This window comes from Dreissena polymorpha, chromosome 2, assembly GCF_020536995.1.
Source record: "Dreissena polymorpha isolate Duluth1 chromosome 2, UMN_Dpol_1.0, whole genome shotgun sequence".
Classification (NCBI taxonomy): domain Eukaryota; kingdom Metazoa; phylum Mollusca; class Bivalvia; order Myida; family Dreissenidae; genus Dreissena; species Dreissena polymorpha.
In genome coordinates, this window is record NC_068356.1 from 73,502,299 (window position 1) to 73,574,387 (window position 72,089).

Consider the following 72,089-nt stretch of genomic DNA (forward strand, 5'->3'; position numbering starts at 1 on the left):
TTTCTGTTAATTATATAAATGAACAACATTTTTAGTTGTGCTGCACAGTTATTAGGTGTTAGTACATGTGGTCAAACAATCACACACCATAACGACAAGGAGTTGTTCATTGACTTATAATAATTATTCTACCTCTGTGAGATTGTTGGTTATAATTTCGAATGGCAATGGCAAACGAAAGGGGATATATATGAATCTTAATTTTGCTCGGTTGGTCCATTGGTTAGTTTGTCAATCTTTCCGCACGAAAGGTATTGGGGCGAAATAGTTTTTCGTAAGCGATTGAATTGAAACTTGAAATATGTTGTTACCGTTACGTGTATATATGTATAAGACATGTGTTTTTTTCATTCCCAGTGATCCACTCATGGTCGAGTATGTAATTCCGGCCTGTACGTTAAAAATCGGCCACCTGTGTTTAATCATGTTTCATGATGTAAACACACATATTTTGATTATTTTTTGAACAATCAACTTCAAAACCAACCCTACTCTCAATATTTTGCAAATTAAGGAAGCATATCACTGTAAAGTTTGCATTAAAATGTCTCAAACATAACACGAAATATTTCTCACATGGAAAAGTGACGTCATCATCGAAAATTATATTCATATAAGAAACAAATAAATGTGATAAAATTATTATTATTTCTATCTGATAAACTTTAATTAAGGTATTTTCAATTAATTTTTATATAAAAAAACATACATTTTAAACATAAAAATCAGGACCTAAATATAAACTTTTAATATATAAATTACCTCCCTTGATTAGAATAATAATAGGTTACATGTTGTAAAATTAAATATACCCCCCTCCGGTAAGCGTTTACTAAAAATCGACACTAAAGTCAACTTTTAAACAAAATGTTTTTACTTTCTTAGCTATATTAGAAAAAATTGATAAAAATTATTACAAATAATATTTTTTATGAATTTTCAGTTCCCTATTAACAGTGCCTGCCGGGAGTGCCTGTTTGTAATTGTACCTGCAGATTAATCTGAAAGTGGCCGATTTATTTCTGTACAATTGCCCTACGAAAATTTATAATTTATATGTCATGAATTTCTGTTCATAATAGTAACATACACTGATCTAATTCTATTGAAATTGTCATGCTAGGTGAGTTTTGAACCCAGGATTATATATGTGAAGTTTAGTTTCAATCAGTTGCCTAAAACAAAAGATTTTCTTAAAATAGTCCCAAAAGTGGCCGGAATTACGTACACGACCATATATTTATGTGCATTTGAAGAGAGTTATGTTTATGCATATGTTTTTACGGTCTGTGAAACAAACTACGTCTACGTTTCTCAAGATATTAAATTGAAACTTGTTAAGATGTGCAGACAGATATTTTCACACGCAAGTATAGATATTATCCTGAGTTGCATGCCCCTCAACTAGGCCATATGCGTGGCTGATATGCCTTTGACACAGCAGTGTGCGGTATATTTTTAGTTGTACATTTACTATGCTACTCTCCGTGTCAGGGCTGTTTGATTTTTAATGGTTAAGGTAAGCAACTATAAATGTGTTTTTGGTATATAGAGAACAGAGAGTAACCTATAAGAATATATAAAAGTTAACCCTTTTTTGAAGATCAATCACTGACAGGCAAATAAGTATGTGATTGTTCAATTATGCTTGTCCTCTAAACACCGATGTCTTCGCTTTTTAAATTGTTGAACAGTTTTGTAAATCCAATTCCCACATTCGTCATCGCCATCATATGTGATTTCTTTTGAGATTCATTGGAAAATAAATTAAATGTAAGTGTAAAAGTGAATATCTTTTTTGATGTTATTCTTCAAATATGCTTCTCTGTTCGCCATTGTTTGTTATAAAAATGTTTGTTTGTATCCTGTCTTGCGTACTGTTCGTGTTCTGACCTTGTACTTTTTTCTTTTCTTACATGTGTATTTGTATATACTCCTTTTAATGTTAGTTTGTATAGAGGGTATTTTGTCTCTGCATAATAATGATCAAATTTAAACTATTTTACGTTCAGTGTATTGATAAAAAATCAAATGATTGTATTTTTTTTTTATTTTTTTTTTTTGTAGTTTTGAAAAGATCACATTTTGCAACCTTTTTGCATTTAAAATAATGCATATATGATGGTGTTCTGTTTGCAAATTTGAAAATGATGTGTTTGTTTGACATATGCACAATGTGCTCATGGTAGATTGCTATTTATATCGAACCTTGATAGAACTCTCAGCAGTCAAGCTTTTGAAATTGTGTAAAACAATACTTGGTTGCTTTTGTTTGATTTGTTCTTATTTAAGCACGACGTGTATGTTCTCTTCCAGGCGTAAATTTAGGGACTGTTGTGGCTATTTATTCCGCATTTTTCATGCAATCTTAATACAATTTATTTATTACCTTGAGCACCTGGAGTACCTTGAACGCAGATTAGCATTTTATGTTCATCATAGCTTATATGTTTGAGCTTATTTGGATACCAAAAAGCTTCTTCAAATAATGCACCTTGGGTCAACATGTGTCACTTATTTGACTTAATATTGCAAACTAGCCTCATACCTCTGACTCGTCGTATTTTCGAGGTTGTGCTGTATTTTAAGACCATAAGTAATTGGTAGTTTGCAGCAACATTACTTTTTGTTCTGCTATGTGTTTTGCCGATATGAAGATGAGCGATTACAAGAATTGATTATGAACTTGAAAAGAAACAGAACAACACATTTCAAATATTTATCTTAGTAACATGATTAGCCATATTATTGAGTACCTGTAATGGTGTTCGAACTACAGCAATTGTGCTTGAAAATACGTGTATATCTACATGTCCGTACGAAACAACGCAAAAGGCTATAGTCAATGACAATCTTTTGGTACAATCAAATATACCCGGCGTTTTATTTCGCCCATGTCCATGACGTTGAGCGTGTACAAGATACCGCTGTTTGAAGTTGAACGCAGAGGCAAAGGAGGACACGGTGATCAGACCACACTCACGCGGCTCTATTGGATGATGTCTAAAATACATTAATGTAAAATAATTAGATAAATTGGTTAGTGGCTGAGTCAACAGAAATAAATAAAACAAGCATTGGTTCTTGGTTGTATAGTTCTTGCTAATTGTTTCCTCTCCGAAAATAATATACATGTATCTGACTTTATGTGTCTGTACGGATACCGGTAAATGTCTGTATCGTTTGTAAGAATTTGAACGAGAACGATTTTGTTGAGAAAGTGGGTTAGGGGTAACAGACTAACAGTTTGGTAGAGAATCTATAAATATTTTCGGAAAACGTTGCTCGTTAAACGTTATTATAACGTACCGTTTGTGTAGACGGTGGCTGTGATCTGCCAAGGAGTGTCGTACTCCTGTGTGAACTGGAACGTATGTATGTGACGAATCACCGGCCCCGTTCCGAACACACCAGACAACAACTGCTTCGCCAACCCTTACAGTGGTAGAACATATCCATTTGCTCGAAATAAAATCCCCCAAAAGTTTAATGCTTTGTTCTAATCTAAAACTAACGCAAAAGCGCGTCAATGTAGTAGGATAATAAAAAAGTAAAACTACACAATTTCAAGACTGTATAGATTTGGTGAAACATCTAACGTCCATTCACTAAAGGTTTTTCAATATTCTTGTTTTAAGCTTAACTCGTGTTCAGATATGCTACGCATAAGCATTGGTAACACGTTGTTGACGTTGATTTGAGATATTTTAGAGGCACAACACGAGAAATATCTTACGTACGTGGTATACACTGCAGGGTGATGTTGCTTTCCATCGCATTTTTCTGACACTCGCCGCCGCTAACGAAATAAGCGGTTTCCTGTCGCAACAAAAACAATATACGCAGCGTGTCGCGTGGAAAGGCGGGCTAATGGCAAGGTCGGTAAATGTCATAGGATGACAGCCAGAGCAGTCCGGGGCACTGGCTGGTCCGGGACGACATTCAACCTGTCATTCTTTGGTATATTTCAGTTTTAGGTCTCTTCTAACCATGTTCTATTGGTGGATATTGTCGTAATGGATTAGACTGCGCGAACTGCACGGCAATTAAGGCACGTGCACGAGCGTTCTTTTGGATATTCGCTTAAGACCAGGTACTTATTTTACCCTGGACACAGACTCACGAGTGCCTTTATACTTCTGGGGCTTTCAATTCAATGGGGCTTAAACTACATGTTAAACTCAACAACAAGCAGCTTTGATGCCGGTCTCCCAACGACTTGCGTTATTCATGCATGATACAACACCGAGAGCAAGCCAATTAATTTACTAGTACTCAATAAGAATTATGTCATTCAAAGCTGAGAGGTATTGCTTAAATACATCCCAATCCAATATGGGATAATACTGTGAGTTGCATCCAACGCAAATAACTGAAAAAAACGTTTTGCAAACATCTCAATAAATATAAAAGCATTCCATGGTTTTCTTATTTCAATATGTCGTTCTGGCGTGCTGATGGTTTCGGAGAAGATCACAAACACGAAAGGCCGACATATATACAAGGCAGAATTAAAAAGGGCCAATGCTCAGACACCATATCAAACGGTGCGTTTTATAATACCTACATTTTCAAAATCGTACAGCATTACGGCATCATATGGCATGGGTAGGGTAAAGACGGATTCTGCTCTATCCCTGTCAACTTGAAGACGGCTTCTTCTTCGAGACGCTATACGCTGCTTTCAATGTCCCGTTAACGTACACTAAGGAAGTGCTCTGTATGTATACGAAGTTCGTATAATTATTAGATATCGTTGATAATTTAGTATTTGGGTAAAACAACTTAACAAGAAGGTGGTGTATTATTTTCCTTTTTTTAAGAGGATGAGAATACAATTACATTACAATTATATTATTTGTGATGACATTGACAGTGATGATGATGGTGCTGCTAAGGCTTCTGCTGATGTATGCAGATGATGATGAGTATAATGACGATGACGACGAGAAAGATGATGATGATGATGATGATTATGATGAAGATGATGATGATGATGATGATATGATGATGATAATTGTGTTGGTGATGATGATGATGATGATGATGATGATGATGATGATTGATGATGATGATGATGATGATGATGATCATGATCATGATGATGATGATGATGATGATGATAATGGTGTTGGTGATGATTGATGACGATGACGACGATGATGATGATAATGATGATGATGATGATGATGATGATGATCATGATGATGATGATGATGATGACGATGACGAGATGGCGATGGCGATGACGATGACGACGACGACGACGACGACGACGACGAGGATGATGATGATGATGATGATGATGATGATGGTGATGATGATGATGATGATGATGATGATGATGATGATGATGATGATGATGATGATGATGATGATGATGATGATGATGATGATGATGATGATGCATATACTGCTGCTGTTGTGTCTACTGAATGCTGATAACAAAATACAGACAGACAATTGATAAAAAATCAACACAAATATTGTTATTATACCTGATCAATATATACCGTTCCAAAGTCAAAGTACATAAGAGCTTCCCAGTTAGGTGGCAGGCAGCAGTAATTCGTCTCCGATGATGGGGCCAAGAGAGAAGGAAACGCTATTCCGAAAACACAAGAGCTGCATCCAGACAAAAGAACGAGTAGTAATTGTACCGAAAAATGCATGTCTTTTTATTTATTAATGCATTTATAGAATCTCTAGTATATACCGTATCTAATGTTACCCGTATCTGACCTTATGGACTTAATCGCGTATGTAAACAGTATGTATTATCTGTGGAAGGTCACATACTGGGTGATATGGCGGTTATTGGAGAACACTTCATTGCCAGGTGGTAATATATCCGTTGTCGTGGGCAGAAATACAATTATCAACATATCGAGTATCAGACTAGCTATAGTGACGCTGCGCTGATTAGTTCTTAATGAAATGCTATTGCATTATAACGATGCACACTATGACAAATGAATCTTATTATTCTTATCACTCTAATTATTCTACTGTTTTCTCATTGTTCTTTGTTTTTCTCCTTCTTCGTCTTAATGATCCCCCCCCCCCACTGAAAGAAGAGACAAAATAGGATCTAATCCCAAAGCAAAAAAAAGCTCAAAACCTATTAAAGAATACACTTGCGAGCTGTTTCACATACTCATAACATAAGTTGTCTCATTTACCTTAAGTCTAAATGATATTCAGTCGAATCATCGCATATTTTCTCGTGTAACATTTTCAACTGACAAGGACTTTAAATTGTTAAACGTCGAGTAACATCTTTAGTGGCGGAACATTTTACTTTTCCATTTCAACCAATTATACGATATTGCGGTAAATGCGTCAAGTTGTTCAACGCTTGCATGTAGAAAATCCCTACCAGTGTGTACTTTCATGCATTGCTCGTTTAAGAAAATACATAGGGATGTTAATAAAAAAATTATCTACTGATAACGTACCTGACTTTCATCATGTCACGAATTTTATTAAAATAAACTCAATAATTATTATCACAGTTACGCGATATTTTAAAATGGTTTACAACACCGCCTTTTCTAGAATAATATGGCATGGCATTCCTTTTTTTTACACGTAGTGCATGTCAATAAAGAAGTTAATATGAACAGCTCAAAGAACAGGGGCTTGTAAAATAGTTTAGACATTTCGCTGTCATGTAATTAAGCAGATATTGTGAGTTCTGTCATGCTTGGTGTTAATTGTTTCTGAATACGTTTTACTGAGTTTTGTGTTATAAGTTAAACGTATTTTCATTATATTATGTGAAATATATTATAAGTTGTTTTAAAATGACATCTTTGTATAATAAAAAACACTGTAAAGTAAAGCATGGTTGCATTTTTTCTCTCGCAGTTTATCGTTCTTGAATGCTTTGGAAATCATAGTGGAATGTTGCCGAAACAACGGGAGATAAACACGTTTGCCACGTCGGGTTTCAAATGCGCATGCGCGAAATTTATATCCTGTGAGATTCTGAAAGTGAGGATCTGACAAATTGATAATTTTTACGCCGATTAAGACTCATTAATAACCGATCCTTTTCAATTTATACTTTCAAAACACAATTCCTAAAATTATGTACAAAGTATTGTATTAATTTGTCAGGAACCCCAGGAGTCCATTGTTAAAAAAGGGTGTTGTTTTTGTCAACACCATCGATTAAAATCACCTGTCAAAAGTGTCATGATGGTTGTATCCGAATAAACGATGGCAGATGCTCACAATTTCAACTACGGCTGGCAAAATACACCTCCCGGAGTAACAGGTCAACCGCAGAGCTCAGCAGGTTGGCGTTCTGTATATCGTTGATTTTGTTGTGTTGGCTAAGTACACGTGTTTTCACACATTTGGAAATCACATTGTCATTTTAGTAATAGGCTTTAATGTAGAACTTATTCTTAAAATACTCTATATTTAATGCATTATAATTTGCTGACACCTTTCATTATAATTACATGGTCACTTGATATACCATTTCTATATACAAAGAAACAAGTTTCAATATATTAGAGAAAATGGCTTGTTAACATAAGGTTATGCAAGGTAAACTCATACATTTTACTGATGAAATTTGTTTGTTTTTATTATAAACAACTTTTGATCACTAAATCATTGTGTTTTAATAATAAGGTTATGATTTGTTTGGCATTATTTTAGATTTATTTATTTAAACAATTGTTGTTGTCCAGTGTTCTCCAGAAAAAATTTAGAAGTCAATTATATTTTCAAAGTACCTGGCAACTAAGCAATAAAACAGGTGCATTTGCACCTTTTCAATGTGAATGTGATAGGGCAAGTAGCAAGCATCTTGAATAAATGTAACTGGTTGAAATAGCTGTCTGCTTGTGCTTCCGGAGAACATTTGTCGTCACACTTGATATAATTCTCCACAAATGATTATTTTTGTTTATGAAGGTTCAACAGGTTCCGCACCTCCTTTTCAAGGCAGCATGATTAAGAATCCACAACCTGTGGCAAATGGTCCTAATGTGGGTCAGCCGCCGCAGATGTTCCAACCACCACCACCAGGTGTAAATGGCATGCCAAACAGCATCAGCACTAAACCAGTTCCCTCAACGACCTCCAGGGCCAGGAATTGGATTTTTTAATGGCACAAATGCTCCTCCGTCTGGACAGCTTAACCCACCACCACGGGCAGGGATGCCAGGAATTCAGGGACTGCCCCAGTTTCGACCCACTGTACCTTTGCAACAGAGACCACCACCTCCTGCAAGCCAGTCTGGCCCCATGGGATCTCCTAGTTTGGGGCCCCGCCCACCAGTGCCGTCAGCCTTTCAGCCCCCCGTGGGATCATTTTCTCAACCTGTGTCTCGGCCTCAAGGTATCTTCTTTATCTTTGTTTGTTTTCTTACACTTCAATGTTAACTTTAATTTAAGCAAGCTTGAATCATCAATGGATTGTGGCTTGCTATCAGTGTCCGACAAATCCGGAGCCCGGGGGCTACCGAAATTTTTCATCGGGCTACTGAAATTTTCCAGCTGAAGCCCGTCGGGCTACTATAAATCTATAAGAGCTGTAGCCTGGTTTATTGACAGACATACGTAGAATAAACACGCTGACCATGTGTTTCTACACCGTGAATTGCTATAATCTGATAACAAAGTGCAATCAATTATCTTATCAGTCACCGATCACTTGCGGTAATGTCGTAAACAGTAACAGGGTATTTTAATCATTCAATCAGAATCACATTTGTCGTCTGCTAATAATATAATGAGAGCCGGCTGGATAGTTGGCGCACATGATGCAACATCATTTCGCAGTTTGGAATTCTTTGTAAACCGCAACAATGAGTAAGAGCGACAACGTTTTTGATGTCGTTAAATATCCAACGCCGAACATTAAATAAATCAAAACAATAGCGGATTGTTCGAAACGGTAACGAAACCGAAAATGAATATTAATAACAACGCGGTTAACACCTGCTAATTAGTTTGCATTGTCAATTAATAATTGGATTGATCGACTGTTAACCAATAATCCCATATATGCCCAATTTATTTTTTTACACCAAATTATGGGAGGGTAATTATAGACGATGCGAGTCATAGACACAAACGTTTGAAATTTTCTAAAGTGTCAAATGAATTTCGGCATATGATTCTATTTAAAGATATGATGAAATAAGCTCCCAATCAGGACCGTTCAATTGCAACATGCGTAAATCACCTGCGACGGTTTGCACGCGTTGTGTACAGCTATTTTAGGTTACAAAATTCTACATTTAATAAATGAATTCTTTGTCCAGACAGGGACCTATACAAACGTATAGGTCCCTGGTCCAGATAAAAAGTGCGCAAAAATTGACATGGGTGTATTTATTTGTAAATAAATATTTCGTAGCGGGTACAACATTGAGATCATTTAATTTCCATTAAAAGTTTCGTTGTGAATTTCAACTAAAGTACTGGGGTATCTTGCAAAATATTTGGCATTGACATTTCCTCTTAATAAAATATAATGTAAACACGCTGTATTGTTACCGTTACACTGTAACAGTTCCTTCATTATTGAAACAATTATTGTATTGTATACTGACTGCACACTAATGTCGTAACATACGGATGCAATACGTAAATTCGGACAGAACCTTAAGTCGGACACAAGTAAATAAATGATTTAATACGCGTGATTTCTTGAAACTCGGTATTTGTTGTTAAAAAGGGCAATTGCATTGATTAACAACCATACGAGTCAATCGTATTGGTTATCTAAACGCTTTATTTACGTTTCCAACTTAATGTGCTGTCCGAATTTAAGTACACATACATGTGCACATATATGTAATATCTACATGTAATATATGATTTTCTTTGGTACATTTACATTTAAGTACACGGTGCCTGTACTGTAACATTTATTAATGATATTGACTGTGTACATCAGACTACTTGCGGTATTATGTATATGTATGTATACATATTATGTATTTATGTAAATGAAGAAATAAATAAAGATGAAAACCTGCATCTTATCATTTTGTAGGAAAATTTTATGGGCTACCAAATATTTTTATATTTACTGCTTGCTATGATTATGTTGGACGGCATGTTTTATTTGCATAATTATTGCATGCAAATGCTTTCCAAGTTTATTTATTTTTTTCTATCGTATTGAACAATTTACTTAGCTGTTTGAATTACTTTAGCATTAATAGAGTTTATCAATTAAAAACTTTTGGTTCATATATTCATAAGATACGTTTTATAAAAAAAATAGGTAACAAATAGTATATTTAATTTTAATTTCATAACCCAATTTTTAAATCAACAAATGTTCTTAAATGTAAGATCAATTAACAAGAACATGTTAATGCTCCAATTTTCAAGAGCTCCCAGACAGACCCAATGAATTGCCTGTACCATTTCATGGTCATGGCCAGTATAGCCACCAGATTGGCATGACCCTAACACCTGGATTAACACCCTCCAACTCAGGTCAGCAGTTTTGAGAAAGTCCATATGCTTTGTGCTGTTTTCTGTAGTGGTGCTTCTCTACTATATGTTAGGGAAAGATCTAGGATCACAAAAGGTGCCCTGCACTGTACAATAGGGGCATGGTGTAAACTGGACAAGCCTGTTATATATAAAATTGAGCAATTTGGCAATGGTGTTGCCTTATTTGAATTTCAAGTGGGAGTCAAGACCCACCTGCGTGTTATTGTCCCCTACCGGTGACTTATGGTTTGCCCTCTGTGCGTCCGTCTGTACGTCAGTCTGTCACACTTTTCTGGATTGTGCGATAACTTAAAAAATTCTTCATATTTTTTTTTATGAAACTTGAAACATGGGCAGATGGCAATACGGAGATTATGCATGTCATTTCATTGTGTTCCTACGTCAAGAATTCTGGTTGCTATGGCAACAAATAGACTAGAAATACTGCTGAAAATGGTGGATCCATCAGTGCCCCAGATAATTATTTGAGAAATAGGGTTTTCACCCATTGATTTTGAAAAATAGGGTGATTTCCTTCTTGAAATAGGGTGAAATGATTAATAAAAATGCATACCTTTATATCACTGATGTTTTACCTTTGTGGAAGATGCTCACTTGTATTGATTCAATAAAACTTTAAACTATCATAATTAACTTTAATAAACTGATGTTTCATAACATTTTTAATCATTGAAACTGTCCTTAATATAAACTTAAAACAAAAAAAATCGATAACACGAATGATCATTTGGCTCTTGCTTTCTTGGTTCGAAACAGTTTGCGATCGACTGATATTTTTGCGCAACAATAGCGGACGTCTTTCGACCTCTCTTAGATATTTGTATTTCGCATCGTTATAGAAACTGAAAGTACATGCGCTTTTTAAATACATGTACAATGAGCGACAGATAAAGTCAGATTAAAAACGCATGTATGTCGAGGAAAATAATTTGATCAGACGCTTTATTTAACTATGAAATCTAGAACGCAGAGAGTTTGAATAAAGCTTGACTGTTTTCATGCTCCGTCATCCAGGCGCTTGCTTAATAAAGACGCGTGACGATAATTATTTCAAAGAGAAAATACCGAAAATAAGCAAAGCATTTTCGATTGAAGCCATTGTGTCGTACGCATCGAATTTGACGAATTTGCGTACAAATCAAAATGGTTGCGTTTTCAATACGCATGTTATTGAATTTCTTTGCGTTTTTAGACATTTTAATAGGGTGAAAGACGCAGATACGCAGCTTATCTGGGGCACTGATCCATTCCTGCACACTTTTCTGGATCCTGCGATAACTTTAAAAGTTCTTCATATTTTTTCATGAAACTTTAAACATGGATAGATGGCAAATTGGCAATATGGACATTATCCTCGCCATTTAATTTTCTTCCTACGTCAAAAATTCTGGTTGCTATGGCAACAAATATATATTTTTAAAAATCTGACAATGGTGGAGCCGGTAGGGGACATAATTTTTTATATTGCTTGGCAATAGTCTTGTTAGATTCTGTGTTCTAACGGAGCGCATTATATTGGATTCACTCTAGATCTTTCCCTTTTACATGCATTCTTTAGCTGTCTATTTGTTTCATGGTACATGTATCATCCATTTACTAGGTCTTCTGATTTATTGTTAAAGCAGTGCTCAAGCTAAGATTAGAAAAGCGCAGGGTGCTCTATGTAAAAACGGCACATAAAGCATGCCCAGTCATTATACCCCTGCGGCATATTTTTTCAATATACCATGTATACATATGTATAATATTTCATATTACACGTATGTAAAATATTGTTCTGAATGAAACTGTTTTTCAATGTGAAAATAAAGTTAGTTAATAGAGTCAAAAAATCAAATATCTTGTTCTATGATGTAATCAGAACACAAAATGCATGATGGGTGTCCGAGGTGGCAGAGTGGGACCTTGTGGCCCCAGGGTGCTGCGCCCTTCTGTTTAGGCCTAGCTGGAGCACTGATTATAGAGTTTTCTCAGGGTGCTGTGTCATGTATAATGCTATGCTTGAATAACTTACTGTAAAGACACAAACACCATATCATTATTTTTAGCTCATCTATTTAAAAAAAAAAAGAGCTAGTATTGTCATCACCTTGGCGTCGGCGTCTGGTTAAGTTTTGCGTTTAGGTCCACTTTTCTCATAAAGTATCAAAGCTATTGCATTCAAACTTGGTTCACTTACTTACTATCATTAGGGGACTGGGCAGGCAAAATTAGATAACTCTGGCGTGCATTTTGACAGAATTATGTGCCCTTTTTATACTTAGAAAATTTCAAATTTGGTTAAGTTTTGTGTTTAGGTCCACTTTATTCCTTAAGTATCAAAGCTATTGCTTTCATACTTGCGACACTTACTAACTATTATAAAGGGACTATGCAGGCAAAGGTTTGTAAATCTGACTGGCATTTTGACCGAATTATGGCCTTTTATACTTAAAAAATTGAAAAATTTGTTAAGTTTTGTGTTTTGGTCCACTTTAGTCCTAAAGTATCATAGCTATTGCTGTCAGACTTGGAACACTCGCAAACTGTCATAAGGGAACTGTACAGGACAAGTTGTATAACACTGGTTGTCATTTTGACTTAGTATAAACTTTGAATATACATGTATATGGTTAAATTTTGTGTTAACATCCACTTTACTTCTAAAGTATCAAGGCTATTGCTTTCAAACTTCAAATACTTTAATACTATCATGAGAGTACTGTACCTGGCAAGTTGAATTTTACCTTGACCTTTGAATGACCTTGACTCAAGGTCAAATAATTAAATTTTGCTAAAATTGCCATGACTTCGTTACTTATGATCTGATTTGATTGATACTTTGACAAAAGAACTCTTACCTGAAATACTACAATACTCCACCCAAACCATGCCTCCCCCCCCAAAAAAAGTGATTTTTTGTCCTCATTTTTTTTTATTTTTGAAAGATCATCTTATAAATGACCACACCCTCACATTATACCGACCCCCCCCCCAATTATTTTTTAAACAAGGTTAAAAAAATATTTATTTATTTATTATTTTTTTCAAAGACGATCCAACTATCCCACCCAAGAATCCCCCCTCCCCCCCCCCCACCCCCCCCCCACCCCCGATTTTTTATTTTTTATAACTTTTTTTTTCATTTTTATTTCTTATTTTTGGACGATAATGTTATAAATGACCACATCCAGGGGCTTTCCCTGGCTCAAAAATTACTTTAGCCAAAGTCGCTTTGCTATGGAAAATTGTTCAATTTTTGGCTATTTTATGAATTTTAATGAAGAAAAAGTTGTAGCCAAATAGAATTTGATGTAGCCAAATCGGTCAATTTGTAGCCATAAGCTAATTTGGCAAATGGCAGAGTAAGCCCTGACACCCCCACACTATACACCCCTCTCCACCCCACCCCTCCATCTTTTTAGCGAGGCTGTTTTCGGAGAAAACCCAAGGTCTTGTCATAGCATGCTCGCCGTCCGGTGTCGTGCTTAAACCTTTACATTGGCTCTAAAATCAAAGTGCTTCCACCTACAACTTTGAAACTTCATATGTAGATGCACCTTGATGAGTTCTACAGGCCAAACCCATTTTGGGTCATTAGGTCAAAGGTCAAGGTCACTTTGACCTCTAAAAAAATCAAAAAAATCTGACTAGCTTTCGCAGCCGAGCGTGGCACCCGTTATGCGGTGCTGTTTGATTGAAGTATTGAGATAGGGCCCTTCACATTTAAAAAAAATATAGATGAGCGATCTGCACCCGCAAGGCGGTGCTCTTGTTTTTAAAATGTGTTTCTTATATCATTTAACATGTTTTATTTGTAAGCATTTTTTTAAAAACAATTTTAAATGGTTGTACATGATTCACAGTCAGTGTTACTGGGTTTATTGTCAGTTTTTATTAGTGAGCACTGAAATATCAATGATGTTATTATGCTTGTCAACTTGTGTCTTCTTAGTAGATTTCCAAATATATTACTGTTTTCTGTCATTTATTTGTACTTTCAAAATACTATGCACTTCCTTATATATTAAGCTACTACTAACCACTACTTGAAAAACCATGCAATCTTCAATATTGTTAGAGAAGTCCACCAATAAATTAAAAATCTTGGTGTCAAACAAATTATTTATTAGTATTTATCATATCCCTCTTGTTTGACTTCATTTAAAAAAGTAAGTCACTTACTTGGATTGTTTTCATAATTTGTCATCTATTATTAAGAAACTTGATAGTTTTATAAGTCGACTTTCATGTACCGGCATTAATAAGGTATTATGCCCCCTTTGAAGAAGAGGGGGTATATTGTTTTCCTGGATGTCGGTCGGTCTGTCGGTAGACCAGATCGTTTCCGATCAATAACTGGTCAATGGATTGACCGATTGGCTTGAAACTCCACATGTGCATTAGCTGTGAACAGTAGATGACCCCTATTGAAATTGGGTTCTCTAGGTCAAACGTCAAGGTCACTGTCACAATAAGTGTGAAAATCATTTCTGATAAATAACTTGTCAAAGAATTGACCGATTGGCTCGATACTTCACATGTGCATTGGCCTTGGACAGTAGATGACTTGTATTGAAATTGGGGTCACTAGATCAAAGGTCAAGGTCACTGTCACAATAAGTGTGAAAATCATTTCTGATCAATAACTTGTCAACAAATTGACCGAATGGCTTGATACTTTTCATGTGCATGGGCCTTAGACAGTAATTGACCCCTATAGAAATTGGGGTTACTAGGTCAAAGGTCAAGGTTATTGGTACAATAAGTGTGAAAATCGTTTCCGCTTAATAACAAAGGTCAAGGTCACTGTCTGAATAAGCATCAAAATCATTTCTGATCAATAACTTGTTAACCGATTAACTGATTGGCTTGATGCTTCTCATGCCGATTGGCCTTGGACAGTTTATGACCCCTTTTAAATTTGGGTCACTAGGTCAAAGGTCAAGGTCACTGTAACAATAAGTGTGAAAATTGTTTCAGATCAATAACTCATCTAGAAATTAACCGATTGGCTTGATACTTCACATGTGCATTTGCCTTGGACAGTAGATGACTCCTATTGAAACTGGGGTCACTAGTTCAAAGCCCTGTTTTGGGGAGGCATGCATGTACATGTATGTCTCCGATCGCGGAACTCTTGTTATAAATTGACTTGCATCTTCCTACTCATTTTTTATGCCCCCCTTCGAAGAAGAGGGGGTATATTGTTTTGCACATGTCGGTCCGTCCGTCCGTATGTCCATCCACGAGAACGCTTATGCCTATGATCATGAAATTTCATAGGTACATTGATCATGACTGGCAGATGACCCCTATTGAATTTGAGGTCACTAGGTCAAAGGTCAAGGTCACAGTGACTCGTTCTTGGATGCAGTTTAGGACCACATTTGCAGATTATATTATGTACTGGTGTCGTGGGGTCTCTGTCCCCACCAGATGGTTTCCGGATGATAACTCAAGAACGCTTACGCCTAGGTTCATGAAACTTCATAGGTACAATGATCATGACTGGCAGATGACCCCTATTGATTTTCAGGTCACTAGGTCAAAGGTCAAGGTCACAGTGACAAAAAATGTAATCACACAATGGCTGCCACTACAACTGACAGCCCATATGGGGGGCATGCATGTTTTACAAACAGCCCTTGTTCAAGTTTTGTCTTATTCATACATACATCTTACCACATTATTTTGTTCTTATGTATAAATTACTCATTTTTTCATTGGTCATCCTAGCCCCAATTGTTTGGGAGAAGTCACATCTGCTTTTAGAAATTAAAGATAATTGACCCTACTTTTGCTGTATTTAACGAAAAGTTTAATTATTGAGTGTAACCTATTAACCTAGTGATTATTAGCATATCTGTCATTTGAATGCAAAACTATTAAATGTGCATTGCAGGTCTTGCTACAGTATTGCTATTGGAAGGTTTGCCATTTTGATTTTGCTATGATCTGATCAGAGTGGGATAACATTTTCCTTAGATGGAAAATAACGCCCATTTTGACCTCTAGAATGACCCTTGATTCTTTATTCATTACTTGTCTACCTGAGGTTTTTCAATTGCCATATTTTGCCATATAACTATGGAAATTAATTTACGTTTATTTCTTAAGCTGGTAACTTGAATTCTTAGACAGTAACACTGGAATACTAAGCTAAGAATGTAGCAACACCAACCAAGTATCAATTATATGTCCATGTTCAATAAATTATGTTGCAATTGTTTCTTATGTGGGTTGGCAGTTGGGTATTTAAAATGTGTAGTCTCATAAGCTATATATTAATTTTGTGGTATATATTTTTATGCCCCCGGTAGGGTGGCATATAGCAGTTGAACTGTCCGTCAGTCTGTCTGTCCGTCCGAAAACTTTTACATTGCCCATAACTTTTGCAATATTGAAGACAGCAACTTGATATTTGGCATGCATGTGTATCTCTTAGAGCTGCACATTTTGAGTGGTGTAAGGTCAAGGTCAAAGTCATCCTTCAAGATCAAAGGTCAAATATATGGCTTCAAAGTGGCGCAGTAGGGGACCATTGTGTTTCTGACAAACACGTCTCTTGTTTTCATGATGTTATTGATGTTTTGGATGAAAAGGCACATACTTTGAATCTCTCCATATGCTTGTAGAAAGTACATGTACATGTAAATTATAATTTAAAAGGTTTAGCAATCCATGTAGAAATTATGCGGTGTTGAAATGCTTCAATTTCATTGTGTATATCAATATTGTTGCTCAGTTTGACCCATTAATGCCATGTCATTTTTCCCTTGTTTAGGTCCTCCCTCCCAGCGGTCGTCTCGTACTAACTCACCAGCTGTCCTTAGCCAGCAGAGTCTAGATGCACTCGAAGGACAGTTCAGAGGAACACCTGGTAAAAACATGTTAAGAACTGTGGTCTTACTTGAAAAGGATTGTATTTAGCTTAACTGTTGTAAAAGAAACTTTAAATATACATGTAACAGGATTTATTGTAGCCAAGTCCCAGCCAATGGCATCTTTGTTTTGATATCATAAGAAGTGTACTTTTTATGCCCACCCCCCCCCCCCCCCCCCCCCCCCCCCGAAGGGCATATAGTGATCGCACTGTCGGTCTGTTCATCTGTCAGTCTGTGCGTCTGTCTTTCCTTCACACTTAGGTTTAAAAAAATGCTCATAACTTCTATGTCGCTTCAGATGTAACATTCATATTTGGTATGCATGTATAAATGGACAAGGCCTTTCCATACGCACCCACATTTTGACCCTTTGACCTTGAACTTAGGGTCCGTGTTTAGGTTTCGAAAAATGTGTTTAGGTTTAGAAAAATGCTCATAACTTCTATCAAAGTGTTTATGGTGGGCATATGTCATCCTATGGAGACAGCTCTTGTGTATTTTTTTTAAAGATACACTTGTATGTGCAAGTAAAATATTGATAATGTAAGTGATATTGAACCAAAATTATATTGTGTTAGATGATAGGGGTCATGGTGTCATAAACTGTTCCATGGGCGTAAAATTCGAATTGGCAACAAAAATCTTGACTAGGAAGAATATGTTATGCAAAATACACGTACTTTCTCTATCAGGTGATCTCCTTTTCAGATCAATTGCACCTTTCTTTTGAAAAATGTGCATTATTTAGACATTTTTTTTCATAAGATACAAAAAAGCTTGATTTGTACAATTTATTTGGAGATTTTTTTTGTAGTGGTGCCTATCAAAAACGTGATAGTTTGGGAGACCAGATTTTGTAGGCTGTAAATCCTGTAGGGGAAGTGGATGTTTACACATTTTTTAGGACCTTTTGTGTATGTTGTGCTGCTCATATCAAAGCATTTACAGACAACATATTCTGTTTTGAAATATAATTTAGACAAACAAAAAAGAAATATGGCACTCAACATTTAGGACAAACTAAGAAATACCAGTATTTTAATATACAATATACAACCCGTGCACTTGTATGGACAAAGTATTGTGTATGTTTCAGACCAGGAGCAGTTGGGCCCAGGTGAACAACAGTCACTGCCCCAGAGCCAGTCTGAGCCCCTAGTCACACAGTGGCAGCCAGGTTTGACTACTGGGGTTGGATTCTCTCCAGCATCCCAGCCAAATATGACAGCCATACCGAGACCAGTTGGTCCTCCTTCTTCAATGCAACAAACTCCACATAATGTACAGCCTCCAATGTCTGCTCCAGGTCAGAGGCCTGGGATTCCCCCATTATCAGGGCAGGGAATGCAGCCACAAGGGATGTCTGGCCAGACACAACCAGGGTTTGGTCCTCCTACATCAGCACCCAATAGCCAACCTGCTGTTTTTCCACCAGCCCCTATAAACCAAGTGCCTGGCTTTCCCCCACAAGCGATGTCATCTACAACTCAAGGGCCTCAGATTCCAACTCAGCCACAGGTTCCTGGATTTGGACCTACTGCATCAACTAAGCATGCAGGATTTCCTCCACAGCCCCAACTATCTACCAGTCAAGTTCAAGGATTTTCCCCACAACCCCAGTTGTCAACCAGCCAAGTTGCAGGATTTCCCCCACAACCCCAGTTGTCAACCAGTCAAGTTGCAGGATTTCCCCCACAACCCCAGTTGTCAACCAGTCAAGTTGCAGGATTTCCTCCTCGGCCACAGTCTTCTATACAGAGACCTGGATTTCCCCCAACTCCACCATCATTAGCCACTCAAAGACCAGGATTTCCTCCACCCCCTCAGTCCTCAGCGAATCAAGTTCCAGGATTTCCTCCTCAGCCCCAGTTTCCAGCCAATCAGAGACCAGGATTTCCTCCTCAGAACCAGTTTATGGCCAATCAGAGACCAGGATTTACTCCACCACCACAGTCATCAGCCAATCAGGTGTCAGGATTTCCTCCACCGCCACAGCCATCAGCCAATCAAGTTCCAGGATATCCTCCACCACCACAGTCATCAGCCAATCAAGTTCCAGGATTTCCTCCACCGCCACAGCCATCAGTCAATCAAGTTCCAGGATATCCTCCACCACCACAGTCATCAGCCAATCAAGTTCCAGGATTTCCTCCACAACCTCAGACTTTAACCAACCAGAGACTGGGATATCCTCCACCACCGCAGACCAATCAGCAGCCTGGCTTTACAACAACCAATCAGCAACCTTCTTTTGAAAACACAGCTTCTGGTGCTCAACAGTATGGGAAAAATGTTCAAGACTATGTCAACAAACCTTTAACAGCAAACTTCAATAATATGTCTTTACAGGTAAATATTTAGTTTTACTTGTGCATAATATGCAAGCTTTCCGTCATATTTTTAAAAATATTGCTGCACTTAACAGTCACATTATCACCATATAAGATTAAAAGGTACAGGTACTATTTATATTACCACAAAAGTGTTGTAAATATTTCATTAACAAATTAAGGATATTTTGTAACTGTATATTATCAGGCATTGGCATGATTAATAAATATTACTGTATTATTGTATTTTTTTAATGCTTATGAAATATTAAAATAAATAATTTCATTTCAGGGAAGTCAGTGTATTGATTTATTACAACAGAAGAAGTTGTTACCGCCTGATGGGGTACCAGTTCCCAAACCTGCGATACCAAATGATTCACGAAATGTGAACTGCAATCCTGAGTATGTCTGTATTAATGTTTGTATGTTGATGTTTTGGTTTAAACAACTTGATTGATTGAAAAGTATTTGATAAAACATTTTTTTGCATTCATATTGATTGATGGATATTTTATATGACACGATTTTATTCATATTTGATACCCCTTATTACTCTGTAAAGGGGGATTTACTAGCATTATCAGTGATTTCTTTACGTCTGTCTGTCCTTTATTCTGTCTTTTAAAATAAACTTGTCTGCAAGCCTCTTCTACACTTTTTAACATTCAACAACAATCAAACTTGCAGGTATTTTTGGTTTTATTCAAAGTTTTGCATGGGTGGTTCCTATCATCTTTCAGTCAAAAAAGTTTTCACCCTTCTTTGACTATTTGACTTAGACTTTCTGTTACATTATGATTGTTTCTATGTACATCATTTCCAAAAGTTTTGGAACTTTGCAACTACATCATCAAGATTTGGCGGGGGAGGGGGACGTCATTTCTGTATGATTATTTATAGTTGGATTTTTTTATAAGATAACATTTTTCAACTTAGTGTTTTTTTATGCTCCCCCAAAAATTGTTTGGGGGAGCATATAGTCGCCGCTTCGTCTGTCCGTGCAAAATTTTTGTCCGGGCTATTTCTCAGCAATTAATGACCGGAATTCAATTAAACTTTATGGGAAGCTTCACTACCAAGAGGAGATGTGCATATTATCAGCCGGTTCTGGTCGGATGATTTTTCACAGAGTTATGGCCCTTTGAAATTTTCCATTAACTACATACATATAGTGCAATTCTTGTCCGGGCTATTTCTCAGCAACTACTGACTGGAATTCAATGAAACTTTGTGGGAAGCTTCACTACCAAGAGGAGATGTCCATAATATCAGCCGGTTCTCATCGGATGATTTTTCACAGAGTTATGACCCTTTGAAATTTTCCATTGTACATATAGTGCAATTCTTGTCCGAGCTATTTCTCAGCAACTTATTACGGGAATTCAATGAAACTTTATGGGAAGCTTCTCTACCAACACGAGATATGCATATTATCAGCCGGTAATGGTCGGATGATTTTTCACAGAGTTATGGCCCTTTGAAATTTTCTATAAACTGTACATATAGTACAATTCTTGTCCAGGCTATTTCTCCCCAACTACTGACTGGAATTCAATGAAGCTTTATGGGAAGCTTAACTACCTTGAGGAGATGCGCATGATATTTGTGGGTTCTGGTTAGATGATTTATTTAGAAAGTTATGGCCCTTTGAAATTTTTAAGTTGCTAGACCATCCATCGTATTATTTTGTCCAAAGTTATGCCCCTCAAGACATTTCCTTTTATCTGGATTTATTGTGCAATATTGTGACAAAAAAAACAACTTTGGGGAGCATCATCCCTCTCCGACGGTTTCTTGTTTTACTTGGTGTGGAAATTTTAAATATTCTGGGAAAATATTTAAATTGCAAATATAAAGACTGTGGAACTTAAATATTGTGTGATGAGCTAAAATATTTAGAAAAATTGTTAGAAAATGTTACCAGAATGTTTTGTGATGCTAGATATTTCCCAATGTATCATGTATAATGTTGTTTAATATTTTACTTTCTTCAGGGTGTTTCGATGCACACTAAACTGCATACCCCAAACTTCAGCATTGTTGAACAAGTCCCGCTTGCCTCTAGGAATATTGATTCACCCATTCAAAGATTTATCGGTAAGTTGCATGTTTTGTAACAACTGTATGTTTATACCTTTCAAACAAAGATTGCAATTTATTTGTTTGCTGGTCATTTAGTGGATTTAGAACTCTGAAAAAAAGTTGTTTAGCTAATTGATGCCACATTTCTGAAGCAATCAAATTGAAACTTAATTGTGATATGTCATATTTGCATAAAAATGGTTTGTTATGTATTGAATTCATGCAATTTCTTATATCTCAAGTGTTGCATAAAAAAAAGAAATACTACAGTGTGCAGTTTTTGTGAAGACCGCTTATGGAAACCTCAAAGACAAAACAGCAGTAAGAATTAACATGTGTACGTTCACGGGTCAGTCGGAGCTGGAAAATTGGTCATTCATTATGATTTATTAAAAAACATCAGCTAATGACAAATAATCATTTTACAAGACGACATGTTGTGTTCCTTCCTCAAAGGTCAAGATCATACTTAAAGATGATCAGATCAAAGGTCAAATGTATTTTAAAACATCTTGTTGGGATATAAACCTCATCAGTCATCATCCAATATGAGGTGTAACTTCAGTGTTCATGGTGCAATTTTAAGATAACTTTACAAAAATGTGCACCATGGCATGTCACCTCTTGAGAGCAAAGGTAGAGGCACTATAGAGCAAAGGTCAAACTCACACTTAAGGCCATAGACCAAACATGTGATTGTTGCTGCTTGTTCATTAATTGCAAGTATTATTGACAATAGGCACAACATTTTAACAACAAGCACTGAGCTATTCTGTGTGTAATAATTGAGTCTTGTTCTGAGAAAACTAGGCATAATCCATGTGCGTAAAGTGTCGTCCCAGATTAGCCTGTGCAGTTCGCACAGGCTAATCATGGACAACACTTTCCGCATTTATGACATTTTTCGTTTAAATAAAGTATCTTCTTAGCAAAAATCTAATTTAGGCGGAAAGTGTCATCCCTGATTAGCCTGTGTGGACTGCACAGGCTAATCTGGGACAACACTTTACGCACATGCATTATGTCCAGTTTTCTCAGAACAAGGCTCAATTGATTGTACATTGTATAAGGTATGTTTGCAGCAACTGCCTGTCATACAGTCGAGTGTGATAGTTCGATGTCGCTCCTGTCGCACATATATCAATCCCTACGTGCAGTTTGGGGACAGCAGAAAGTGGAAATGTAACCTGTGTTATAGGGTTAATGAATGTAAGTATTGTTTAGATATTTTCATAATTTAAAAGCATGGAAGGCCGGTTTGAGTGACACCCATTATTTAGTTTGTGTGCTGTACTAGTAAATGTTTTGGAAGAAAAACTTAAATACAATTTTAGTTTCAAGCGTGTTTGAATTTGGACATAAAGACAGTTATATAGCCTAGAAATAGTATGCTGCTTGCAAGACAGCGTTAACATTAAGAATAAATTGAAATAACAATTTGCATGCATAATGACATAACATGATGCATTCAATTTTGACAGTTTGAGTGACACAGGAAAGTACCAAAAACTTGGTGTGTTTCTACTTACAGTGCCGGATGAGTTTTCATTTGACCCAGTTACCAAATCATACGGTGACCCACAGCGTAGGCCAGAAGTGAGATCAGCGACTATAGAGTTTATTGCCCCTTCAGAATACATGGTATGTGTGTGACAGATAGGGTGGGGCATACACCTTTTATATATACTGGTTATCAAACCTGATGTAAGTTTTTCTCAACATGCAATCAAGTTCTTTAATCATTAAGACTTTATTATTTTAATTTAATACTTTATTTATGAAAAAGAGATGAGAAAAGTAGCATTCTTAGCTTTTTCAAGAAAAAAGCCGAATCTTAGATTGACTTCAGCTAAGATAGCAAATGCTTTCTATTTTAGTTGCGGCCGCCCCAACCTGCTGTATATTTGTACTTATTAGATGTGTCCTTCAATGCAATAGAAACTGGTGAGTGATTTCATGTGTTACATATTTTGTTTTAGTTTCAATGTACTTCAATGTCGATTGCTTACACATTTAAGAAGGTAATGAAAAAAATAACAAATAAATTTACAGTGATTGAATCAATTCAAAATAAATTGCAAATATTTTAATAACATATGCAAAGTATGTTGAATAATATTCCATAAACAGTCATGTATTTACTAGCTTTGACGTGAATGTCTTCTGCTCAATGTTTTATCACATTCAGTTGAAATGGTTTATATAATATGAAATAAACATTATATATTATCTGTAGTGGACGTGGAAAAGGGTTTAAAATATACATAAATGATATTCATAATGATCAAACAAAATTACTATACATTGTAAATTTTCCTTTCCAGGTTATCTGTCCATGTTCTGTGAGACTTTACTGGAGGCCTTAGACCGTATTCCTGGAGATACGCGAACTCAGCTAGGCTTCATTGCGTACGACAGTGCTGTTCACTTCTTTAACCTGGCCGAGGGCCTTTCACAACCCCAGATGCTCACTGTGTCGGATGTAGATGGTAAATAACCCATGTCATGCCAAAATGAGGGCTAGGACTTATCCGACTAGAATACCTCAAGATATGCCTCTGCATTCGTATACTGTGGATAAGGAATAATAATTTAAGGAAAGTTTTCGTGACTTTATATCCATTGGTCTGGACCTACACTGGCCACATATGGCATATTACCCATTTAGCTCCATGCAGCTCAAATTTTACTTTCCACTTTTTATGTCCCCCACTATAGTAGTGGGGGACATATTGTTTTTGCCCTGTCTGTCTGTTGGTCTGTTGGTCTTTTTGGGCCAACTTTAACATTTTGCAATAACTTTTGCTATATTGAAGATAGCAACTTCATATTTGGCATGCATGTCTATCTCATGAAGCTGCACATTTTGAGTGGTGAAAGGTCAAGGTCATCCTTCAAGGTCAGAGGTCAAATATATGTGGCCAAAATCGCTCATTTTATGAATACTTTTGCAAAATTGAAGATAGCAACCTGATATTTGGCATGCATGTGTATCTCATGGAGCTGCACATTTTGAGTGGTGAAAGGTCAAGGTCATCCTTCAAGGTCAGAGGTCAAATATATGTGGCCGAAATCGCTTATTTTATAAATACTTTTGCAATATTGAAGATAGCAGCTTGATATTTGGCATGCATGTGTATCTCATGGAGCTGCACATTTTGAGTGGTGAAAGGTCAAGGTCATCCTTCAAGGTCAGAGGTCAAATATATGTGGCCCAAATCGCTTATTTTATGAATACTTTTGCAATATTGAAGATAGCAACTTGATATTTGGCATGCATGTGTATCTCGTTGAGCTGCACATTTTGAGTGGTGAAAGGTCAAGGTAAAGGTCATCCTTCACAAGGTCAAGGTCATCCTCCAAGGTCAAACGTCGTATAGGGGGACATTGTGTTTCACAAACGCATCTTGTTAAATTTATTCTTAGTTTGATTTTCAATTTTTCAATAATACCACATTCAGAACTCTTGTGGTAATTGGTCGTGAAATAATTGGGCAAAATTGCTAATGGGGGGTAACCAGGGCTCGAATTTAACTTTTTTTTCTACTTGCAAAAAATTGCGAGCAGCTTTAATACCAACTCGCAAAATCAAAAACATTCTCGCAAATTTTGATGGAAACATACAAAAACCTTGGACATAAGTTTAGTACTACTTAAACAAAATAAAAGTACTTAACATGTATACACATTTTATTTCTGCAACCATACAAAGATATCAGTTCCTTGGACCATAAGGACCCACATCAGGTTGATTGACCATCTTCATCTACAACAAGTTTTAGTCTTATTTTAAGGTATTTTTCCCATTAATTCACTGTTTTCGTAGGATTTAAAATCCGTTTTTTCTAACTAAACGGTTAACTTTGCTTAATCTTTTGTATTATGTATATTTTGTGCTATTTCCGTCTGTGGTTATAAAGTGAATAGTGGACTGTTTCACTTCCTTTGTACCAATACCATCCACGTATCTGTATATACCAGTCTACATACAAGGTGCGCGCTTGCGCATAAGGGTACTTGGGCGTTCTATAAATTGACCTAAGATTTAGCGATCATGATGTCGAGCAGCATTATACCTACTCATTTCTTTTCACTATTTATTTACTCGCAAAAAATACTAGTGGCTTAAAACTTAACTCGCAATCGGTATTTTTTACTCGCATTTTGCGAGTGTGCGAGTGTTAATTTCGAGCCCTGGTAACGTATAAATGTATTGAAGAATATATAAGGTCATACACTAAAAAGCATTTTGTCCACAAACTTTATGAAGTTCAGCCCAAAATAAATCTGTCAATGTTATCCAGGAAAAGTGTTAGTTGGTTAACTGGACACCTTTACTTGATTAAAATACTTGTTAAGAATTGTTACCAATTTTGGTCTTCGGTATTCTAAAAAACACCTGTCTGTAGAAAATTTAAAATGCATAACACCAAATGGCGTGGTTATAAATCCAATAGCTTTTCAGCAAACTGATTGATTTTGTTTATCTGTTATATCATTCTTTAGATTATGTTCTTATGTTCTTAACACCTTGGCCTTCTTTAGTTTGATGTGCATTTTCAGAATGATATTTAATAGATTTATTATTATTAATATCTACTGGGTCAAAAAATTGTCTAAGATAATCAAAGACAAGATTTCTCCGGCTGATTTCCGACCTTCTAGTGCCGTGACGTTTTTAAAAATAGTTGCTTTTTTGCTACAACTTCTTAAATTTGATAGATGTGGTGAAACCAGGATTGATGTAGCATATTTAACTCCACAGGGGTTTCATTTTGACTCCGGAGGCGGGTATACCTTGCCATTTGACATATTTTACATCCATTTAATGTTAATAAAAACACATGAAACCACTGCTCCTGCAGTTAATATTAGTATAAAAATGAAAATTCTGCACTTATTCTAAATTTTAGTTGAAAAACAAAATCAAAGAAAACTATGCATTTTTCTCCAGACATATTTCTGCCATGCCCGGATGATCTACTAGTCAACCTGAACGAGTCTCGCAGCCTGGTGATGGACCTGCTGACTCAACTGCCCACGTTGTTTGAGAAGAACATGGACACCCGCAGTGCTCTAGGGGCCGCTCTGCAGGCCGCATACAAAATGACCGTATGTGACTGTGTACTTCTCTCTGAGATAAGTCGTGCAGTTTGAACAGCACAGAATATTGTATTGCCTAATTCGAAGCTGTAACTTATTGAATGTTTGCTTGTAAATTAATGAAAGTATGAAAATGAAGTTATCATTCTGACCCAGATACTGACAATTTGTTGTTTAATCTTTAAAGTAATTTGAATGTGTGTTTTATCATAGTTAATTTTAATATCTTTTATCTTGTTATGCCTGTGAAGTATATTAGTCACACTGTCCGTCCGTCTGTGTTGGTGGGTGGATCCATCCAAATTATTTGTTCACAATGTCTCTTGGAGGATTTTGATGTAACCTTTGATAACTATTCCCCATAATCAGATGCTGTTTAATGTACAAACCCCCTTGTTTCTTGGTCAAAAGTCAAGGTTACATTTATGAAGTTTGAAATGAAGTTTGAAATTAATACATTTTCTTTAATGATTGTCATATGACTGCGTATATTTATTCACCACGATCCCATGTCTCACAAACAACAAACATGTTCCTGTGAATAAGGTGAATGTCAAAATTTTAGGTACAAATTAGAGTAACATTACTACTCAAAATCAACGACAATTTCGTACAATATTGCTTAAAATAAAGCTAATCAATTAAAAATCATTGTTCCTTATTGCAATTGCCGAAATTTCAACACCAGATGTGGTCTGGTAAAATAGATGTCTGTGGATACAAAATGCTCGTTTTTATTATGGTTTTAACATGGTATCATTTTAGCGTTCGTTTGTCGTATGAATAGATATATTCGCAGGAAATTAGCATGGAATTTATTGTGGTCACAAATAAATAAAAATAAAAAAGAGCATTTTGTATCTACAAATGTAATCATACCACATCTAGCGTTGAAATTGTGGCTATTGCTTAAAGGAACACTGATTGTTTAGGTGTAAACTTTATTTTACGAAATACTCCTGGAGGATTTCAATATATTAATTATAATTCCGATAAACCAAATAATATGTTGCAAACATATCCCATGCTCCTGGTTAAAGGTAAAGACTACAATTCAAGTTCAAAGGTCATATATTTTAGTTTCCACTCTGTATCTTTCACATACCAGAAAAGTTTTTAGTGCAATCTGATGATCATATTCCATGACCAGACAATATGCAATTTGCAACTCCCACGTGCCTGGGTTAGAGTCATAGTGAACGGTTGAAGTTTGTGAATTCATGTTTCTGTGACCTGCTTATGCCTTAGAGGATATTATTTACTGCAATTTAAGCTTAATAATCTCATAAAAATGTATTACAATTCTAAAATGTCAACACAATTAAAATCAGGGTTAAATAATTTTCATTTCTTCTTTTATCTTTTATTGTCAATTAATGTAGTGCTCCTCTCCTATGACAAACATTTATTATAGGGGTATATATTACATCCTGTGACATAACTTGTTTACTGTGTATTTATAACATTGAATGCCGTCTGTTGTTGATTGCAGTCGGCGACTGGTGGTCGTATTACGGTTATGCAGACTGTGCTGCCCACACAGGGGCCTGGGGCTCTACAGAACAGAGAGGATCCCACCCAGAAATCTGGCAAAGTACGTGCAACACATTACCCTGCAGAGTCTGTAATGGGTTTCTGTTACCCAGCAGAGTCTATAATGGGTTTCTGTACAGTTTTGGTGTTGTTTTGTGTGTGTTTGAATGTCAGTGATTATACCTGTGCCCATTGATTAATCTTATGACTTACTTGTGGTAAAAAAGTCACTGAATGTTCCAGACAAAGATTATTTGTGTGAACACTTTCAAATTAAAACAATGCTCCAGAGAAGTATTGTTCTTTTGTTTTAACAAATTAAAATTGGGCAGAATTAAACGGTTTTGTCAAGAGCATCCCTGCCCCTCTTTGAGAAACAATCCTTGAGTGATTTGATAGCTGACAGTGTAGCTCCTTACCAGACCCCAGGGTTGTGCAGGCTTGTCCGTAGCTACACTGGCTGCTTTAAAAAAATGATTTGGCTCAATTACGATACAAGTCTGACATGCTATTTCAGGATGTAACCAGTCTTAATCCTGCAATAGACTTCTACAAGAAGATGGCACTAGACTGTTCAGCCCAGCAGATTGCGGTGGATCTCTTCATGTTCAATGGACAGTATGCAGACATGGCTTCTATAGGTTGGTCATTATATGGAGTTTCATGATGCTTGATTACTATGGAGTGGGAATAATCACTTCGGTTCAAAGTATGCTGCTTTACTGAAATAAGAGCATGATGCATTTCTTTTTATAAGCTGTATTTGAAACATTCAGAGTTTTATATATGCATGGATTCTTTATTTTCGTGGCAAAATTTCATTTCTGTGATTTCTTTGAAAAATGTACAACAAGTTTTTTAGTTAAAACAAATTTAAAAAGGTTCATAAAATATTAATTTAGAAATAATTAGAGGCAATTCATCAATTATCAATGTTATGTTTGGTTTAACTGATTAGTATGTTATTATATTAAAATATTTATGGATGTGATAATAAATTACATGTATACACATACATTACACATTTGTAGCTTATCTGAGCACTAAATCTCATAGTGAGCTAGCATGGTCACTGCAACAAAAAACTTGTTACCTTGCTAGAGGCCTCCAGTATGACTAAATCTTGATGAAACTTGGTCAGAATTTTGTCTTGGCAATGCCTTGGCTGATATCAGTTCTAGGGCATGTAAGTAAATGTGTACAAAACCTTGTTTAGATACCACATTCATGACTTAATCTTGATATAACTTGGTCAGATTGTTTATCTTCACAATATAAAGGCCGTGTTCTAATCTGAGTCATGAGCATTTTAAAAACTTGGTCACCAGGTCAAATCTTGATACCACTTCAAAGGCCATATTTATCTCAATGAAAATTGGTCAGCATGTTTATTTTGGAATTTTTTTATTTTATTTAATCCTTTCCCACTCAGAAGCAAAATGAAAATGGATATGTGCAAACAGCATAAAACCAGAACAGCCTGCGAGTAACTCACAGTCTGTTCAGGTTTTATGCTGTTTGCTGCTTATCAATATCTAAGGGTAGGAAACGAAGCCTTTAAAACTTGAATCTAGTAAAAAAGGTCTTTAATTAAATTTAATTTTCTAAGGGACTACAAATGCTTGAAAATACATTTTTAAGTGGTAAAGGGTTAAATTTGGTAAAAAAAATGTCAACCTTAACAATTTATTGGCCAAGTTTGAATCTGTGTTTAACATAATATGTGCATGCAAAAACCAGGTCACAAAGTAGTTGCAATAATTCAACTCTCAGCTTAAAAGCCCAATGGGCCGCTGAGAGTTGCAATGCGCTCTCTCTTGTCCATGGGTGCAAAATGTTATCACCAATGCAAGGGTTAGGAAACACTGAAACTGCAAGAACTTATTCAAGTTTACCTGTCTAAACCACAAACTCATCCAAATGGTACCATTAAAGCAAGAAATAATTGTTTTTTATTGACTTAGTTTTTCTTTCGTACGCTGTATCTGCCATATTGGAAAATTGACCCAATATTGGTTAGGTCGCAGTACACCAATATTTTGCACGTCAGGTTATGTGTTGGAGCCTATTAATGTCGATAACGATGTGGTATTCGCTACAGAATACACTGATTCAAATTTAAACATAAACATGTCAGCAATAAAAGTGTGTTGAAACATCGTCGTGTTTTTATAGGGTGCATGCAAAGGATATCATCTGTAGGTTGCCATTCAGGTAAATTTAACATGTTTATGAAGTTTATTCATTATTTTCCTCAATTTCTTGAACGACGTCTGTTTAGTTATGCGCACAAAATCTGTGTGCAGATTTGCTCTTGTCTTTATGAACGAGTAAATATGGACTCCCAGAGCCGCCATAGCAAAAATTATCAAAGGCTCTGGGAGTCCGTTTATATGGCCTAGTCACAAAGGTAAGTATTAGAAGAACCTTGTTACCTCTTAAGAGGCCATGTTTATGCCTTTAACACAAGGTGCACTTTGAAATCAGGTGAGCGCTTCATGACCATTTAAACCCTTCTGTTTTTATATGTGAAGAAGCCTTAACAAACATTTTTTCTTTTATCAAGTAGTTTCATTTTACATTTCAGAGTGTGTCTCTAAGTTTTCTGGAGGTTGTATTTATTACTATCCATCTTACCATGTGGTCAGAACCCCTCACTATGTGGAGAAATTTGAGGTGGATTTGCTCCGATACCTGACTAGGAAGATTGGCTTTGAGTCTGTGATGAGAGTTCGATGCACTAAGGGTAGGTACAGAGGATCCAAAGCAGCTTGGTTTAGATCAGGTTAGGTATTTATGGCTGAAGCTTTATCTTTTTTGTAATTAGGTCGTAAATTGATTTTTAGCTCATCTATTTTTCGAAAAAAAATTATGAGCTATTGTCATCACGTTGGCGTCGGCGTCCGGTTAAGTTTTGCGTTTATGTCCACTTTTCTCAGAAAGTATCAATGCTATCGCATTCAAACTTGGTACACTTACTTACTATCATGAGGGGACTGGGCAGGCAAAGTTAGATAACTCTGGCGTGCATTTTGACAGAATTATGTGCCCTTTTTATACTTAGAAAATTGAAAATTTTGGTTAAGTTTTGCGTTTAGGTCCACTTTTCTCAGAAAGTATCAATGCTATTGCATTCAAACTTGGTACACTTACTTACTATCATGAGGGGACTGGGCAGGCAAAGTTAGATAACTCTGGCATGCATTTTGACAGAATAATGTGCCCTTTTTATACTGAAACTGAAACTGAAAATTTTGGTTAAGTTTTGTGTTTAGGTCCATTTTATTCCTTAAGTATCAAAGCTATTGCTTTCATACTTGCAACACTTACTAACTATCATAAGGGGAATGTGCAGGCAAAGTAATGTAACTCTGACTGGCATTTTGACAGAATTATATGCCCTTTTTATACTTAGAAAATTGAAAATTTGGTTAAGTTTTGTGTTTAGGTCCACTTTATTCCTACAGTATCAAAGCTATTGCTTTCATACTTGCAACACTTATTAACTATCATAAGGGGACTGTGCAGGCAAAGTTATGTAACTCTGACTGGCATTTGGACAGAATTATGGGCCCTTTATACTTAGAAAATTGAAAATTTGGTTAAGTTTTGTGTTTTGGTCCACTTTACCCCTAAAGTATCATAGATATTGCTTTCATACTTGGAACACTTGCAAACTATCATAAGGGTACAGTTAAAGGACAAGTTGCATAACTCTGGTTGTCATTTTTACGGAATTATGGCCCTTTTTTGACTTAGTAACTTTGAATATATGGTTAAATTTTGTGTTTCGATCCACTTTACTTCTTAAGTATCAAGGCTATTGCTTTCAAACTTCAAATACTTTCATGCTATCATGAGGTTACTGTACCTGGCAAGTTGAATTTTACCTTGACCTTTGAATGACTTTGACTCTCAAGGTCAAATTATTAAATTTTGCTAAAATTGCCATAACTTCTTTATTTATGATTAGATTTGATTGATACTTTGACAAAACTACTCTTACCTGACATACCACAATAGACTCCACCCAAACCATCCCCTGTGCCCTCCCCCCCCCTCCCCCCCCCCACCCCCCTAATTTTTTTTTTTTAAGATCATCTCACAAATGACCACCACACCCTCACACTATACCCCCCCCCCCCACCCCACCCCACCCCCCAATTTTTTTTTTTTTGAAACGGTAAAAAAACACAAAAATTTATTATTATTATTTTATGTTTGAAATACCGTCCAACCATCGCACCCAAGATTCCCCCCCCCCCCCACCCCCCCCCCCCTCCCCCACCCGAATCCCCCCCCCTCCCTAAATTTTTTTTTTTTTTTTTTTTTTTAAGATCATCTCACAAATTACCACCACACCCTCACACTATACCCCCCAACCCCCCCCCCCAATTTTTTTTTGAAACGGTTAAAAAACACAAATATTTATTTTTATTATTTTATGTTTGAAATACTGTCCAACCATCGCACCCAAGAATCCCCCCCCCACCCCCCACCCACCCTCCCCCCGTATTTGTGTGTGTTTTTTTTCCCGTTTTTTTTCGCATTTTTGGAAGATAATGTAATAAATGTCCACACCCCCACACTATACACCCCTCTTCACTCCACCCCTCCCTCCTTTGTAATTGAAAATGAGAGTCCTTTCACCTTTAAAAAGAAAATAGATGAGCGGTCTGCACCCGCAAGGTGGTGCTCTTGTTCTTCTTTGTGTTATGTATGTTTTATCAGATTTGAACATTTATTCTTAAGTCGATCAGTCTGTGTCAATTGAACATTCTGTTCTAATTTTGAGCACAATCTTTGTTGAATTAAAAAATCCTAATTCTATATGGGAGGTTTAATGTCATTTTCATTTATATCATTACAACCTACATACAGCATGTATACAATATATTTTTTTCTCCAGGGATAAGTATTCATACGTTCCATGGGAACTTCTTTGTGCGTTCAACTGACCTGCTGTCACTTCCCAATGTAAACCCCGACGCCGGCTTCGGCATGCAGATGACGATAGAGGAGTCACTTACTGATGTCTCCACAATGTGTTTCCAGGCTGCCCTACTGTATACTTCTAGTAAAGGTGGGTAGGGTTGAAGTAACTAAATTTGTCACAAATTTTCATGATGTAATTATGTGATCCCCAAATTAACGATAAACAATTTAGCTGACTAACTGCACTTTTGTGGTGTACAATATTATGAAATTCTATTTAGATTTTAGAACTGTATGCAAAAAAACATACTTATACACAAAATCTCTTAACATCTTACATATAAAGCCATTTCTTTTTTTTGAAGACAGACATGAATGTGAGTATAACACAGGGTGTGATTTCTTCTTTGTTAAGCCTATTTCCAACTTTTTAATGTCAAAAATGCTATCAAATGGTTGTTTGCTTTACTCAAATACAGTGAAGATTTTTTTGTGAACACAAGGGTTTAAAGGGGAAGACATAATTTGGGGTCACAAAAGGTACACATTGCTGCAAAAATAGTAAAGGAAATAAAAAGGTCCAACAATTTACATTATGGTTTGTCAGATTAGTTTTCTTTTCATTTCACTCGTCTTGTTCTGACCAGTCAATAGGGGAAGGAGGGGGAAGCAAAAGGAAGCACGGTGTAGCCAACAAGCCATATTTGTATAGATCTTAATTTTTTAGCATCGTCCACCCTTGAGGTGTTTCCACCTCCACACCCATGTGTATTTGCATGTCCCTATTTGTCTGCTACCTCCCATTCAGGAGAACGACGTATCCGGGTACACACACTGTGTTTGCCGGTGTCCAACCAGATGAGCGAGATTCACGCCTCTGCGGATCAGCAGGCTATAGTGGCTCTACTGGCCAAGATGGGTGAGTAAATACTTTGTGATATAAAGGGAGGGCATTAAGATTCTGCTGATTTTCTCCCTTTGATCAATTTTGTTACCAATTGTTTAAATTTAATAGAACTGTATGTTTTGGGTGATTACTTTGAGTGGGCACATAGTTATTATACCCCCACAAACGAAGTTTAGGGGGGTATATAGGAGCGAGCTTGTCTGTCGGTCGGTCTGTATTAAGTGTCCGCTCTCTAATTCAAGTAGTTTTCATCCGATCTTCACCAAACTTGGTCAGAAGTAGTATCTTCATGATGTCTAGGCCAAGATCGAACATGGGCCTTGTCGGATCAAAAACTAGGTCACAGGGTCACTTAGTGCGTTTTAAACATTCAGCATGTTGTCCGCTCTCTTATTCAAGTAGTTTTCATCCGATCTTCATTAAACTTGGTCAGAAGTTGTATCTAGATGATCTTTAGGCCAAGTTCGAACAAGGGCCTTGCCGGGTCAAAAACTAGGTCACGGGGTCACTTAGTGCATTTTAAACATTCAGCATTTTGTTTGCTCTCTAGTTCAAGTAGTTTTCATCCGATCTTCACCAAACTTGGTCAGAAGTTGTATCTAGATGATCTTAAGGCCATGTTTGAACATGGGCCTTGCCGGGTCAAAAACTAGGTCACAGGGTCACTAAGTACGTTTTACACATTGAGCATGGTGTCCGCTCTCTATTAAATTTAAAACCGATCTTCACCACACTTAGTCAGAAGTTGTAACTAGATGATGTGTAGGTCAAGTTCGAACATGGGCAATGCCGGGTCAAAAACTAGGTCACGGGGTCACTTAGTGTGTTTTAAACCTCACCATGCTGTCCGCTCTCTAATTCAAGTAGTTTTTATCCAATCTTCACCAAAATTGGTCAGAAGTTGTATCTTGATAATGTATAGGGCAACTTTGAATATGGGTCATGCCGGGTCATAAACAAGGTCACGGGGTCACTTAGTGCGTTTTAAACATCACAATGTTGTCCGCTCTCTAATTCAAGTAGTTTTCATCCAATCTTCACCAAAGTTGGTCAGAATTTGTATCTAGATGATGTCTAGTTCGAGTTTGAATATGGGTCATGCCGGGTCAAAAACTAGGTCACGGGGTCACTTAGGGCGTTATAAACATCACAATGTTGTCCGCTCTCTAATTCAAGTAGTTTTCATCCAATCTTCACCAAACTTGGTCAGAAGTTGTATTTAGATGATGTCTAGTTCAAGTTTGAATATGGGTCATGCCGGGTCAAAAAATAGGTCACGGAGTATCTTAGTGCATTTTAAACCTCACCATGTTGTCCGCTCTCTAATTCAAGTAGTTTTCATCCAATCCTCATCAAACTTGGTCACAAGTCATATATAAATGATCTCTAGGACAAGTTCGAACATGGGCCATTCCGGGCCTAAAACGAGGTCGCGGGGTCACTTAGTGCGTTTTTTAACATTCAGCAGGGTGTCAGCTCTCTAATTCGAGTAGTTTACATCCGATCCAAACTTTGTCAGAAGTTTTATGGAGATGATCTTAAGGCCAAGTTAGAACATGGGCCTTTCTGGGTCAAAAACTAGGTCAAGGGGTCACTTAGTGCGTTTTAAAAATTGAGCATGGTGTCCGCTGTTTTTTGTGAAGACGACATGCAAAATATTATGTGTCAATGCGGCATTGGGGCAATTCGTCATGTCTGTGACAAAGCTCTAGTTTTGTTAAAGTGTGTCAGATTTGATTTCACTTGAATATGGCTGAGTTAATGTAGATTTATAGCCTACTTGATTTTTGTTGTTCCCATGTTTGCAGATATTTAGTATTATTCCCCTATAATTGGTTTTGTTCTTTGTAGCTGTCTCCGATTTTCTTTGTTTGTTATGCATGTATTGTATAAAGCAAGAGCATATACATATGTATATATATTTGATTATGATAACAAGTTTTTGAAAAACATATTTAAGGTAATTTTATCAATTGTAAGCATGTGATTTTAGAATTCAGTTATTGTTAAAATTTCAGCGGTTGATCGCAGCCTATCATCGTCCATGTCGGATGCACGTGAGGCTATAGTGAACGCCTCTATTGACATCCTCGGCTCCTATGGTAGCTCCCTGCACGCGTCCCAGCGCTCTAACGGCCTCCCTGTCAATGAGCAGTTGAGACTCATACCTCTTTACTGCCTGGCTTTGCTCAAATCTGTAAGTTTGAACAGGTCTTTTTTGCATTGTATAGCCAAAAAAAAATCAAATTAATGGAGTTTTTCTTTCTAACTGAAACTGATTCTATTAATGCTGTTCTTTTATTAGTTACATCAGATGAACATTCAAGGTCAAGGTCACTTTGACTTAAAATAGAAAACTGTTTAAGGTTTAACACTTCTTGTTGGAGGGTGGGATTACGTTTGTAGGTAGCTGAAAAACAAACCAAGTTTGGGACTGCGCAATAATTTAGATAAAATTCAGATCTAAAGCATTGAAAACCTTGTTTCCTGGCATTGCCATGTTTCTTGTTATCCCCTGCCATAGGCGGAGGGATATTGTTTTGGTGTTGTCCGTCCGTCCATCTTTCCGTCTTGTCCGGCACTTTTGTGTCCGGAGCCATATCTTAGAAGTGCTTTGGCGGATTTCATTGAAACTTGGTATGAGTATATATATGGATAAGAGGATGATGCACGCCAAATGGCATTGTACACCATCTGTTAATAAGGGAGTTTTAGCCCTTTATATCTTAAAAAAATGCTTTTTTAGTGTTAAATATAACACTTTTGTGCCCAGAAGCATAATGGTGGGGGATATCAATTCAATGAATTTGCTTGTTTGTGATAACTAGAAACTAGACAGAAAATACATTCTCATTGTTCTGGCATACATATTTCAGACTGGTTTCCGTGTGACTGGTTCTGTGCCACTGGATGAACGAACCCACGCTCTGCAACAGTACAAGACCCAGCCTGTGAATCAGCTGATACAGATGATCTATCCAGACCTGTACCCGGTACACACCATAATGGATGTGGTGAGTCGGCAGTAATTATACCCTATTTATTAAATGAATTGCTCTTGTTGGTTCAATTTCCTTTGATATAAATAATTTAGCTACTAATTATAAAAAATGGTCAGAAAACAGCTTTTTTTCCCACCATTATTGGAATTTTATATTTAAACTGGAAATTTGATATTTTTATTTAAATTTATGTTTAAAAAAAAAAAAGAAAAATTGTTGTTTGATTTTTATCTGTTGAATAGTTTTTTTATATAACATTAAAAATGTATTAGTATTAATAAACATAAAATCTTAAGATAACGATAAGTCTAGTCTAACTGCAAACTGAGAGTCTTGAAACTGAGCTTCGGGGGAAAAAAGGATATTTTAGCCTTTGAGAATATGATCCAAGAATTACTATTAAATTTTTTCCTGCTGACATAACAGAAGCTGAAGAAGAAGGGCTCGTTTGAGTGTGCAGACCTGCCCCTGCTACAACTCTGCTCGGCCAACGTGGACCGCCAGGGGGCGTACCTCCTGGACACGGGAGACATCATGTACCTCTATGTGGGCAGTGCCATCAACGAACAATTCTGCAAGGACATACTGGATGTGCCCAACTTTGCTGCAATAAGAGAGGGAGGCATTGTAAGTTGCAGTTTGAAAGAAATAATGCAATATTTTTTTATGCCACTTGCATCTTCGGATGGGAGAGTCATATATCCACAGGCCAATCCATTTGTTCTTACTAGGTTATCCCATCAATTTTGCTTGGTACAAATGTTTGATACTCGCATTGGTGATTTCTTTGAACCTTATCAACATACCCACATGGGCTGACCTCATTATGACTATCAAATTGACCTTCTCTTGAACTTGGGACTAATTCAGAACTTCAGAAGTTTTTTGGTCGATCATCAATAATCCTTCCTTCAAAGCTTTGATATATTTGCATGGTTGATGTATTTGAACACTATCAACACATTTATGTCACTCATTGCAACCTTGACCTTAGTCCTTATTTTAGACTTAGACTAAGTTAAATAGGCCAATGAATCAATCCTGACATGGCTTCCAACGGGGATATCAGCGTTTATTGATGGCAGTATCATAGGGTTCATGTCTGGGATACCATTTATTTTAACTAACACAAATTATTTATGAAACATAAAATGAAACAAAAAGACCTTGTACTGAGCAAAGTAAAGGAAAATAAGTTATCATTTTAATTACTTAAATACTTGCAGATTGTGTAAGAATCAAAATAACTTTCATATTAGAATTTGTAATTGATCAATAATCAACTCTTTGCCATTCTGATTAATAGCAATGAACTGATTTATGGATCAATTAACCGCATGAACAGGCAACATATGTGTCTCATAACTACCTTCTGTATATTTTCCAGAGGGAGTTACCAGAGCTTGAGAATGATGGCTCTGAACGTATGAGAACCTTCCTGGCCTCCCTAATGGATAACAGACCTACAGGGGCTGCCTTAATTATTGTGAGGTATGCTCATTGCTCGTATTCTGTAAGAACTTTAAAGGGGCCTTTAAACTTTTGGTAAATTGACAAAATTAAAAAAAGTTGTTTCAGATTCGCAAATTTTCGTTGTAGTTTTGTTTGTGAGGAAACAGTAATACTGAACTTTTACAAAGCTCTAAAATATCCATTATATGCATCTTTTGACGATTTAAAAACCTTTTAAAGGCCCCTTTAAAATAAATAAGATCTTTTTCATTTAATTTGCAAGTTTCATTGATAGGTTTTAGCTCACCAAAGAATAAAGTGCTCATGGTGAGCCATCGTGATCACCCTATGTCTTGATGTTATGCGTTATCAAATTTTAGGGTGTTACCGCATTTTTCATATTGATGAAAATTGGTCAGAATGTCAATCTTGACTATATCTAAGCGTTGTTTGAATCTTGGTTATGGTTGTCCAAAACATGGTTACTGAGTTGAATCTTTGAAAAACCTTATCACAATTCAAGAGTCCATATTAATAAGTCAACCTTTATGAATGTTTATATTTACAAATTCTAAGCCAAGTGTAAAGCTTGGTCAAGTGTGTCCAATAATTATACCAATTTTAAATCGTTGACAACCCATATTATCTCTAAAAGGTTCATTCACAAGTCAATATAAATGACACTTGGTTAGAATGTTAACCTGGACAAATAAAAATGCCATAATTGAATCTGCGGAGATCAAAGCAATTTGTGAAGTCAAAGCTTTGTCACCAGGTGAATGCTTTGACAATTGATGTACCTTAAACTTCGGTGATCACTTCAGGGCCATTATGATCCTATTGTTGTTCTATTGAAACAATCATTGTTTTTGTGTTATATAGTTGTGGATTTTTGGATTTTTAAATAAAGGCATAAAACAAGGAAGACTAAGTTCTGTATTTAGCATCATTGCTCTCATTCCAATGAGATATGAAACAGATTTTTTCTTTCAGAGTGAGAGTTCTTGTCTGATTATGATTATGATAACAAAATGAAAGGAAGTTAAATGCAGAATAACATTCATGGAATACCTTGTTAAGATCTTGCAAAGGCTTTGATGTTAATTGAATTCTAAATGCATTCTGCTAGTTTGCACCTAAACTTGATTGCACAAAATGGAGTGCAATTATTTAGGCATAAAATGTCTATACTAGAACAACATGAAATACAATCACTTGATTAGTGTGATCCCCTCTTTTTTGCAGGTTGTGACTGATAAGTCTGCAATTCGGTTGAATGTTGTTTCACAAATAATGATTTGTCGATGATTTTATTTAGCGCACAAGTGAAGCAAAAAAATTTCCCCAATGCTTGATTAGAGGCGACACTTTTTTAGGTCTTTTGTTTTCAGACCAAGGCAATTTAAAAGCAATTTTCGTTGCACATTTAATCTCTTTGTTCTTTGCTTTGTTGGGTTAAATAATATCAAAGTGTTTCAGCATAGTCTTCAGTATGATGGTTATGACTTAAACATCACTAATTTCTGCTTGACTACCATGTGACAATGGAACATCAGAAATGTTTGTAGTGTTATATCTAAGATGTAAAAACATCTTTGATCATATCTAAGATGTAAAAACATCTTTGATCCGTCCAAAAAATTATTCCTTTTTCTACAAAGGGAATTTATTTCATATTGCATGGATTGTTGGGCACTTCTTGTTTGATTGTATAATTCAATAACAATTTAATTAAAGAAAAGTGACATATTACAAATGTACCATGGTTTCAGTATAATATCACACCAACACATTTTATTGCCAAGTTCAAGTTCAAAGACTTGTATACATAAGTTATGAAAAGTCGCTTATATTTGGCCTATTGCAATATTATAATTTATCAAGGCAGTAAAGTACATGACATCTAAGATGGTGCAGATTGGCAGGATTAAGGGCAGACTGGTCGATTTTTAGGGCAGCTTGGGGTAAATTAAGGAGGGCTTGGTTGATTTTTAGGGCAGCTTGGGGTACATAAATGGCAGCTAAGTAGATTTGTAAGACAGATTAGTGCAAATTTAAGTCAGCTTGGTTGATTTTGAGTGCAGATTGCCAACATTTAAGGGCAGCTTGGTTGTCCCCCAAGCTATTCAACTTTAGATGTTACACTATGTTTGTTTGTTAACAGGGATGACGGCAAGCTGAGGTTGCAGTTTTTCCAGCATTTCGTAGAAGACCGGAATGACTCTACTATCTCCTACCACGAGTTCCTTCAACAAATTCAAGGCCAGATCAAGAGATGAAACTTGAAGTAGCCTAGAAGCTTGATATTTGAACATTCATCTGCAGTGCTAGAAGCTTGAGATTTGAACATTCATCTGCAGTGCTTAATAGACTTTATTTCATATCGCTGTTAATAAATGTAAACATGGCTGGGCATTTATGATCATACATCTATGGACAACAATTAAGTGTCCACAAGTCGAAGACAGTGTTGTTTTAAGCAGGCAAACATGGGATAAGTGATCGTAGCTTAATTGCTTCTATGCTGATCTTCTTTAACTCATCGGACAAGCAGGGGTCATATATAACAGAGCCCTAAACCTTTGGTATATAAGCAGCAACAGGTCTAGAAGAGTACTGATTACTGAGGACATTTAGTTAGACTGAATTGTTAAATACAGGGCATTGTTGAGCGAGTTCAAAATAAAGAATTGTGATGTTAAATCAGGGATCATATTTTTTTCGGTTTTGTCGGTCCTAGACCGATTGGGGTCATGAAAGACCGATTGAAAATCCCAAACAGTCGGTCCGATTCTGTTTGCTATTTAAATTCCCATGTCATGAAATCGATTACACAGTGTACATGCTAACACACCCTAATGACAATCTTATCTCGATTAGGTGTCATAAACCATTCGCTGCAGTCTCTAAACCGGTCAGGACCGGTTTATTGCACGTCAGACCAAGAATCAAAAACTTGTGAACAGCGGATTAAAGACGCATCCGAAAAGACGCGTCTGAATGCACGCGCCGTAACAAAACAAAACATGCCGATTCATTTTCCACCAGCGTAATAATCCGGTAATATAATATGAATGAAAGTCGCGGATCTGATCGACAGAACAGCCGAAAGTTATTTTTATGGGCGGAACTTCAAATAAAATAGTACACAAGAAAAATAATATACATTGAATTAATCTTTAGTAAAACCGTGTTAGAATCGAAATAATTCGTGTACTTTATACTTTGTTGTTGAATAACTCACGACCGGAAAATTAGATGCGTGGTTTCAAATGCTTCGCTCTCGTGATTAAATCCCTACGCATCTAAACTATCGTCCGTGGGTTATTGACAACAAATTATTTATTAAATATTTGGTTGTTGTTGTCAGTAGCCAACCTACGCACAGACATTTGTTTGGTTCAGTGCATGTTTGTGAGCTATTATCGAGTCGACAACAATTAAAAACATCGGTATAGACTTATACAGATTAATAATATTGACAACGATGAAAAAAGTCTGATAAAACCAGATGAGAAAACTCGTTCCGTTTTTAAAAAAAATGCCTAAGGGAATTTTACTTGTACATGTATTATACCACCTGCATGAATGGCAAAATAAATGGTATATATTTTAACGTAATTTGTCATGATTTCGGATATACATTTTCGGATACTTTTCCCCATTTATATCCGGACCGATTGATGTTGCGGGAAAATATGATCCCTGTGTTAAATGTCTTATATATTTGCAGTAAATGGGTTCTTAATGCACTGGCAAGTAGATTTTAGGTCAGAGCAATTAGCTTTGCATAGAAAACTGTTGGCTTGAAAGTTTATGTCCAGCCCTGGTATAGTAGAAAGTGAAGGCCCTCTTATGCATTTTCAATATGGTGGTGATTTGTTATTTAGTGGTAGTGTTAATTGTGAAATATTTTTTGATTGAATGAAACAGGTGGTTTTCACAAGAATTGGAGGAAATATAGGGAACTTAAATTATGTAAACTGCAGTGCATATGAATGTATTTATGTTAATTATAAATAGGTAAATTATGTTATTAAAAATTACAGTATTGTATTTAGTGATTTATTACTTTACAAACATCATTAACTAACTTGGTTACATTGACGGCATGAAAAAATAGAGCTTTAAAGATGAATGAATGTGTATATAGAAAATCTGCATTGAATTGGGGCAGAAACAATTTGCTCTTCGATTGTCAACCTTAATTATTATTTATGGTGGTGAATCATTATTGATTGTCTGTTATCTAATGACCTATAAAACATTATGGAAGAAGTTTAATATTATAATTATTTTTTATATTCATTGTGAATACTGTATAATTATATATAATAAATATGCCATTGTATATTGTGTAACAGAACTATTTATTGACTTATTGTGCTTACTGTTTATTTTAATTTTGTGATAAAGAACACTGTGTAAATTGTGTTGATGTGTTTTGACACATGCAGTTTGCCAAGTTTGTGAACAATTAATTTCATGGATTTTATGTATACTGCAAAATAATAAAATTTAGCATAACATTAATATTCTTCCATTTAATGACTAGAATGATCAGCCTTTTTAGATACAAACTAATGTTATTTTATTGGTTTTCAGATAGTACATTCATATCATTGTGATAGAAAAAACAACAGAGGGACAAATTACAGCTGCAAAACTCATGATTGGATTAAAGTTAAATGAATAATTGAAGTGAAGTACATGACAATACGTAATGGGCTTTGTTACCTTGTTTTTCTAAGACGAAGCCTGTCTTGCAATGTAGAAGGAATGTTCATGTTTTTGCATAAAACAGTCAATCTAAATGATTAAATATCGCCCCTTGGTGCAAAAATGGTTCCATTTGGCATTGAAATTAGAAGGCACATGGTACCTTTTTGCACCAATGGGGTGAATTATGTTGTCAGTCAAATTGCATTGTATGTTTATTTAAATACAATGTTCATGGTTGTTATAAAACTAAAAGGGAAGTCTATAAATATAAATTTATTATTTTACATAGTATAGTTGTAAAATATATAAATTATAAAATTGCATTAGAGTTTGGAGTAAATATTCTACCCTAATTGTCAATGGTCAATAGTAAAGTTCAAAGATAATATAATCAATAACGAACTCTCAGTCGACTATACTGTGTCCAATTGTTTAAAACATTATTGCATACAGAAATGCATATAGACATATCTCGACATATCTGGAAACACTTGTAGAGGGTAGAAAACTGCTGTGTCTTGATTATGTAGCTCATATTTTGGAAAGCTCAGATAGATTATCCAAATTGCTGAAGCTCTTGTGTTAGTTTGCTTACCAAATTTTTTTTAATTCAATTATGTTAAGGCTTTGTAAAAGCCGTTTTTGTTCATTATATTAATGGAGATACTTAGTGTATTGAGTGTTTTTCATTGAACTTTTGTCTTTCTTTTTAATTGTATTTCGTCTTTGAAAAAAAAGAGTTGTTGCAGAGAATACAGTGTACTTAATTTGTTTAAAACATTGTAATTCACTTAGATATACATTTCTCTCTGAGGGAAACTTTGATGAACTGTTTCATTCATTTCACTCAAGTTTTTGTTTAGGGCATTGGCATAAACATACATTTGCTGTAGTATATTTGCTAATTTTGTTGTTTGACTGTTTAAAAAGATGAACAAAGATGATTTTCAGTATGTATTTTACATTCTTGATATGTGCTTGAAACTAAAGTAAATTTTTGTTTATTAAGTGAATGATTGCATATTAACATGTGGTGTATATTTAACTTCAGTGAAGTTTCCTGCAAGCCTTTTTGTCACTTTGAGTGAACAAGAATTTCATTGCTTTAAACGCTTTATGTACATGTGTAATATATTTTAGCCTAGCTCGTGGTAAAACCGTGATTTATGCATGTGCATAAAGTATCCATCTAGTTTAGCCTGTGCGATCGGCACTGCCTAATCATGAACAACACTTCATGCCTAGACTGGATATTCTTTTTCTTTTAGAAGAGACTACCATCATACGGAAAATTTTCTTTAACTCTTTCAGTGCTGGAACCGAATTTTGAAGGCCTTTGGAAACAGTTTGGATCCAGATGAGACGCCACAAAACGTGGCGTCTAATCAGGATCCAAACTGTTTGCTATTCTGATAGTATTCTTTGAAAAAAAAATCGAAGAAAATGCTAATTTTAGAAATTCAGCAGACAACATTTTAGCAGACGACAAATTTCCCAGCATGCAAAGGGTTAAAGTGGAAAGTACCATCCCTCATGAGCCTGTGCAGTGATGATACTTTACACACACGCATTTATCCCGCGTTTCCCACAATGTGGCTCATATTTATAAATATGTTGTAATTGTGTGGTAATTTACAATCTTCAATTACTGCTTAAATGGTTTGGACACAGCCACACCTGTTAAGGTTGAAGTTTTTTATGATGCCATTCTAAACATAATACACATTCAAGTTGATGTAATGACGTACTTTGTATATTAACAATTAATGTCGCCACATATGTGGTCATTATACTGGTGAATAATTTATATGTGGACGTTTTACCCTTATTTTATTATATATGTTGTGTGATGCATGTCATTATGTTTCATTTGATGTTGTTCAAGTGGACTGTACTTTAACGAAATTAGAGTGTAATATAATTGTTATATTGAAACCCAATTAAATGCTGAAATAATTGAATTGTTGCTTTGTATTTATATTTGTGTTAATATTCTCCACTGAGAGTCAGTACTGACTTCAAACGCGTGCAAGTTAATGCATAAATGTTCAAATTACATGTAATAAAACAGCCATCGTCTTTCCTCCCCTTAACAGTCAAATAAATCTTAAAATGTGTTTACTGAAGGGGTGTTATTTCGCCGAATTTCCAAATCATCAGTAAAATGGAAAGAAGCCAAGGAAAACGCTCATAATGTTACTTTTATAATAATATTCGTAACATGGTTTGGATGCACTACACCGTAAACAATGTACATAATTTGATATAACCAACAGTAGTACACTAGTACTTGTCACTTATTATAGTTCGCGAGTACTTGTTACTGTACTATCGACTTAAAGTGATAATTACATTGTCTTAATATTGCTCATTGGGTCATTGTCAACCTGAAATGGCTTAAAGTCACCCGGGGTGACTAGAAGCCGATTCATGTCGCCCTTGGGTGACTTCAAGCCGATCCAAGTCACCCGGTCGGCTTGAAGTCAACCCAGGGTGACATGAATCGGCTTAAATTCACCCTTGGGTGACAATAATCGGCTTCTAGTCACCCGGAATGACTTCAAGCCGTTTCAGATCGACAATGAGTCTTAATTTTTTTGATCGCTGTATGTTATTTCAAGTCCTTGTTAGCGCCAATTGTTTATGAGTGGTCAAAATAAATATTTATGACTTATTATTGCCATGTAACAGTCGAACCATACTGGAATGACCCCACGTAATGGGTGTGCAATCACAATTGCACATACCTTGTCTGCTCGTATATTCGATATAACTGAAAATTTCGCACTTGATGAACGGACGCCGTCGTATATTCCCATCGTGGCCAAAGCAATTGGTAAAACAAGTGAGTTTCATTTGAATAGATTTAAATTATGGTATTAAAGGATGTCGGGATTTGTAAAGATAAACAATTGAAATAAATAATTTTACAACTAAAAACGAACGTAATCAATGTACACCTCTGGATGTCGTTGAAAAGCGATTTAAACATATTGAACGTAAACAAATTTGCTTCCATGTATGTTTTCCTTGCATTTCATGAATATCACAAAGTTTATTCTTGATGCTTGAGTCACATATAAACTTCAGTTAGACTGTAACGGGGCTCACTAAAAATTTGGATTTATTTTCATTCCATTAAAATCAATTAACAATCCGACAAAGGGTACGCGTAACTTGTATCAATAATTTTTCTCATGTACAACATATATTTTTTTCCATTCAGAAGATAGGTTATTACGAAAATATTTTTGTAATACCGCTCAGTTGATATACTCAATTTAAAAGTTAAGATAAACTTAATCACAAGGTCGTAAAGCGCATGTACAGATTAGCTACTGGGTATGCCGGTTAAATATGGTCCTTTTCTTAAGATACAAGATTACTAATATTTATCACCTATTTTATCACTTATTATCCTATTTCGGTTAGTGGTGTGATAAACAAGGAATATACCATCACCGCGATTTGAAACATTTTTTGTTTATATAATATACTGTTACAAAATTTGTTTGGAAAAAAGTATGGACATTCCAAATAGAAAAGTGAAAATGCAAAGCATATAGGAGAGTTCACTATTCAATTCATGGGCGTACAAACATGTAACGTGGATAAATACATTTATTGTAAGTTATCGTCATGTTTTACAATAACAATAGATGTTTCAACACATATCAATCTATTATTAATATGAATTATCATCAGCGCGACGATAGAGGTTAAATAGGTGTATTCAAGAACGTGAGCATGCTTGCTGTTGTTCGGTGAAAGGAATTATTAGTGGGGATGTAAGTTATCCGTACCTAACCCCGGATCGCCAATAATATTGACATACTGACGCCGAGTAAAAAAATTGGGTCAAGAAATACTATGTGAAACAGGTTCCGACTCAAATCGAAAAGCTCAGTCATAACATTGATACGCTATCAATACATCAACCTCGTATCTAACGTGCATGCCAACTTACCGGTAACAACTTTATAGTAAAATGCCCGTGCAGGGGCGTTTCATAATATCAATTGATCAACTGGAACTATCAACGTATTCGACAACAAACTGAATATACTTTACGCAGTTCGGATCAAACGTATCCTCTAAAAGGTAATGTATAATTTTCTTTAACTTTGACATGGACAAACAAGTCCCTTTTGAACATTACATTTCAACGTCTTAAATACTAGAACGTATAAGCATATTTTACGGATTATTTTAATTGACTGTTTTTTTTCTTCAAAGATTTGCAAAATGTCAATTTTCAAAGCAAAGTCCTAATTCGAAAAAGAATTTGTAGACTGTATTTCAACAAGCAAAATAACAATGTTGACAAACATATCAACATATTTGTTTATGGTTAAGTAGGAATCGAAATCGAATAAGTCATGAGGAGTTTTAATGTGTTTTTTTATCGATAATTTGCAAAAAGTCGCGTATAACTTAAACCCCAGTCACAACGGCCGGCGTTCGCGCAGCACTCACGTGACGAACACACAATTCTACAGAGCGTCGTGAGGGCGCCGTTCAATCGTCTGGTACATACAAAATGTGAAAAATAATGGGTCGGTGTTTGCACGGCTCGCTGGCATTGGCGCTGTTGAAACGCCATAGAGGTTTCACGCTGAGGAATGTTCTAGAGCGCCGAGATATTGCGCCGTGGCTTTGTTGAGACGACGCGGTGCGAACGGTGTACACATTATCCACAGGATCTCGCTATTTGTGGGGCTGGACACCAGGGCTTTTAGCAAAACAATTTAATGGCTGGGGTGAATCAGATTACGGCCTTTTCTAATTGCTTGCTTGCCTGGGTCGCGTGGCGATAGGCATGTAAACTATGCCATTGGCGGAGGACACGATGGCCTTGTTTTTATCGCAAAGCCCCGCTTCGTCATTATGTTTACGCGTGGATCACAACAAGAAAATGCTGACGGTATAATGTGTTAAATATAATATGTAAATTATTGTTTCGTCATAAACGCCGATAGTGCCGTGAGCGCGACATATTCAGATGTGCCTGGTAATTAACATAGCTTATTAAACACGCCGGTAACTATTTGCAGACTTTTTCGGCGTAGCTGTATACGCCAGCTTTTCACCTGCACCTGACATTTGTAAGTGTCCAATCAATTTGAATATACAATTTCCCGCCGGTAGGCCTGAAACTTTTTGCAGTAGAAAACCTTCCGTCAACAGACAGTTTTCACATTTACATTAATATGTTATTCAATTGACTTTTTATTTTTGGGAAGTATATGGTATGAAAAGAGATACTGCAATTCGTTTAGAAGATTGTGAGCGACAGAGCGTTTGTACTTAAAGGCTGTTTTCTCATATTTGGTAATTACTACGATATTGCATTATGTGCACTCATAAATTTTATATCAAATAAGTATTGTTGTTCAATAACCTGATATACGCTTTGACCAAAATATTTAAAATTGTTTTCGACATTGACCGTTAAACACGTAAATGTATAAAGGTTTAAACAAGCCGTCGTTCCAGCAGTGGAATCGTTACCTCACTTTAATGCATTGCATTCCAACCCGCAAGGTATCAATGTCAGTTCGCGGTCAGTTACAGAAATCGTTATATAAACGCTATCGGGTAAACTAAAAAGAAAGATATTAAACGAAGATATTCTTCGATATTATTATGGTATATGTCAATCATAGATTCTTCATGTGTTTTTAACAATTGCATGATAAGAAACCAGTTTTGCTAATTTAATTAGAAATATTCAACCATATAGACCAATTTATTAAGCATGAGCGGAATGATTTGAACACGATGCTATTTTAATAATGGAATCAAGTAACAGTGTCCGACAAACCACAAACAGAGGTCTGTTCGACGAACGCGCGTATACATATTTCAAATATGTACAACTGATTCGTGTGTTGCCGGCAGACCTATATGCTTTCATTTATTTTCACTCTTCTCGTGTTTTTCTATTCTGTAAATATAGATATCTGATCAATAATATCTAATGAAGCGAAATAAGCCACGATATCTGGCGCAACACCCCGTAATTGATTTGCGTGTAATGTAGTTAAGAACTGCGCATTTTTGATCTCACATCAACACCGACCACAATCAACGCCGTATATCCTTTTTTTAAAAGATATTTCTTTTTGCAACTATTGGCATTTGAGAAATCTTCCATAAAGCGCAAATGCGTTATTGTCAAGGTACATCTGCAGAAGAAGAATCCCGGGAGGTCTGCTGTAACTCACGTCTGTAGCGGCAAGATGAGACGGCTGTTTGCACGCACCTTGCTGACGGTGGCTATTGTGGTTGCAATGCTTCTACTGAACGTTTATGTAAATCAAGGTAGTAAACATACAACTAATAAGATTGATACTTTTATTTCTTCGTATGTTCTATATAAATCTTCATATTAAACAATTATTAAATATTAAATATATTTGTCAATTACATAAAACAAGATCGATGCACTTATCACGAACACATTTATTAAATTTATTATAAAGGTTGCACTTACTATTAAAAAATTAAACAGACTTGTTCAAAGATTTGTCGTATGTTTAAAAAAAAACAACTTCATTGAATGAAATAACTTAAAAAACTTTAACAAACTTTTTTTTCTATGTGTTAAGATCATATGTACGGAATGGTACTTATGAGGTGCACCAATGAAATATGACTTCGCCTTGAGTTTGTGTGCGTTAATTTTTTTAGAGAACGTTTGTACTTATTCTTTATATCAAAGTGTTAACCTTAATAACAATAATGTATTTTCCGGTTTTCTGATGGTGAATACAATGGGACAATGGCAATCATCACAGCAGCGGGGAATATGCCTGCATTAGTAACGGTACTGGGATTTAGCATCATATATGCGTAAAATCTCACGCAATCGTATTTTATATACATTTGATAGACATATAAATTGGCTTACAATAGGTTTGAAGTTGTTTCAACCATGAACAAGTTTTGAAATATTGTTAGAATCAAATGAAACGTTTTCTTAACTAGTTGAGTGGCAATCAAGTATAATAACTTTCATTTATCACCGCATCTTACGTTCACCGTCATGTCAACTGCATTAAGGAAACGTAAGCTTGTTTCAAGGCAGATCAAAGTATTTAAATTTTAAACTTAATATACATCACACTTCACTTAAATTATTTATGAGAATTATTATTTAATGAAATTCAAGTAAATTATCTGTATCAGGGAGTTACGAATGCCACCAAGACGGCTGATACTGTCTCTCTTGATGACGTCATTACCGGTCGACGTCAACGAGTAGAGACAATGTGCCAACGATTTTTCACGCGAACGAATGCGATGTTGGAAATATCAGGCATCCGACGTGCCAACATGTCTTACTGCGTTGTGCAGAAAGCCGGATGTACGATGTGGATCCGACTGTTCAAATACTTCGAGGGTCAAAACTATGAAAGAGGAAGCCCGATGACTCTGACTAAATACCAAGTTCATTATGAGAGAGCAGATTTGTACAAACGGTATACCATTTACAACGGAGATCAGTTTGTTAAAAGATCGCACCGAGTCATGACGGTTAGACATCCGTTCACTCGGATATGGTCAGCTTTCATTGATAAATTCCTGCTGCCAGACTTTTGGTTCTCCAAAGGCACACAAATTGTACGCACGGTTCGTCCGAAAGCCAGCAAAAAGTCTCTTCAGTGTGGGAATGATGTGACATTTCCGGAATTCGTTAAGTATTTACTCAAGATTGGTCATCAGCGCACTTATGTGAACCAAGACAAGCACTGGCTTCCAGCAAGTGATATTTGTGACCCGTGTGCGTTCAAGCCGGACATCATAGCAAAACATGAAACGTTTATTACAGATCTTGAATATACAGTGAACCGGATTGGGTTAGGAAATCTAATTAATAGTTTTAAGGTCGAAGACCCTACTAAATTTGAAATAAGAGACGAAATTGACTACAACTTTCATATATATGATACATTTAAGTCTTGTTTAACAAAACGCGAGCTTGCCGAAAGGCTATGGAACGCTTTTATACTGAACGGGTACATTCTTGCAAACCAAACATTCCCAAAGGAACTTCAGGAGGATAAAATAACTGCGGCTTCGTTTGAAGAATTAGTGACAGACGGGCGAGCTAAGTTCACTTTATCTCACGAAGAAAAGAAGGCAATCCGCAAACGAGTGTTAAGTACGGCATTCAAAGAAATACCACATTCGGACATGAACAGATTACGTGATCTTTATAAAAACGATTTTGATTTGTTTGACTACGATCCTTTCCCTGAATTTGTTCCGACGTAATATTTGATTGGTCCTAAATAATCTTTAAGAATAAACATGTTATGTTATAAAGTATATGTTCAGTAGTCCCACTTTCCATCACGTATTTATTATAATCAAGCGATTGTTGTCTTTGATTTGAAATGCTTTGGATATGATTCATTTTAAAATATTCACATGGCAGGTTTACAAATGGACGTGCACATTTGAACCTTAAATCTTCCAATCTTCGGCGCTTAATTCAATTTGACACTGTTCGTTTCGCGTCTTTTGATTTTGCGATGTAATGGTTAGAAGAGGATAAACCTTTTCACAAACGCACATGAATCAGCTGGGGGGGGGGATTGCTTAAGTCAAGACAACAGCTGGATTGGTCTTTAACTTGGCACTGATAAAATATTTGAAACTTATTTCTGAATTGCACGACGATGATCTGCGTATATTAAACTAAATGATACTATGTCTCTAAAACATATTCATATCAAAGACGATGTTAAGTTGATAGTCGTTTGGTTTCATTTCGAAGTGCCTCGGAAGATTACAATTTTGGTATCTGGTTTGTACACTACCTTCAAGTATTTAAATAGTAATTAGTAATGGCTAATTTGAAATTTATTATCTTTCTTGGTATTCAACTTTAATTGCGATGCTATGAGGTGAAATTGTGTTTACAATTAAATGTTTTGTCTAAATAATTGTTGACCATGTATTATGTATGGAGCTCCTTAAAGTCGGTTAATCCCCCCACAAAGCATTTTGTTGATTTTTTGAAGACGTTGATGCCAGTTTTATTAATGTGTGCGTTGTTTCCCTTTGTGTCTTGTCTAATTTGTTTTGCATCTCGATGTATGGAATTGTTTACTCGTGTTACATAAAGAACCTCGTGTGGTAATAAGGTTTCTCTAGTGAAGGTGCAGTTATAGTTTTATTTAGTGTATAAACGTTTATATTCCCTCTGTGCATGTGTTATTTTTGTTTTATACTTGCAGCATTAGATAACTTTAAAGTGAACATACCATATCTATATATGTATGTTTGTTTTGAAAATCAACATTCAAAGGCACATGTACATAAATCAAGCGCCGACATTATTTTTGCAAATGTATCCTTTCATTACATTATCTGCAGCTGAAACGTATTGTTGTACATTTGTATTGTTTCTAGGTGAGCATAGCGCGCCATCGTTAACATGGTAACATGGTTATCTGCATTAAGCATAAATTAGCTCAACTGCACATTTGTATTTTGTGTTATGTTCGTGCTCAGAATACTTTTGTTCATGTTGCAATAAGTTCAATTATGCCGAAAGGGTCGTCTAATGTGGTTTTTATTGTTTATATCTATTTTATTCACTTTCTGTATAAAGTACAAATTCAGTTGTAATGAAATACCAATTTTATGCACGCATAAAAAGAAAAATAGTCTCAACGTTTGCCAACCAGGGTAAAAGTGAAAGTGTTATTAACAAGTTGGATTAATTAAGATGTGTCTGGTTACACAATTTAAAATAAATATCCAATAAAAAAGGGTTTTTAGTACTTTCTTCATCATGGAGATTTTTAGTTGTTCGCGTTAGCGGACAACTAATTTTAAGAGGGAGTTTTTCAAGTCAGTCTGCTCTTGACTACGCTAAGAACGATAACCACTGCATTTGCTGCATCCGCGCAATGTTGTCTTCTCACAGAAATCCAATACTTCTTTGTTTTTTAGGTGTATCTACTTTCTAGCTTGTTATCATTTCCTAGCTGAAACCCGAGATTATGTGTATCTGGCATTTGTTAGAAAAACATTTTGTCTTGAACAAAGTCTGAATCTGAGATAACAGCGACAATTTTGTGGAAACTTAGGGAACATTTATTTTAGTGAATAATTTTGTCGTTCATGTTGTAAAATTGTTAACTTCATTTTATGAACTTCAATTTACTTTTTTATTTAAAAGAAGTTCTATATTAATTAAATTGAATTGTGTTCATATGGAATGTTCTATTTTCAATAACAATTAAAAACTGTGAGGTTTAAAAGACAAAGTCCCATTTTGATTTTATGAACAGAGATGTATATAATGTGTTACGACAGGTTTTGTTATTTTCTTTCTTTCATATACCTTTACGCATAACGATACAGTAGTTGATGTATCATGTACCTATAATTAAAAAAAGAAAGAAAAGGGAATGTCGTGTATTGTAATGTAAGGGACACATCTTGTATTGTGTTGTTAAAGCATGCGGTCATAAGTTATTTGTATTGAGGTTTATATCTGTGTGAATCTATGAATAAAGTCATTTGTTAGTTACCCACCAACGAGTTCAGAGCAGACATGGCGAAAGACCGTCACAATTTACAGGCCAGACTGGCCTACGAGGAGAAATAATTTACAGGCCAGTTGTTAATTTCACAGGCCTCAATTTAAATTGTTTAATCCTGGAGGAACATTGCATAATAAATTCAAAAAGTAAATGTTAACATGTGTTTGATTTATGAAAGGGCAAAAATAGTGTGAACAGCCTGATTCGAAAAAATAAATAAAGTGTATTTTTTAGTTTGGGAAAAATATTAACACATATTAACATACAAACATAATTGAGTTTTATTGATGTATTTAACACAAATTTATTAATATATTAAATACTTTTACCTTTAATTATCTTCCTTTTCTTATACATGCCATAACAGTAAACTGAACAGAGTGACAAACATAAATTTGAAATGCGTGTTTTCATTTCAAACTTGCGATTAATTAAAAAAAAATGAGTTGCGTCTTAAATTATGCAATTGCGAACAACTTTAGTGCCTTCAGCGCTTCGATTAGTGCTTATGGAAAGGCGATTCATAAAAATACGTGTACATGCATGTCATTGTCATGTTATTGTAAGCGAGAGATAACCGATGTTTACACGTTGTATTTGTTGGCAGCTATAACCGATGTGTTTTGGTTAGATCATCCTTTGCTTTTGATATTCATGGTTTATTGAACAAACATCATTTTCAGAAAATAAATCTGCCATTGATGTAACTCTGTGTTGCTGCCAATGTCAAACGATGACAAAACAGCAAAGTGACCTAGGCACACTATTTGACACCAAAGTGCGGTACTGCAAGGCTTTATACAAAGGTTCTAAAACACACAAGGCTAAATCCAATGGTTGACATGTCTAGAGTTTGTCATTAAACATTGTATGATCTGTTATTTCAAACAGCATCCTTCTTTAGATTGGGTTAAAGTACATGAATCAGTTTTTCCAACAAAAGTTCTGAATGTATATTTATTGTACAGACATGTATGAGTTATAGAGTTCCAGCATGCAATACATGATTAACACTGACCTTGTAGTACCGCACTTTGGTGTCCATCCAACTTTGGCGTTAATTAAACACCTTCATACATTCTTGTAATTTTATGAACAACGTCTTTTTAACACTAGAACCACAATACCCAATACAACCGCCACCGCCACCTTCACTGATACCACCAAACCACCAACAAATCACCACCGCCATCACCAAAAACAGCACCAACAACAATACAACTACCACCACCAGAGCGAACAGAACCGTCACAGTTTACTGGACGCTTAAATCGAGATTATACGATTTTTATGTGTTTAATTGTAATATATTGATAAAATATGTTACAATAATACAAAATAGGCAAGAAAAATTATACATTGAAGACGAATTTCATGAAATGCAGCAAAGACAAATTAGCGCCCCGAGCCGATTGTGACGAAGATATTTCGTACATATTTTCCTACAATAACAAAAACATTCGTCTGTTTAGTTAGTGTTCGCGTGTCGTATTTTCGATTTCAGAATTAAATATCTGGCTTATTTCGCATTTTTCGACACATGTTCTTATTAACTTGTATTTTAATTTACTAATATATTGAAATGTTAATATTTTTTTACACTTTTTATTTAACTTAATAAATATTTGACAAAATCGTATAATCTCGCTTTAAAAACTTAAATTTTGCAAATATCTCAAGTTATTTAAATACATTTGCACAAATCGTGCTCAAGTGCATAAAATACAGTTTTTTTGCAGTTTGTGCCGATGTCTAAAGGTTTAAGAATAAATCAATGTATACGTCTGAAATCGGTGACAAAATTTCACGTTTTGTGAAGCATAACCTTCTAGTACAAATCAAATTTTGAACAAGAATACAGGCTTATTACATAAAGTAATTCTGATGGATTTCACATTGCCATAAGACGCATACAAATCTGTCTTTTATGCATTAGTTGAAATTCTTAAGAAAAAGTGTCTAAAAAAAGTTACGGCATTTGAAATAAAGCACCACTTACCGTCGTGTTTACATCCATTAAAGTTAAAAGGGGAAACCCCAAAAAGTCACGTGATCCTGCAGTCTGAAACAGCAAGGTCACGTGGCATAATTATTTCAATTTAAAATTATAGCGAGTCTTGGGGAAATATGTCTCCATGATTTCCAACATTTGAATAAAAAAGCAAAGACAGTTAATTGCATTCAATTCTTGCGTGATCCTGACAAATTAATGATATACCCTCAATTTCGACAATTTTACATGCTATTTATACACATGTCTGTTGAATTCACATTATGTGTAGTTTAAAATCTTTCACAAAAGCATAATCGTTCTGCAGGGAATAACCATCGAAACTAATAATCGTTATGCACTATGTCTATGTTTTTTTGACATAAGAAAAAGTTCTTCGACTACCCTTATTAAGTTTTTATATTGAGCAATATTTTTAATATTAACTTTCATCAAGCAGTTGGGAGAGTCAAAACCAAATATTTTTTCCTGATTGAAGAAACATCTCTATCAAGTATGGTGTTTAATATCTGAACATTTTAGTTGAAATAAATCAATGTATATACAATACCGATAGAGACTCAATGCATCAGAATATACGGATGACGGGAACACATTGTTTTAGAAACATTTTAAATATTTCTAGAAAGCCTTTCGTACAATAAATAATTGAAAAGCATTTTTTTCTGCATTTCATCGGTGCATGAACTGTCTTGAAAATTACGCTTAACCCATTTATGCCCAGTGGACTCTCCCATCCTTCAAAATTGGATCAATTTATTTCCAAAATTAGGGGTGTCAAGTATATTTATTTCTATATTTTTAATATTTCATAAAGAAATTCATTTAAGCAAACAGCATTATGCGGCGTCTCATCTGGGTCTACGCTGTTTGCAATGTCCTTTTTTCAGGCCGCTAGGCATGAACGGGTTAATCTGCATAAATGCCGACGGCATATAAATACAGCGTACGTTTACCGACAGTTCGATTACAACACCAAGAGTATTTTATCGATACTGTTAGCTCGTACTAAATTGTTCTTACAGACATACACATATAGAATTCTCATAGTTAAACGGAAATCAGCTCAACAGGATATTGATAAGATGGCTTCAGATGGAGATCTCGATTTAGATTGTTGGTCTCCTGGTCAAATTGTTTTAATTCTAATGGTTTTCTTATCTATTGGATCTCAGACAAGGGTTTATGGAACTATTTATTGTTTTAATTACTTTGCTCTGTTTGAATTTCCCTACACGACATAATAATTATACTGTATAAATGCGATAATAACAATTGTTGCGCTATAGATATAATGTAATTGAACATGGGATAGTCATGTGATGTTAAATAATACACATTAGTGTAAATAATGGTAATAAAATTGTCGCTCGATAAGTAGATACAAATTTAACGTGGGCTAAAAATTACGTTTTAAGTTCAGCGTACGATTTCTTTTCTCTTAATTTATGTTAATATTAAATGGATATTCGTAACAATAAGAGATATATGTTTTGCAAAATTATTCGTGAAATGACAATACGATCTTATATTGAAATTAACAAATATGTTCTGTATATTTTTCAGTTTGTTCTGGAATCTCATTAGAATGCTGACCTAATGTTATATGTCGTGACATACCACAATAATGTCTCTAATCAAATATACGATCGTTTTTTTGCATTTTTCTTACATATTTTGACATGTTTATATGAGTTGCGTTATGCAAAATACGTATCATCGCATGTGCCGCTAGCAAAGCTGCTGACCAACTTTGGCTAGGTATGATCGCATATGCCGCTAGCAAAGCTCCTGACCAACTTTGGCTAGGTATGATCGCATATGCCGCTAGCAAAGCTCCTGACCAACTTTGGCTAGGTATGATCGCATATGCCGCTAGCAAAGCTCCTGACCAACTTTGGCTAGGTATGATCGCATATGCCGCTAGCAAAGCTCCTGACCAACTTTGGCTAGTCTCGTTAGGAGCTTCCTGTTCGCTATAATTTCATGCAAGCTTCGTGTACTCGTACATTATTGCTACTCAGTAGAGTTAAAGGGAGACATCTGGAATTTAACTGATCGGATATGTCCAAAGTCTCATTATTGCACGACGCGGATTGTATGTAGCAGGATTTTTTCATCATGTATTTATGTTAATGGCTTTGTTTTGATATACCTGCTTTTTTGTAAGGTCAATCGCATTTTTGTCTCTCTCACGTGTGCGGTCTCCTAGAAAAAAGGGAATATTACGCTTTTAAATTTTTTAATTTGTATGGGTATATTGACTTTATATGCAACGTAATACTGCATCGTTTGACCGTTTACATAAAGCGCATTATAAGTATCTTTAACAACCATAGATAAAGCATGTAAAGATGGATCTGAACGTTTTTCACCTGAGGCGTCCATTCTTGTCGAAATTTTGAATTACAAATGATACAAGTCGATAGTTAAATTACAATAGTTGTAATTATAACTTGTCGTATTTTCATATATTTTTAGGAAGTTATTGTAATTTCATATGTTTTAATAATAAACAAGTTAAAGTGCACGCGAATTTCCGGAAATTATTATTGTAACCGAATGCAAATGTATCTTCTTACAAAGATTTCGAATATAATTGTGTACGTAAATAAGTTGTAATGATCAGAGCTTTCCGTTTCCCTTTCCTTTTAATATATCTGTTAAATTGAAGCATAATATTCTCTTCCAGTATTTAGGACATAATAGCCGACGTACACAAAGGTGATAGCAAACTATAATTAACTTCTAATTAGACAATATTCATTAATTTTACAGTCAGTTACGTCATACATAAATACAACTCAATTTCCGTATTGAATCTCCCTCTTCGCAGCAAGCAAACCAATGCTATTTGGTTGTTAAATTTATAAAGTTGTGTATTCTTCACTAATTGCTCTAACATGATGACCGTACGACTCAAGAAAGAAATGATGTTGTTTTCTTTAAATTCGAGATTCATTTGATGTCATATTTTGAAACTTTGTAAGATTGCTTTTATACATCTTACGCTGCTAATGTTAATGTCCTCACAAATTGTATTTTATTTCATAATCAACACGGAAAGCTTATCGCAGAATTTTCAGAATAGCAAAAAATATGAAATGTAATAGAACTGTCCACTAACTGTCAATATAACATACACAAACAGTTGATTTTCATTCTTCATGGAAGGTTTATGTTCAGAGCCTTTCTGTGTTGAAGTGAAATACCACTTGAAGTTTTGATTTCAAGGACTTTGAAGTTTGTAAAAAGGTTTTAATTATGACAATTGTAATTATCTTCTTACGTTCCTGTCTACAAAACGCAACAGCATAACAAAAGTATGATGGTTTTATCGAACAGTTTTTAAATCGAGTATCATTTATCCAACAATTATAGTAATATTGCGAAGTAATTGAAATACGAAGTAATACGAGCATCCTTGCCGTATCGGGGAGCTGTCCGCAGAAGATCAGTGTCGGAAGTTCGACGCCTGTCACACCTCGCCCGTCATTCTTTGATTAGGCCTTTTGTTTATGTGATTAATCGCTATTTAGCGGTGCAAACCGTGAACCTGTGCTAATATCATTGATATAACCTGTTTTACGTCTGTTCATGTTGATTAAAGTGTAATTTATAGGAATTTTGTTTTGATTGCTCCGGTTCCGAGGTGGTATAAAAGAATTGCAAATTACAATTCTTCAATGCCACCTCGGAACCGGAGCAATCAAGCATATATATCTTGTATGTGTGTCTCAGTGCCACCACTTGTTTACACTGTATCATATATATTATCTGAAATAGTAAACTCAACAAAATTTAAAATGCAATATTAAGCAAAATAAAATTGATTGTTTTATCTTTGTTTATATAAATTACGAAGAAGCAACGATGTATGGTATATTATTTGAGTTCTGACATACTTGTGTTCATACGAAATTAATGCGAACACGAAATAAACTAATTTCGCTTTCACGCTGGACCTGAACAAAGAAATAATAAGTGTCATTAAAACATAACACACTTGTTCTGGTAATGCCCGTATACCTAAGAAATGATAAAATTTGCTGTTGACATTCTCCATAGAAGTAGACCAGGCTTACACGTACAGTTGACATATCAGGATTTTATACTTGGAAGTACAAATTCAAAAATGACTGATGTAAAGATTGTATGCCTTGAAATTACATGGTTTATCTTTAATTGTCAGAAGAAAAAAGACGCCCTTCACAATTTTGACTTATAAATAACATGAAGCAAACATTTGAAATGTATAAAACTATAACTAAAACAGAAGAAGCATTGAAAAACTGGTCCCAGGTGAAACATTTGCAGACATCTCTTAAAGTGACATTTAATCACATCACCGTAAATAAATATTTTGAATAAAAGCTATATTTTAAAATCTGCATTATCAGTTAATTAATTAAATTGCTATACATTCTTAAGTTATCTTTCATATATATGTGTAATTTTTATATAGAAAGTCTAGATTCATGGTTTAATCTAAGTAAGTACAAGTTACCTTCCTTGAAACGTTGTGTTTTTGCAACATGTGTTGAATACGAATGTTTTGATTAATACAACTATGTTTACATACACTATTTTAGTACATGCACAGAAGCTGATACATATATAACATTCATGTATGCAATACTATATATTGAAAATATTTTTTTGTACAAAAAGTACATTCTCGTTCAAAGTGCTAAATAGAGTTTGCCTAGTTTATGTTCTTTTGTACAAATAAGTAAGCACACAGTTTTAATATGTATAAATTAAATATAGAGTAAGAGGTAAACTATTAGATATAGGAAAGAATATGCATGTTTGTCCGGGGCTATTTAAGCTACTTTTATTTTTCGAATTACCTACACTATCATTGTTTGAATTGTTTTAACATATGACACGTGCATACTTGAATATAGGTCGAAATATGATGTTTAAGACAAATAGAGGAATTAAATCACAGATTATAGCAATCTTCACAACCAAAATATATTCTTGAGTCATGCGTATGTGTAGGTCACATGACAAAATAACACTTGCATATACATGAATAAGTAAGTTGTCAAATAGGTATTCGGTCAGATAATCGATGAAAATGGTACAAAACGTGTATTTTGGATTCTAAACCATAATGAACAAGTTCTTAATATTAATTTAATTCGGAAATGATTCAGCTACTGAGCATTATCAAATGATGGGTTGGTGGAAAATATATACCTTAGAAAAAATACATGATGGATAGGAATACCCTAGTGTTCATTTGTTTTACTATAAAAGCATAGAATAAAACCAATATGTGTTGTTTCCGGAAATATTCTATTACTTATATTCGACCAAACACCGATATTAACTAATGTATTGTATGTATCTACCACGGAATTGTCATTTATTTGCGTGTACAAGTTCAAACGATCAAGATAAACACTTATTTTGCAGGGAGTATCAGAAGCTTTTTTTAACCATTAAATTAATTCAATGTAACATCAATTTACACATGGTTTGGAACGGTTCTTTAAAGCGAAGCAAGAGCTCCTATACGTTATACATTAAATAACACGTTGGACATTTATAGTTACAATACCCAGATGTTTTATTAATGCTAAATTCACTTTAAGTCGAGTGGTCACGTAGTTTAGCCGACTGATTGGAGTTCAAATTGTATACGGTCTTCTATTGGTGTGAAGACCCATTTAAATCGCGGCTGATCTTACATGTCGCTTTTAAAAGCTTTCAATGGTCTCTGCTCGATTTCTTTTAGACTTGTCACACACAATTTACTAAAAAATGGCTGGTAGGCGATTGCGTGCAGACTGGTAACGACTGGTCGACGAAAAATTGCGCACAATCATACGACAGCTCGTTCACATACAAATCCCTTAAATAAATAAAATGAGCCGTGCTATGTGAAAATGGGGTTTAACGCATGTGCGTAAAGTGTCGTCCCAGATTAGCCTGTGCAGGGATGACACTTTCCGCCTAAACCTAAATTTGGTTAATAAGAGACTTTCCTTCAAGAAAAATATCATAAAAGCGGAAAGTGTCGTCCTAGATTAGCCTGTACGGACTGCGCACATGCATTTAACCTCCTTTTCACAGAGCACGGCCCAAAATGATTGTTTCAATATTTATTTGAATGATTGTAGATGTGTAGTTTATTTGTTCGCGTATAAATGAAGCTTCAAACTAAACAGAAGGACGTGAGATGAAAGCATCGTCTGTTATTGAAATGGATAAGTGTAAATCAGCAGGTATACGCAAAGTATGAAAGAAACTCTTCGAGATATAAGAGTTTGGGCATAGGCCATTTTAGTGAGAAAGCAACAACAGAACTAAACATTTTGATTCCTATTTGTCTTGCATAATTTATGTATGACAAATATTGACTATGCAAAGGACTAGTTTCCCATAAAATTATTTTCGAAATTGTAATTTAGGAAAACTGAACCATCATATATCAGTACCCGTTTTGACGGCTTTTGTTAACATTTATGTTTCAGAGCCTTTGAAAAAAATCACTGATCTCTCGTGCGACTTGCACTTTGAAGTAAAATACTCGCTAACGGCATATCAATGAAGCGATTAAAATTTGAACAAGCTGAATCACTCGCTTACTTTGTTGTTTTGTTTGAAGAAGATCCGTTTACAAAACAAATATTAAGTTTTCAAACAAGACACAGACACTTATTAGTGTTTATGCAGCCTTGCTAGTGAAGCTGGAATTTTAAATTGTTATGAAATTGACATATTTGCATGCGTAATGCATTTATGTCTGGATATTTTACAAATAAATATTGCTTGATCCATATTTATGTTCATAACAGTTGAATTTGAAAATAAATGGTTCAAAAAAAGAGAATACAGATTTAGGGTTTGCAATTTGGAATGTCTGAGATTCCTGCATTGTTCGTTTTTCGCAGAATTGCAGAAAAGCGTTACTTATAAAACTATGCGAAAAAGCACAAAAATAAATAATCAAAGTGTCATTTTAATATTCTTAAACTTCTTTTTCCAAATATGTATTTTCGACCATGCAAACCTCGTTTTCACTACATGACATTTTGCAGATTCGTCCACTTCTGCACGCGGTAAACTTGACGATTCACGAGACTATGCTTTATATTGAAATAATTGAAGAAGGGACATTGTTGATATACGTTTGTTATTTAATCTCATCTTTCCTGTATTGCTTCCCTGTTTGAACCAGATTTTTTAGGTATTAAATTGAATGATGATGTATTTTGTTTCAAGATTAGTAATGCGAACCGTAGATATTGGTCAAAACCGCGCGACTGTATATTCAACTCATCAATTCTATGTTAAACGTCCCAGTGAGTTACACAAGCGAGTGTGCGTGCTTGCGTGTTTATATTATAGCGTGTATGATTTTTTCGGCATAGCTGTTTAACGTCACTTTTGACCTTAGGTGACCTTTTGGTTACATTCATAAAAATGCCCGCGGCTATCCACGAATGAATACACTTCATTTAGTCCATTGACTGATTTGAGAATACCACCAGGACATTGCAAACATGGCCGCGTCATTCTAACACTGTTTTACTGCGTGTTCAGCATGAAACAATTTCATCTCTTATGAAAAGGCATGATAGATAGAACAGTTTTACACTTAATTCTTCACATCAATACAATTTGTGCGTAGATTCTACACCTTCGTAAGTTCGCGGTTAGTGTGTGTGAATGTCAGAGTTTATATACAGGTCATCGCTGACTGCAGTTCGCGGGCAGTAAAATAATTGTTATATAATAAAGACGCTATAACGTGAACTAGGTGAACTGGAATTTACTTTAGACCAGAAATGTGTTAAATGAAGATATCCAGCGATATAATTATGGTATGTCAGTAAAAGATTCTTAATGTGTTTCAACAATACCATGATAAATATTATTTTTAATTAATTTAACAAGAATTATTCCACCATATTGATTAATGTATTAAGCATTAGCGCGATGATTCTCGATACTGTTAGTTCTCGAATTAAATAGCAATGCCCGACAAACCACTAAAACAGGTTTGTTCGAAGAACGCGCGTATAAATATTTAAAATATGTACGGATACTTCGCGTGTGGCCGGTTGACTCATATGTTTTAATGTCACTTCCATTATTCTTTTGGTTTTCTGTTTTGTATCTTTAGGTTTGTGACCAGCAATATGTAATAATGTAAAATAAGCCGCAAAAACGCCGCGTAACATCCCGTACTGCGTGTGATGCAGCTAAGAACTGCACAGAAAAAGACATTCGCTATCCTTGATCTCATTCATTGAACTCTTTACCTTTCATAAACTCCAACCACAATCAACGCCGTATATCTTTTTTAAAGATATTTCTTGTTATGTATTAGTAATTATAAAGTAAACTATATAATTAATGTTTTTGAGTTAAATAGTTCCAATTCTTCCTGAATTATTATAACAATGCAAATGATTTAACTAGCCTTTTTTCTGAATTCTAAATGTATGCACTTCATGTTACATGTATTTTATGTTACATGTACATGGTCCGTCGATCTATGTTTTCGGTGTAACTTGTTCCTTAATTATTTATTGAATGTATCTAAAGAAACATTTTAGTTGAATAATCTTCAAATTCATTTCCTATTAATTATCCTAAAACGATTATGAAATATATTGTATTATTTAGAAACAATAATAATATTCATAAACACGTTAACTAACCATTGTTTAATCTTCACGTCATTTATATTTAAACTTAACACTCATATTCATATTTGTATATTCGAACTTCTATTAAACTCACAGTTGCCTTTTGTTTAAAATGCGTCGTTATGTATTCTCGAATATTTTAAAATAAATATCATCAGATAACAGATTTGTACATTTTTGCCGTCACTGAAACTTGTGTTACGACTCGCTCTCTAAACTGACCTTAAATTATTTAAAATTACATAAACGCTAAGAGCGTGCCAATTGTAATTGTCGCCGTTTATATTCAAGATGAAGATGTCATATACGTCGAACCGAGTTAGAAATAGTCTGTGCAATGTGTGTCTCTATTCAATTCAATTTTTGCAACCATCCCCTGTTATTAAATGTATTTTATAGGTCTCCCAAAACACTTCCCAACAGCACTCAGCGCTCATAGCTATACAGGCTAGTGATGTAATCATTTGCAGCTGTAATCCAACTTGGCTTGAACACAATATACGGAAACGTGTTCGGAGGAAACGAGCTTATCGTTAAAGGCAATACATAAACATACATCTTTGTGGCAAAAAATCTGAACTTTAAGAAACAAACCAATACAAGGTTGTACAATTTTCAATAAGATAATACAATTAAGAAACTAGCTGACAGATTAAAACAAAGTACAACTGTTAAAAAAAACTTGGTGGTCCACTCAAAAACATTGTATTTAGCCTTGTTCGAATTCATCTATACCCCCAATTTACTCTGATAACGGTGTAGTTAATGATGCATTGATGGAAGTAATTATAATTAATGCCTTTTCACCTACCAATTAAGCCTTAACACAACACACGTATAATACCTTCATTACCAAACATTAAAAAACAATGATGGCTTCAGTTATTGATAACATGAAATTAGGGATTGCCTTTGAGAAAAGCTCCAGGTTTTGTTGGATTTAATAATCGCGTTTTACACTAGAATAAAAACATGTTTCAAATATTCAATGCAGTAAGTGATTATCATTACATCATTGAATAACAAATACGTTGACGTTTCAAAGCAAATAAGAATGATAACGTCGAACGTGTGAATGTTTTAAAAATCATCCACATGCATTAATGGACATTATCCGGACGTCAATAAATCGGTAGATAAAAACAACGTATTCTTGTGTTATGTGTTACATGAAGATTCACATATTTACAAATGCAAAGCCCCGTGGATTTATGTCAATTAAATTTTTACCGTATCTTTTACCGCAAATAGCTAGTTTTCGCTGAGTTCAAGAAAAACACAGAGCAACTGAAATCCCAACAGTTTTTTAGTTAACCTAAAAATCTGAGAAATGTGCCTGAAAAAAAAATTAGTTGGCATTTTTTAGGCATGGCTTCTTTTTATGTTTTTTGGTATCTACATACCCTCTCCTGAAAATCTAGAGGGGATGGCACCTTCTCAGGTGCTTGACATCCTTTTAATTAGGTCAAAGGTCAATAGGTACAGTTTTCAGTTGTTTAGGAGATGAAATACATCTAAATGAGATTTATAGCCAAAATTGAAAAGTTTAAGGCAGTAATATTGTCTGAAAATGAACCTGCTTCAGGTTGGATCTAATTAAAATTATATCTATTCTAGTGTACACTTATATAGGTCAAAAGGTCATTAAGTGCACTTTATGCAAAAATAAACATGACAACTGGCATTGAAAATCAACAGAATAAAATATTATGTTCAAAAAGTATTTTTGAAACAATGGAATAGTTTTTGCTTATTTTTATTAACTCTATAAACATATTTGAAAAGTAAAAAGAACAATTAAAATGATCCATTATATATATAATGATGTACAACGTACGCTTTAAAAAGACTGACACTCATTTGTGTATTTCAGTATCTTATTACATTGTTTTTAAGTGTACATTCTCCATCCTGTTTAATCTGCATATATCTTATAATGCTGATCTAATCCCTGTTGACATCATGCTTGTACAGAAAACCCAATACAGAAAATAGCCAGGGATTGTAACTGAAAGTAAATGAAGAGTAAGTGCCCCTGAAAAGGAAAACGCTATTTGTATCAAGCAAAAAGTAAGACTCATTAGGAGCAATTGATAGTGATTTATGCAGCATCAAAGGTATATAACTATTCAGAATTATTATCCCTTCCAGTCAAGTAGATGCTCATGAGTTGTCATATATGGTACTTTGCCCGTTTTATTTGAGTATTTTGTTTTTAAATGTATGCCACTATGTGATCTCATATTGTATTATGTTACTGCGAATGTCTCATTTTAATCATGACTTTCCTGGCATGGTAATACATGATCTAAAAGGAATGAAACTTTTGCACTGATTGGAATATTGAAATGACATCCTGGGTTTTGGTACAAAACTTGTGATGTGCATGAGACCAATGTACCATTTATAATCTTTAGAAAAAACAGTGCAATTACTTAAGAAAAGTGTTGTAATATATCTTAAAACATATTGGTATACAGTCATCGTCTGGAAAACAGTCTGTACCGCTCTAGGGCGCATATAATGAAACAACATATCAACAAAGTCATAGTGTAACCAGACCAGAAATGCTACCTATTCTGTGTGCACCGGCGGATGAGTACGACACAATCGTAAATAGATTTGATTGAATAAGTAGGCATGTTGGACAGAAATACACTGTTATAACTGCTGACCAGCCATTATACAACAAAGGAAAAGAAATATTTTGGGCAAATAAAACGTTACAAGAATGTTATTTTTGTGATGGGAGGACTTCATGTATGCTTCAATTTCCTTCGCGAGATCGGTCAACATATGGAATGTTCAGGATTGGAAGACGTATTTCTTGAAGCGGGTGTATTTGGACCAAATGCTGTTACTAAGGTTATGGATGGAAAGGCATAGTATCGTGCGGTTAGGGGCCATATGCTTGCATATGAGGCGATTTGGAGCTTAAAGTTTAGATATTTTCGTCAGTGGTTAGAATCTAAGGAAGAAGAAATCCCAGAACTTGAACATGAAGTAAGCGAATAACAAGGTTGCTTTCGAAATGAAAAGTCGCTTGAACCAAGATTATATTCGTAAAGCAAATGATAATCTTCTTGAAGCAGTCAAGGAGAAAAAGATAGGTGAATTACTAGAAAATTCGACAAATAGAAAAGTGAAGTGAAGCACTTTTCTATCGGGAATTCCTACCTACATGTGGTTGACATCCTTAGGAAGTTCATTCAAACCAAAAGAATAGGTGATTGGCTGTTGCATATTGAAGCCTTTTCCGAAATGCTACCGTGGCTAATGATGTATGACCACACAAACTATGCCCGTTGGGGTCCTGTATATCTAGCAGACATAACAGCATTAGAATATGCAGCACATGAAGTGTTCAACGAATTTATTGAAGGTCACTTTGTAGTCAGGCTGAAGGAAAAAGCATTCAACGGAGTACCTGTCGACCAAGCTACTAAGTGGATAAACAGAATGTGTAAAACGACAGGGGTATTATTGGAATAACAAGACAGGACCAGGCAAGAGATAGGTTTTGTATTACGTGGTCAGTAAGATCTGAGGTTCCCAGTAGTACCATGAAATATTTCAATCAACATGATGATGACGAAGATATTGGAATATTCAAGAATAGAGAAGATGGAACTCGTCCGAGAGTTTCTTCAGAGGAAGAGTGCCTCAAGAAAATGATGCAGCTCTTTGGTTCATATGATATATTCGGAGTGCATGAAGAGGAGAACAGACTGTTCTCAAGAACAGACTGTTCTCAATAGCATCTAAGGACGTTGCTACTAATGATATCAGAGATGATTTATTAACCTGTTTAAGTCGAGGAAAAAGATTACTCAAGGAATTTGCAGAGAAAAGGCTCAAAGAGCAAAATGTTGAATTTTATGCTCCTATTCAAAATGTACAGTCCAATACATTTGCATATCTCTAAAAGGAGAGAGTCAATGAAAAGCAGAGAGTGACACAGATTTTAAAGGCTGACAAAAAGCTAATGCAGGGACTTTTCAACGCAGCTAAGTCAGTGAGAGCCGTAGAAACCGCATCTGTACTAGAACATGAACTTTCTGTTGTGCCATTATCATTTGCAAAGGCTAGTGGGAAAATGCATGAAACACAGAGATCAAACATACCCCAAGTGCTTTAATACAAAGGACAATGATATAGTGACGCCTCAAGTTGTTCCGACAACGACTGATGCAACATGTGCAATAATTGATGGACACGCTATAATACAGAGATTAAGTAAGCCTAAGGACCGTCATACTTTTGGACAATATGCAACTATTTTTGTAACATCTGTTTTAATGCATTTCAGCGCAAACACTACCCGAGTTGATGTGACTTTTGATCGATACTTTGGAAGTAAATCTATCAAAGAAGCAACGAGAGTAAAGAGGAAAGGAAAGCGTCGACCTATTAGGAAGCTCATAACGAGTCCGAACGTTCCTCTTCCGCATATATGGGAACATTATATCACACACAATGACAATAAAGCAGACTTGGCTGAATTTCTCTCAAACAAATTGCTGAAACAATCAGAAAATCTTCCAGCGGGATCAACTATAGTTGTAGGAGGTGGATTTCCAGGTAATGAAAATTCAAAGTCGAGTTCTTTTCATGCGACAAACCTATGTCTAAATCATCAGGGGGCAGATACGCGGATGATATTGCACTCAAGGGACGCTATTGATAGAGGCTACAAGCGTTTAGACGTATATTTTAGAGACACTGACGTTCTGTCTTGTAAATATACCACATTGGAGCTGAGGCCGAGGTATATATGATATCTGGTACAGGAAAACAAAGAAAATGTTATCCTGTGCACACGATATCTGAACAACTAGGTGAAAATGTCAGAAGGAACATTTTGGGGTTTCACGAATTGCCATGATGCGATACCACGTCTGCTTTAAATGGAACAAGTAAGAAAACCGCCTGGGTGAAGTATATCGCACAACCTGATACATTGGAGGGTGTTGGTAGAGATGGTGATGCTCTAGCAGTTTCTAAATTTCTGTGTGTGCTGTATGGCTGCTGTCAGGACCACACGCCAAACATTGACACATATAGGCCGCCAAGGATGCTTTAAAGCCAGGAAGAGTTTGGATTTGTTACCCCCTACAAATGATGCGCTTGAACTTCACATTAAAAGGGCAAATTATCAGGCAAAGGTATGGCTAAATGCCACAGATAAGGATTTTCAGCCTGATGATCCTCTTGATTGTGGTGAATGAAAATTTAAGGAAAATTCATTGAAACTGGTATGGATGAGGAAACCAAAGGTCCCTGCAGCATGTGTCCAGTTAGTATCAAGTGGCTGTCAAACCAAGTTTAGTATAGCACGATGTAAGTGCTCTCGATCTGACCAAGGATGCTTGTTTGAATGCGCATGTGAAGCGAAAGGCTGTTTAAGCCCTAAATAATTGTTGAAAACGATGAAAGATAAGGAGATACATACGGAATCTGGAAAGGGCCAAGTTGAGTGTCGCGTGTCGACCTTCGAGAGAATGTCGCGAGAATGTCGTGTGTCGACCGGTGTGGGAGTAATTTTTTCATCTGCAAGCAAGGTGTTATAGTAACTTTTTTAGCTTAAGTAAAAAAAGCGGCATCTAGTAGCAGAAATAACAGCAGCAGCAGCAACAGTAGCAGCAGCAGCAGCAGTAGCAGCAGCAATAGCAGCAGTAGCAGCAGCTGCAGCAGTAGTAGCAGCAGCAGCAGTAGCAGCAGTAGCAGCAGTAGCAGTAGTAACATTATTAGTAGTTGTTGTATTAGTAGTAGTAGCTGCAGTAGAAGCAGTAGCAGCAGCATCAGTAGCAGCAGCAGCAGTAGCAGCAATAGCAGTAGCAGCAGTAGCAACAGTAGTAGCAGTAGCAGCAGTAGCAGGAGTAACAACAGTAGCAGCAGTAGAAGGAGTATCTGCAGTAGCAGTAGTAGCAGAAGTAGCTGCAGTAGTAGTAGTAGTAGTAGCAGTAGTAGTAGTAGCATTAGTAGAAGTAGTAGTAGTAGTAGTAGAAGTAATAGTAGTAGTAGTAGTAGTTGTACTACTAGTAGTAGTAGTAGTAATAGTAGTAGTAGTAGTAGTAGTAGTAGTAGTAGTAGTAGTAGTAGTAGTAGTAGTAGTGAAACTGGTAGTAGTGGTAGTGGTAGTGAGACTGGTGGTAGTGGTAGTAGTAGTTGTAGTAGTAACATAATCAGGAGTAGTAATAGTAGCAGTAGCAGTGTAGAAGCAGTACCAGCACCACCAGCAGTAGCAGTAGTAGTAGTTGTTGTAGCAGTACTATTAGCTTCAGTAGAAGCAGTAGCAGCAGCAGCAGTAGCAGCAGTAGCGGCAGTAGCAGCAGTAGCAGCAGCAGCAGCAGTAGCAGTATTATTATTAGCATTATTATAATTAGTAGTAGTAGTAGTAGCAGCAGCAGCAGCAGTAGCAGCAGCAGCAGTAGCAGCAGTAGCAGCAGTAGTAGTAGCAGTAGCAGCAGTAGCAGGAGTAACAGCACTAGCAGCTGTAGCAGGAGTAGCATTAGTAGCAGAAGTAGCAGAAGTAGCAGCAGCAGTAGTAGTAGTAGCAGTAGTAGTATTAGCAATAGTAGTAGCAGTAATATTGTCTGAAAATGAACCTGCTTGGATCTAATTAAAATTATATCTATTCTAGTGTTCACTTATATAGGTCAAAAGGTCATTTAGTGCACTTTATGCAAAAATAAACATGACAACTAGCATTGAAATTCAACAGAATAAAATATTATGTTCAAAAAGTATTTTTGAAACAATGGAATAGTTTTTGCTAATTTTTATTAACTCTATAAACATATTTGAATAGTAAAAAGAACAATTAAAAGGATCCATTATATATATATATATAATGATGTACAACGTACGCTTTAAAAAGACTGAAACTCATTTGTGTATTTCAGTATCTTATTACATTGTTTGTAAGTGTACATTCTCCATCCTGTTTAAACTGCATATATCGTATAATGCTGATCTAATCCCGGTTGACATCATGCTTGTACAGAAAACCCAATACAGAAAATAGCCAGGGATTGTAACTGAAAGTAAATGAAGAGTAAGTGCCCCTGAAAAGGAAAACGCTATTTGTATCAAGCAAAAAGTAAGACTCATTAGGAGCAATTGATAGTGATTTATGCAGCATCAAAGGTATATAACTATTCAGAATTATTATCCCTTCCAGTCAAGTGGATGCTCATGAGTTGTCATATATTGTTCTTTGCCCGTTTTATTTGAGTATTTTGTTTTTAAATGTATGCCACTATGTGATCTCATATTGTATTATGTTACTGCGAATGTCTCATTTTAATCATGACTTTCCTGGCATGGTAATACATGATCTAAAAGGAATGAAACTTTTGCACTGATTGGAATATTGAAATGACATCCTGGGTTTTGGTACAAAACTT

The 72,089-nt window shown here is 35.5% G+C and overlaps 2 protein-coding genes across 5 annotated transcripts; both read left to right on the top strand.

Moving 5' to 3' along the window:
- Positions 1-7,110: 7,110 nt before the first annotated feature.
- LOC127867605 (protein transport protein Sec24A-like) lies at positions 7,111-45,393 on the top strand. 2 transcript variants are annotated; one of them, XM_052408891.1, is made up of 22 exons: positions 7,111-7,303; positions 7,933-8,359; positions 10,369-10,476; positions 17,264-17,359; positions 18,460-19,712; positions 19,986-20,098; positions 21,691-21,793; positions 22,861-22,987; positions 23,310-23,419; positions 23,656-23,722; positions 24,103-24,267; positions 26,733-26,890; positions 28,374-28,475; positions 28,932-29,055; positions 31,002-31,160; positions 33,324-33,497; positions 34,158-34,268; positions 36,275-36,453; positions 37,133-37,270; positions 37,685-37,885; positions 38,646-38,749; positions 40,875-45,393. In XM_052408891.1, exons 2-22 carry the CDS (start codon positions 8,053-8,055, stop codon positions 40,987-40,989), a joined length of 4,014 nt encoding a protein of 1,337 aa, XP_052264851.1. In that variant the 5' UTR covers positions 7,111-7,303; positions 7,933-8,052; the 3' UTR covers positions 40,990-45,393. The 2 variants fall into 2 exon arrangements, with proteins under 2 accessions (XP_052264851.1, XP_052264852.1); XM_052408892.1 differs by lacking the exon at positions 10,369-10,476.
- Positions 45,394-46,855: 1,462 nt separating this feature from the next.
- Positions 46,856-54,332, top strand: LOC127867607 (uncharacterized). 3 transcript variants are annotated; one of them, XM_052408900.1, is made up of 4 exons: positions 46,856-47,533; positions 49,627-49,755; positions 50,196-50,261; positions 50,624-54,332. In XM_052408900.1, exons 2-4 carry the CDS (start codon positions 49,675-49,677, stop codon positions 51,710-51,712), a joined length of 1,236 nt encoding a protein of 411 aa, XP_052264860.1. In that variant the 5' UTR covers positions 46,856-47,533; positions 49,627-49,674; the 3' UTR covers positions 51,713-54,332. The 3 variants fall into 3 exon arrangements, with proteins under 3 accessions (XP_052264860.1, XP_052264861.1, XP_052264859.1); XM_052408901.1 differs by having other exon boundaries at positions 46,856-47,058; positions 49,615-49,755; XM_052408899.1 differs by having other exon boundaries at positions 46,857-47,533; positions 49,615-49,755.
- The last annotated feature ends 17,757 nt before the right edge of the window (positions 54,333-72,089 follow it).

Coding starts and splice junctions, on each gene's coding strand:
- LOC127867605 (XM_052408891.1), top strand. CDS start 8,053: ATGGCATGCCAAACAGCATCAGCACTAAACCAGTTCCCTCAACGACCT. Junction 21,794..22,860: donor ACCCATTCAAAGATTTATCG/GTAAGTTGCATG, acceptor GTATGTTTGCAG/CAACTGCCTGTCATACAGTC. Junction 34,269..36,274: donor GGCTCTACTGGCCAAGATGG/GTGAGTAAATAC, acceptor TTAAAATTTCAG/CGGTTGATCGCAGCCTATCA.
- LOC127867607 (XM_052408900.1), top strand. CDS start 49,675: ATGAGACGGCTGTTTGCACGCACCTTGCTGACGGTGGCTATTGTGGTT. Junction 49,756..50,195: donor TGAACGTTTATGTAAATCAA/GGTAGTAAACAT, acceptor TTCCGGTTTTCT/GATGGTGAATACAATGGGAC. Junction 50,262..50,623: donor ATATGCCTGCATTAGTAACG/GTACTGGGATTT, acceptor TATCTGTATCAG/GGAGTTACGAATGCCACCAA.